At 30.0% G+C, this 69,844-nt stretch overlaps 9 protein-coding genes, 2 long non-coding RNA genes, 2 other non-coding genes and 1 pseudogene across 18 annotated transcripts; 4 read left to right on the plus strand and 10 right to left on the minus strand.

Moving 5' to 3' along the window:
* The first annotated feature begins 4,300 nt into the window (after positions 1-4,300).
* On the plus strand, positions 4,301-5,265 carry PDE337 (VQ motif-containing protein). Its single transcript, XM_012226769.4, has one exon. It carries the CDS (start codon positions 4,406-4,408, stop codon positions 4,997-4,999), a length of 594 nt encoding a protein of 197 aa, XP_012082159.1. The 5' UTR covers positions 4,301-4,405; the 3' UTR covers positions 5,000-5,265.
* A 5,009-nt stretch (positions 5,266-10,274) lies between these two features.
* On the minus strand, positions 10,275-11,600 carry LOC105642039 (uncharacterized). The gene has a single exon (XM_012226713.4). The coding sequence runs from the start codon at positions 11,456-11,458 to the stop codon at positions 10,484-10,486; it is 975 nt and encodes a 324-aa protein (XP_012082103.1). The 5' UTR covers positions 11,459-11,600; the 3' UTR covers positions 10,275-10,483.
* A 9,054-nt stretch (positions 11,601-20,654) lies between these two features.
* ENDO2 (endonuclease 2) lies at positions 20,655-22,717 on the plus strand. The gene is made up of 9 exons (XM_012226716.4): positions 20,655-20,888; positions 20,972-21,146; positions 21,251-21,352; positions 21,441-21,496; positions 21,580-21,663; positions 21,744-21,836; positions 22,139-22,206; positions 22,293-22,366; positions 22,466-22,717. Exons 1-9 carry the CDS (start codon positions 20,769-20,771, stop codon positions 22,558-22,560), a joined length of 867 nt encoding a protein of 288 aa, XP_012082106.1. The 5' UTR covers positions 20,655-20,768; the 3' UTR covers positions 22,561-22,717.
* A 72-nt stretch (positions 22,718-22,789) lies between these two features.
* LOC105642040 (uncharacterized) lies at positions 22,790-23,796 on the minus strand. The gene is made up of 4 exons (XM_012226714.4): positions 23,477-23,796; positions 23,309-23,400; positions 23,047-23,165; positions 22,790-22,960 (listed from the first exon to the last, which is right to left on the minus strand). Exons 1-4 carry the CDS (start codon positions 23,682-23,684, stop codon positions 22,885-22,887), a joined length of 495 nt encoding a protein of 164 aa, XP_012082104.1. The 5' UTR covers positions 23,685-23,796; the 3' UTR covers positions 22,790-22,884.
* Positions 23,797-25,696: 1,900 nt separating this feature from the next.
* LOC105642042 (universal stress protein A-like protein) lies at positions 25,697-27,617 on the minus strand. 2 transcript variants are annotated; one of them, XM_020682426.3, is made up of 4 exons: positions 27,290-27,617; positions 26,701-26,795; positions 26,498-26,616; positions 25,697-26,000 (listed from the first exon to the last, which is right to left on the minus strand). In XM_020682426.3, the coding sequence occupies exons 1-4, from the start codon at positions 27,504-27,506 to the stop codon at positions 25,886-25,888; spliced, it is 546 nt and encodes a 181-aa protein (XP_020538085.1). In that variant the 5' UTR covers positions 27,507-27,617; the 3' UTR covers positions 25,697-25,885. The 2 variants fall into 2 exon arrangements, with proteins under 2 accessions (XP_020538085.1, XP_012082107.1); XM_012226717.4 differs by having other exon boundaries at positions 25,700-26,000; positions 26,701-26,792; positions 27,290-27,615.
* A 1,994-nt stretch (positions 27,618-29,611) lies between these two features.
* LOC105642043 (universal stress protein A-like protein) lies at positions 29,612-30,816 on the minus strand. Of its 2 annotated transcripts, none has more exons than XM_012226718.4 (4): positions 30,440-30,816; positions 30,274-30,368; positions 30,024-30,142; positions 29,612-29,835 (listed from the first exon to the last, which is right to left on the minus strand). In XM_012226718.4, the coding sequence occupies exons 1-4, from the start codon at positions 30,627-30,629 to the stop codon at positions 29,757-29,759; spliced, it is 483 nt and encodes a 160-aa protein (XP_012082108.1). In that variant the 5' UTR covers positions 30,630-30,816; the 3' UTR covers positions 29,612-29,756. The 2 variants fall into 2 exon arrangements, with proteins under 2 accessions (XP_012082108.1, XP_012082109.1); XM_012226719.4 differs by having other exon boundaries at positions 30,277-30,368; positions 30,440-30,803.
* A 503-nt stretch (positions 30,817-31,319) lies between these two features.
* Positions 31,320-34,362, minus strand: LOC105642044 (acyl-acyl carrier protein thioesterase TE3, chloroplastic). 2 transcript variants are annotated; one of them, XM_012226721.4, is made up of 5 exons: positions 34,033-34,362; positions 33,831-33,931; positions 32,534-32,643; positions 31,699-31,786; positions 31,320-31,608 (listed from the first exon to the last, which is right to left on the minus strand). In XM_012226721.4, exons 1-5 carry the CDS (start codon positions 34,236-34,238, stop codon positions 31,571-31,573), a joined length of 543 nt encoding a protein of 180 aa, XP_012082111.1. In that variant the 5' UTR covers positions 34,239-34,362; the 3' UTR covers positions 31,320-31,570. The 2 variants fall into 2 exon arrangements, with proteins under 2 accessions (XP_012082111.1, XP_012082110.1); XM_012226720.4 differs by having other exon boundaries at positions 31,691-31,786; positions 34,033-34,361.
* A 2,466-nt stretch (positions 34,363-36,828) lies between these two features.
* Positions 36,829-38,170, minus strand: LOC110010375 (uncharacterized). Its single transcript, XR_016322888.1, has 2 exons — positions 37,298-38,170; positions 36,829-37,169 (listed from the first exon to the last, which is right to left on the minus strand). It is a non-coding gene; the product is annotated as an uncharacterized LOC110010375 (long non-coding RNA).
* Positions 38,171-40,926: 2,756 nt separating this feature from the next.
* Positions 40,927-42,286, plus strand: LOC105642080 (cytochrome P450 monooxygenase 76AD131-like; annotated as a pseudogene). The gene is made up of 2 exons (XR_016322880.1): positions 40,927-41,073; positions 41,626-42,286. The product of XR_016322880.1 is annotated as a cytochrome P450 monooxygenase 76AD131-like (transcript).
* Positions 42,287-43,455: 1,169 nt separating this feature from the next.
* LOC105642081 (cytochrome P450 76T24) lies at positions 43,456-45,774 on the plus strand. Its single transcript, XM_037637380.2, has 2 exons — positions 43,456-44,416; positions 44,980-45,774. Exons 1-2 carry the CDS (start codon positions 43,484-43,486, stop codon positions 45,571-45,573), a joined length of 1,527 nt encoding a protein of 508 aa, XP_037493308.2. The 5' UTR covers positions 43,456-43,483; the 3' UTR covers positions 45,574-45,774.
* A 569-nt stretch (positions 45,775-46,343) lies between these two features.
* On the minus strand, positions 46,344-56,092 carry LOC149493029 (uncharacterized). The gene is made up of 6 exons (XR_016322971.1): positions 55,409-56,092; positions 54,570-54,635; positions 53,657-53,715; positions 48,499-49,307; positions 47,660-47,725; positions 46,344-46,806 (listed from the first exon to the last, which is right to left on the minus strand). It is a non-coding gene; the product is annotated as an uncharacterized LOC149493029 (long non-coding RNA).
* A 368-nt stretch (positions 56,093-56,460) lies between these two features.
* On the minus strand, positions 56,461-57,756 carry LOC105642082 (uncharacterized). The gene has a single exon (XR_005177847.2). It is a non-coding gene; the product is annotated as an uncharacterized LOC105642082 (transcript).
* Positions 57,757-62,383: 4,627 nt separating this feature from the next.
* LOC105642084 (transcription factor BEE 3) lies at positions 62,384-64,136 on the minus strand. 2 transcript variants are annotated; one of them, XM_020682454.3, is made up of 6 exons: positions 63,864-64,136; positions 63,666-63,794; positions 63,388-63,453; positions 63,153-63,221; positions 62,950-63,027; positions 62,384-62,688 (listed from the first exon to the last, which is right to left on the minus strand). In XM_020682454.3, exons 1-6 carry the CDS (start codon positions 64,086-64,088, stop codon positions 62,596-62,598), a joined length of 660 nt encoding a protein of 219 aa, XP_020538113.1. In that variant the 5' UTR covers positions 64,089-64,136; the 3' UTR covers positions 62,384-62,595. The 2 variants fall into 2 exon arrangements, with proteins under 2 accessions (XP_020538113.1, XP_020538114.1); XM_020682455.3 differs by having other exon boundaries at positions 63,666-63,788; positions 63,864-64,135.
* A 3,606-nt stretch (positions 64,137-67,742) lies between these two features.
* On the minus strand, positions 67,743-67,814 carry TRNAT-UGU (transfer RNA threonine (anticodon UGU)). The gene has a single exon. It is a non-coding gene; the product is annotated as a tRNA-Thr (tRNA).
* Positions 67,815-69,844: the final 2,030 nt, after the last annotated feature.

Below are 69,844 nucleotides of genomic sequence, written 5' to 3' on the forward strand. Positions count from 1 at the left end.
AAATCTATATATAATGTTCCATCCCATTTGACCTCGAGGATAAAAATCTAGCCTAAGAAAAAGAGGTGTGCAAACTGCAAGTGGTCTGATTGGAATCGAAAATCGAAACTCGCTTTTTGTTGAAATCGATTTGCACTGAAATAAGTTCAAAAATCGAATTGCTCGGTTTGTTGCGGCTTTCCTCATAGAATAATTGTTTTGCAATAATCGAAAGCCGAAGTTATAGAAAATTGAAATCAAAAACCAAACAACCAAACAAAAATTGAAAATAATCCATGTATATATATAGAGTAGGATCTTCAATTCATAATTATGATTAATTGTAGATGGTTAGGAACATCTGAGCTAGTGACTAGCCATATAACTAATGGTAGAGAAAATGCTAATAATTAAGAATTACAATTTTAACTCTCAAAAAGAAAAATAAAAGACATTTCAATTTCATTACTATTTGGACTATAATATTAAAATAAGAAACACTAAATTTCAAATTATCACTCTACCAGCACTGCGAAGAACAAAATTGAAATCCCAAATATTAATTAATCATCCAAATGTCAAACAAATAAATATTTATGAGCAAGTGGTAGTACATTTTCAATGCTATAAATTAATATATTAAATTCTATTTTTTGTTAATTTAAAATTAAAACAAATAGTATAACCAGTACGTGATAATTTCTTTTTTATTTTCTTGAGAGAGACATTAGAAACTCGAAACCATCACATTATCTTTACTATCTTGCACGAGTTTTGGCCCATCTAAGATGAGAAGTAGGCCCAAAGAAAGAGTCTTGTTTTGTTGGGCTTTTAGCCCGTTCATTATATCATGTAAGCTGTAACAGTGTCTCCCTCCACTGCCTTTTTTTTTTTCCAAAAAGAAAAAAAAAATCTAGTAGCCATTATTAGTTATAGATTATAATTTTTTTTTTTGGTCTTATACACAAGTGTCTCCATGCTCAATTTAAGAGTGATATTTAAATAAAATTCTTCTAACAGGGATTCAAATTTCAAACTACTGAATCCACAGATGAAGTCCGTTTGGAGATGCAATCATTTTCCGTCTTTCATTTCATTGGTATGATCATATATTGATTATAATTAGTGTTACTGTCAAATATTTCTATTATTTATTTAAATAAAAATAATTTAATAATTCTTAAATTTGGGCCCTTCACATGAAATAACCGTTTGTAATTAAATGTCAATTCCAACCAATAGAAAGAGTGAAGAAGGTGAAAATTATTTCCAATCAAGATTTGTAATAGCTTGGAATTTGAATTGAACATTAGCTAATTTTGAATTTGAAGCAGATGGAGAGGGCTTTTTGACATTGCTAGAGCTTGTTAAGCCCATTTTTGTTGACCATAACTTTGTCAAAACCCAATACCTAAAACCTTTGCTGGCCATGCATTAGACTTTGTTTGGGTCAAATTCCAAAAATTAAATTTGCTAACTTGCTATTATTTGAAGTTTGAACACTCTTAGCCCGAATGAAGTAGTTGATTTGGAAACAATACTTGCGAGATTGATCATCATGGCTTAGATTATGGGTTCAATTCTTTGCAACGCATATTTCTCTCAAGTTAGCTTTTTTGCTTTCAAAGGCGAGTGAAAATTAGTCAAGTTTACCATAGACCGTCAAAACTGCTTTAATGTAATGGTATAGTTGAATACTTGAATTCTAACATTTCAATTGGAAAGTGGCTAAAATTTTTAATTTAAATGATTATACATATTTTTGTTACAATATATTATTGTAAAAAGAATCTCTTTTAAAAAAATAAATGTTGAAAACTTTTTTTTTTTTTCAAAACCTTTTTCTCTAGTGATCAAAATATAACAAACAAGAGATTAGCGAGTCAATGGAATGTCTAAGCTTCCAATGAATAGTCTATGTTTCCAAAGAATGTGTTTTTCCCCACTCAAAACTTCCTTCTTAATATCTTATCCTTCTTTTGTTTTTCCCCTTAATTTCCCTTGGCATTTTCTACAAAGGGTTAAAAGAAGAGGAATATAATTTGTATAAATATTATTTACCATATAAATTTTTTTATTCACCTCATAATCCTTAATTTAACTACTAACTATCTCATAATTTTTTCTTCATAAATGTTAGTATATTTTATAATCATAACGTAGCAGATAAAAGAATAAAATATTATCATCTCATCATAGATGCAATAATAGTAAAAGTGAGATAGGTGATTTGTTTGTTTTATTTTATTTTATTATTTATTTAATACTTCCACAATTATAAATTTTAAAAATAATATTTGTCTAATATTTTATGCTCGTGCTGCGTCAAGTTCATAAAGAGGAAGCGTTGTCATCTGAAATTTTCTTAATTCACAATAATGAAACACTTGACCTCCTATTTAAAGAATATGAGTCCTTTTCACTCAGATTAGTCTTCATCGGTTCCGTTTAACAAAATGAAACTAAGAATTTTTAAAAAGCATTCCGATTTTTTTTTTTTGAATGTATGATCATAAATACTTTCGTTTTAATAAGAATTTTTAATTTTATTGGTTTTCTCTATAAATGGTGCCATGAATCAGGTTTAGATAAATTTTTTTCAAATTGAAAAATACATAAAAATTAGCAGACCAAGCTTGAATTAGGATTGTGGATGCATTTGGGAGGAATTAGAGTTGAAGAAGAATAAATATAGCCGTCAAACACCGGCTTTCAACACCAAAAATTTAAAATATTGTTGTCGGATTTAAGGTTGGTTTTTTTGACTTGTTCCTCTATTTAATTATTTTCAAATTTCATGTACTCACATTTTTGTTTTTTGGCTGTCGATATATATGTTCACACTATCGTCTAATTAGGAATGATGTGAAGCAGGTTGGGATTAGGTTATTTTCATCATGTTTCACCCAATTATTCTTAAATATTTAAATTTTTAGCTCAAGATTTTAAAGTTGATTTTTAAATTTTGTGTTATTTTATTATCTTATTCAAGGAAGAGAAAAGTATAGCCATTGACATTTTTTATCGGCTTGTTTTATTAAGTGCTACATTTCATTATTAGAACATGAATTTTATAAGAATTTCATGCTGAGCTCATTAATTAGTCTTTAGCGAGGTTGGCCGTCGCTTTAATTGTCAAATTTAACGGTCACTCCTTCTGTCTCATGTATAGAAGCTGATTTTTTTTTTCGTCTGTCTTAAAATAAAGTTCTATTTTCTTTTTTAAAATATTATTATTGTCTAATTTTTTAATATACTCTTATTTAATGTATATCCATATTTCTAATTGATGTCCTTCATTTAATATTATAAAGGGATATTTTGAGAAAAACTAAATAAAAAATATATTACTTCCGTTCTATAATACTTGTTACATTTGAAAAAATACTTTGTTCCAAAATACTTGTTATATTTGTGGTTTTCAAAGAGTAATAAATCCCTTTTTTCTATGTTTACCCTTTGCTATAATCAATAATTATTAATTCAATTTAATAGTTTTCTTAGAGAATTAATATTAAATTAAGGATTATATAATCAATTTACTTAATAATTTATTCTAACTTAAATAAATTTAATTATTTTTTTAAAGAACGTGAAATTTCAAATATAACAAGAATTATAGAACAGAGATAGTAATATTTTTAAATCTCATTTTCATATCTTATTCCTTTAAGTCCCATGATATATGTAGTTGATGTGGCTTACATCCGTTAGTTTTATTTATTTTCTTTTTTTTTAAAAGAAAAAGGAAAATTACTCATAAAAAATTAAAAAAAATGCATGATAAAAAATATAATCAAGTGAATTTTATTTTATTTTTCTAAATTTATTGCCGCCTCGTATATAAATTTAGCATTAAAGTATGCTAGGTGGAGCAATTTTACTTTTGACTTATTGCAAGAAGGCAAAAATATTAATAAATAATTACTTTGACTATGACTTTCAACAATTTGAAGCGATTCAGCTGGGCTTTGGATGAGCCGAGTCGAAAGGCCCAAAGTCAAATTCCTTTTGGCAACTTGGTCAGCTAGATGGTGCAATGAATGGCTCATCCCAATGCCATCTGGCCAGCCGAGCCGACAAAGCCAGCCACAATAACCCTAAAATTCAGCCATAGAAGAAGAAAGAAAGACGAAAGGAAACCGCTACATTTCAACTCCTCCTCCTTTTGTCAACGGTCAGGATCGCTGGCTATTCTATCAATTATTATTTCACATCTTTCTATTTATTTTTCTTTTTTATATTTTTTTACACATCTCTTTCATTTGTTTATATAACCGATTACTATAGCAAGTTAGCAACAAACTTACAAAACTGAATCTTCTTTCTTGTTTTGCTTATCCGTATAAATTGCTTTCTCTCTCTATATAACTAATATACATATCTTCTAGTTTAATTTTCTTCATTGGCTTCCAGCAGAGACATAATGAGTCCGGCAAGGTTTCATAACCCACATAACATTAATGGCACTCGCCCATCTCCATTGAAGATCAACAAAGAATCTCATCTGGTTCAGAAACAGTCATCGTCCTCATCAATATCAGTAATAGCTCCAGTTGGCGGTGATGGTGGGGTTGGAAATGGAGTTAAGCAGCAACGAAAGAATCCGGTCATTATCTACACGCATTCACCTAAAGTTATCCACACACAAGCAAGAGATTTCATGGCGTTAGTTCAAAAACTTACGGGTCTTTCCAGCTCTGGAAATGATGAAACTGCGATGATTCAAAAGCGACGACATCTACAAAAGGGTTTAAAGCCTGTTAGTGTTGGTAATGAAGATAATGAGCCTTCTTCAGTTAGTTCAACTGATGAGAAACGTGGCGGTGGTGACATTTCGCCGATTCTTAATCCGCCGAAAAATAATAACTTCGCTGATATTCCTTTATTCACACCGACGGCGGTGGATTTCTTTAGCCCGAGATCGCCTAGGCCTGTATGTGCAATGTCGTCACCGAAGATGATGAGTCCGATGTCTTCTTCTGTTTTGGAGTTCATCAAAGGGCTACCTGAATATTGAAATGCATGGCTATATGAAGAAGAAGAAGAAGTAAAGTTAATTAGTAATTAGTTAATTGGATTTATTTCTCTCTCTCTCTCTCTCTCTCTTAATTTTGAAATTTAGGGAGATGGGAAACTATCAAATGTGAACTAGCATGTTCATTTTAATTTATTAATTCTTTAACCATCCAATAAGGGAAAAGTTCAATCTCTCATGCTCGGTTATCGCATTGATCAGTTTTCATCTCACGTTTAATTAATTAATTAATTAATTTGTACTTAAGGGTTAAATCTTTAACATAATTATTGTCCATAAAAGACGAAGAAGTTGAATATTGGTCATATAACACCATAGGTAGAGTGCAAGAAAGTGAATCAATTATGTGTTATGTTAACTCTATTAGATGTTTTATATTAGATTATTTTTTTATATAACTCGTTAATTTGATTTATTTAAAAATGTAAACTTTTTTAATTTAATGTTCAATTGAAACAATATTTTTTATTCATTTCACATTGACTTTTAGCTTAAACGGCTTTAAAATAAAAGTTTTTTGCCAATTTGATTGCTAAATGCATAATTTCCTCTTGAATTTTCTTCAGATTACCATTTGTACTCCTTAACTAGTGTTTTTTTTATAGTTTTTTTACCTCTTGTCATGCTGGAAAGGCAGAACATGACTTCAAACACTACTTAGAATGTGATAGTCTGATAATTATTTGATGTGGCTTAAACCACATCATATTTGGACTTCTTTATCTCTCTCTTAAATCTTGTTCTTTTAATTTCCGTTTCTCTATCTTCTTCGTCCTTCTTCCTTTTCTTCTTCACAAAACTTGGTCATCTCTACACGAAAATGGCACATACAGATAGCAAAGAGAGAGCAAAACCAAAATCCTCATCTCATAGATTCTCGATTCCATAATCTAAGTTTATTCCCTTCCCTTTTCAACTTAAATTTCATAAATCCTTTACTTTCCTTCAAATCTCTCTAATTCCATAATTTCTCTTTCTTTGTCTTTTTTTTTGCCTCTTAAATCTCTCTTAATTACCTTAAATTTCTATCAAAGTTCCATCTTTTGGGCAGGTTATCTTCTTTAATTTTGCATGCGATTTGTATCATGGAATTTTGAATAGTCAGATTCAATCCAACCAGATCAAAAAGCATGAGAAAATACTTGCATGTGTTTCTTCTTGTTTTTCTTGATTTCAGCTGTTTTAGTTTGTTTGTGGCCTCCATTAACGATGAATCATGTTACTTTTGAAAAATTATGATACTGCTCCGTTTTCTAGCTTCTTCTCATCTTCAGATTCTTCGTTTTGCAGGTAATGTTTTTTTCTTCCCCTTTTAAACAGATTTTTCTTTCTTTTAATTTCAAAAAAACAAATTCGATCTTTCATTTGGGTTATTGTGATCTTTCAATTATATTTTTGTTTTTCTCTTTCCTGTTAGTTTTGAACATGTGGAAACCAACGTGGCGTCTCAAATGATAACATTTCAACTGTTTATGACCGATCAATGCGAGTGTAATTCATGCACAAATTTCAATTTGCTCAGGGATAAAAAAGTTACAGAAAACACTAGTTAAGGGTCATAAGCGGCCCTTCGCAAAATTAAGGGGCATAAATGGCAATTTGAAGAAAATTCAAAGGAAAAATTATGCATTCGGCGGTTTGATTGCAAAGATATAATTGAATTGGATTGATATAACTGAAAAAAAAAATTAAGAACCAAATTGAACTTCGTGATTTTGATGGTGAAGCTCTCGATAAGATTGAGTTTTAAAAAAAAAAAAAAAAAAAAAAAATTATTTGGCTGCTTGTCGTGGATGGTGTTTGGAATGACACACATGCCTGCCTAAACCTAATGATCGGTAAAATTTGCTAAAACTATTGAATGATGATAAATCATAAATCAGCCAGTGGACTGGACCTGGTGGCCCGGCCCAACTCTGAGCAGGACGTCATATTTTCAATTCTACCCATTTAGAAGAGGATAAATGTCCTTGTAGAAAACCCACAACCGCACAGATATGGTTAAGGATTTTATTTTGATGGTTTGAAAAAAAATAAAGGGTAATTAACTTTAAACTGGTCGTATCAATTTTCTAATATTTAAATCTAAATTTTATTGGATAAATAAAAAATTAAATTATATATGGTAATACTATTTGATATCACATTTTTTATAACTGGAACCCGTGGTTCGAAATCGAAATCATATAATATAATATTAAATGAGATATATAATATACATATTAAATACGTAATATATATATAATATATGTTAATATAACATATGCATATTAGATAGTATTGTAATGGTAATATATACAAATTATGGTAATAGATATATATATATATATATATATATATATATATATATATATATATATATATATATATATATATATATATATATATATATATATTATATGGTAATATGTGTATATTACGGTAATATACACATATTTAATGGATACTAAATAAAGTATATATTAATATGATAAGAATATAATATTTTTTTATAGATTGTTAATTTTATTAAAATAAAATTAAGTTAACTTTTAATTGGTTATATTATACTATATAAGGTGCATATTAAATATGATTGATATATATATATATATATATATATATATATATATATATATATATATAAAGTGTTTAATTATTATTTTTAATAAATCTTTAATTTAATTGGTTGTAATTATTGCCATTAACTTATTCAATAAAAAAAAGTAAGTGTAATGTATTATTATTTAATAAGTAATATATTATAAGATTTATTATTCGATATAAAATAGAAAATAAAACTCACCAGAAATATAAATACACTATAAAATTATAATATAACATGTTATATTAGCAAAAAAATCCTATACTACATTAAAAGATTTTTTTCTAAAAAAAAATTATAAAATTAATTATATGCTCATTAAATTTCATATGGTATGGAATAAATTTAATTATAAAATATGCAATTAAGTAGCTAAACTTAGAACTCCATAATTTAGGAAATCATTATTCATGGAATTAATTAATAATTATTCCTAAACCTAATAATCCTGTCCCACTAACATGATAGTATACAACTGGGACCTCATATTGAGATATGGAAAAAGAAATTTTAAGTGTAGGTGGGACAATACAATTGTAAAAGGACCAATAATGAAATTTAAATTATTTTATAATCAAATAATTTGATGAAGGATCATTAAATTGTAATAGCAAGAAAAAGCATATGTCCCACCTTCATTAGGTACAACAACTAATTTTGTTGCCCTAAGAAAACATTTTTCATATTATCAATTTTAAGAAAAATAAATATTTAAGAATATAAATTATAAGATAGCAGCTTTAGAACTATTGGTGCAAATATGAAGAAGCATCTATACATTATTCCCATTGGATATGCAGAGCAGAAAAGCACATTTTTCTTTTTTGGTTTTTGGTTCATAATAATAGAGCATATATTTTGTGTCCAATGAGAATAAATACTCCTGTCAACCACTATACATTTATTGATTGCATATCTCAGATTGGAGTGGGTTGTTTTCAATTATTCCTTCCATTTAGTTAAATTTTACATTTTTTATTTTAAAGAATAATTAAGAAATAATTAAATCAGCTTATTCAAGAAAGATTATATTATTTTTATTGATTTTTTATAATTAAGAAGGACAGTTTATTGAAATGTTTAAACAAGGATACAATTGAAGAACATTAATTGATAAAAGAATTATAAAAGTAAAAAAAAAAAAAAAAAAAAGAAAAAGTAAAAGTGTCAAATTTAACGAAAGAAAAAATATCTAAAATTTTTTACAATTTTTGTTTCAATTTATATATCATTTTTCCATATTAATAATATGAAATTTTATATTTGTTATAAAAACTAATATGATACACACATGACATAACTTAGTGGTAAGTGTATGTACGTCTTGACATAACTTAATAATATTATTTTTCTATATTAATAATATGAAATTTTGTATTTGTTATATAACTTAATATAATGTACACATGACATAACTTAGTAGTAAGTGTACGTACGTCTTGACAATTGATTCAAGTTCGAATCTTCTTTCATCCAATACCCAACAATAAAACCTAACATAAAAGAGAAATGCTTTTTGAATTTTGCACTAAAACTAGAGCAAATTAAGTAAGTGATTTGATCCACCAAATTTCTTAACTTGATGCAATCATCTTTCCGAATTTTGCATATAGATGTGTTTCTGTTTTTGTGTCCTTGCTCATTTCGTGTATAGTCCAATTTTGTTTTCTATGCCCGTTTAGGAAAAACCCCCAACACGATGGACCGATTCAAGATTTTCCTAGAAGTTACTTCGTTAGTACAATATTGCTTACACGTATAGAACCATTTCACTTGCGTAACGCATTCATTTTCACTACAACTAATAATTGATCCATTTTCTCAACTTCTCCAGAAACAATTTAGTTTTAACAATACAATGATTTTATTCAAACTTGAGAATTTAGATTTCCTCCAGTAGGTTTTCCCGCACGTGATAAATTAGTCTCCGTCCAAGCTTTCCAAACTTATCCTCTCTCTTTATATATTAATTAAAATTTGAAATAATTTTATTATCTCATAAATCACTTTTATTATCTTCAAAATATTGTTTGAATTAAAATTAGCTCATTTTTAATTCTTTGAATTTGTGATGGAATTTTACATTTAAATTTGAGGAAGATAGATCCTCCTATTTTTTTTTTTTTTAATTCAAATGTTGAAAATTACGGTGTAAACACTATTATCATTTTCTAATACAGCTACAGCTCCAAAATGAATTTATTTTATTGGTCAATTTTATTTTCTTTATGGCACATTTGAAATTCAAAGAACAATGGCATTATTTTCTATTTATTTCAAGTTGTTTTCTTTATTTGAAAATTAATCCTGTAACTCTGTTGTCTTTGAGTTATGAATTGTGTTTAGGTTTCCTTTTTCTTTTCACTTTTCAACCGTCAATAAAAGGAAATTACATAGAAGTTAATTTTCGGTTACTTCAACTAAATTAAATCAATCAAAACAAATACAGTTAATCAAATAAGATTTGATTCGTTTTTTTAATTTTCATATATAAATATATTCAATTTTAAATATTTAGTTTTCATAGATATACATATTCCATTTGAATTTTCGTTAATTTAATATTAATAAACGTCGGTCCTTAATTTTATAAATATTATTGAATTATAAAATCATCTATCAATTTGGTCATTGATAGATTAGAAAAAAAAAAAACCTTTAAAAAAACAATGATTCACTATTAATTTGCAATTATTTTATTTTAATTGTTCTCTTGTTATTAATTTATTATTATTGTTATTATTATCTAATAAATAAATAATTATTTACAGAGTTTTCTTTGAATTGACCCTTTTGCCATTTCCACCCCATGGTCAGTCTAACCGTGTCGCAATGCCGAGTCACAGCTCACTGCACAACTCGTCCACAGAAACGGTCACAGGTCACCACACATCTTCCTCGACAATAACGGCGTCAGCATCCCACCACGTATCCACGTCAGAGTCAGTCGCATTTGCTAACGGCGAGCTGACTTTTCTGATATCACCCACCGTTAACCGTCCCGTGATGTCATCCCTGACATAAACCTTCTCGTTGCCTGCGGCACTTACTCCGACAAATTTTCCCAACCTCGGCTTCCACTCCGCTAGTATGGCTGGTAGCCGACTCCCGAGACGAGTGTCCCACAACTTTAATAAATGTCCAGAAGTGTTTGACTCGCCGGAAAAAATAACCGCCGGAGAAGAAGAAGAGGTACAAACAGCCGGAATCTTACATTTCTCGCCAAAAATGGAAAACACGTCTTGCTCTTTATGCATATCATAAACAGAAACGCAATTTGTTGACTCATTTTCAAGATTAAGCCCTAATCCGAATCCTAAATTATCCCAAAGCTTCACTACGTTCTTTCCATTTGTGAACTCGGACCAAGAAGAAAAGAGATCTTCAAGACTACTGTTTCTACGTCTCCTTAAACTACGATTTTGAAACTGGTTATCGAAATGATGACCGGAGCCTCTGACTCTAAAATCTTCATCAATGGACCTCCAGCTCTGCGAAGAAGACGATGATGATAAACTAGGCTCGTCTTCTTCTTCTTCTTCGTCGTCCGACATTGAAGAACACGACGTGTCGGTATCGCTGTCGAAGTCATAATGTTCTTGCGTACTAATCGGAGGTGAGGAAGGGATTAAATAGTGATTTTGGATTCGAATAACTAGGATTTTGATTCTGTTAATTATGGTCGAGAAAGAGGCGACGAAAGCAAGAATCAAAGCTCCCCATTTCCAAAAACTGTAAGCTTGGTGGATTTTTTCGACCCCAGATGAAGCAAAAATCTGGGAAAGAAATGATGGGTTTTGAAGAGAGGCTATGCCGGTTTCTAAATTGCCTATTCTATTGATCACCGGAATCTCCATCTCACTAATATTCAAGAAACTGATTACTGATTAGTATTAAAATCTGGAGAAATGAAGGGGAAAAAATGAAGAACAGAAGAAAACAGAACAGAGAGACTTTTGTAAAGAAAGGTTGTAAAATGAAACAGGAGGTTTTGCGAAGGATGCTGATTGGGTTTTTAAAGGCCCAAACGGGTTGATTTACGGATGGAGTCTGACAAATGACGTGGCAAATGACAAGTGGCTGCCGATGAAGATATTAGAGCCACGTCGGAAAAAGCAGCCAACTTTTTGGAAGGAAAAGGAGATAGAGACTGCTGAGTCAGCTGAAGGTAATATGTAGAATATAATATATTTGATTCTGTAAGAAAAGGTATATGCTTATTATTATGGGGGGTGTGGTATTGGGACACTGATGAGTCATGTGATCAGAGAAGGGAAATGATCTGATCCTCTAATTTAAGGAGAGAGAAAGAAGGAATGGGCCCAACTGGGCCGAGACGAAGACCTGAAAAGATAAACTTGTGGTGGTTAATTTGCAGTGACAGTTTGGTGTTTCTTGCGCCACGAAAATGGAGCCGTGCGTTGACAGCTCACGTTTTGGTTTGTTGTTTAGCATTGTTGGTAAGACAAGATGCCGCCTCCCCTGGCTATTCTATGATTGTTTCTGGGTCTTTAAATGTTCAGTGTGGTCCCACTCCCACTACTTTTCCACTATCACCACCAACAAAATCATATTTTCTGTTTTTTTATTTTTTTATTTTTTAGGAATATTATAAGTTTATGACTCATAAAGTTATTCATGGATAATCATATTCTACTGCTCCACAAGTTTGGACAAAACATTTGTGGTCCAAATCGGGAAAAAGAAAAGAACAATGTCACGCAATTCATATCAACCTTTTTTTTTAGAATTTCTTTTTATTATTGGTCGGAAGGACTATCGGATTCAAAGAATCTTACGAGCTACATAAAATGATTAATTTTCTCCTTTACTTATTAAATTAATAAAAATTTTTATTCTCAAAATATTTTGAATTTATAATTTTAATTTATATATTCTCTTTATTTATAAATATAAATCGTTTTAGATTAATTTTTTTTATCTATAAGTATAAATTATTTTAAAAATATTAATGAATAATTAACGAACTTTTTTTCCCATTTTTACATTAAATAAATTAGTATTAATGGTATGAGATAAAAATAATTTAATCAAATTAATAAAATTTTTAATCACCGTATCAAACCTTGAACGAATTGAACAAGTTCCAGCTCATTGGTGGGTTAAATCATCCTTTCTTTTTTTTTTTTTTTTCATAAAATAACATAACTAATAAACCCTGTAGCGGGTGAATCTTAAGTTTTGTCTAATCATCGCCATTCATTATAATACTGAAGCACGTAAGGTAGGAAAAGGACATTATTTCAGTAATCCATAATTGGGCTTGCTAATCACATTTTCAAGTACGATGTTATTTTTGAGAGCAATATATAATAAAGTGTTGACCTCAAATCCGGCCGGTTAGTGACTAATTTAATAGATATTAATTATGAGAAAATTGCAGGAAAAAAAAGGTTATGCGGTGCAAAATAATTATTAAAAAAATTAATGAAAATAACTGGTGGTGGTTGTCGGCTTGGCTGGATATGGGTAGCAAATTAATTATTTTTTTTCTCATCTTTGATTGTCTTTCCTTTGTTAATGTATGATCATATACTTTAATTAATTAATTTTCTTCATCTTTGATTGTCTTTCATTTGTTAATGTATGATCATACTTTAATTAATTATTTTGGCTCAAATGTCATTATCAAGCGGTTGTTAATCATTAATTTAAGTTAGTGGGATAAATTAATTATTCTTCATTTTAGTATTTTATAATTGGCTATGAAGGAAAATAGGATTATGTTTCTAATTCATTTATATCGTTAAAATAAAGATTTAGCTCTTCAATATTGTAATAAAGCAACTATATGAAACTAGGGGTGTTAAAAAAAATCAATAATGAAATTTCTAGTAATTGAATGAAAAACAAGGAAATCAACATAAAAAATTGCTTCCTCAGCTCCTAAATACTTATTAGATTTGAAAAAAATACGAAAATTATAAATTTCATAAATAATTAATTATTTTTTTCATTTTTACCTTTTATATACGATTAATAGTTTTTTAAAACTTAACAATTCATTAATAATGAATGTAAGTTGAACACATCATAATATTTATCGGAATAAGAAATACAAATATAAAAAATTGAAATCTTCTGTTTGCAGATGTTCTTAATTTGGTCAGAAGAGGTTAATCTTTCGGATAAAAACTAGTTCATTTTCAAATAGAATAACAAAAGAAAATTTTCATAATATTGTCCTGAATATTATTATTCCGGAAACTAATTACAACTGACATATGTAGAAGAGTTTAATATACCAAACTTTAATGAATAAACATGATGCAATATCAGGCTCCATTGGTAAAAGAAACTTATTCGAACTTAAAGATCTGAAGTTTTCATCTACAAATAACCAACAATCTATCTTGTATTTGGAATTGTCAGAGAAATAAAAGATTCACATAAAAACTTCTCAATAACAAGCAATAACCCTATGAAGGAAAAAAAAAATTAATAACCTCACTAAAAGGATATCAAAAACACTCAAGATCTATCAATTATTATAGATCTGAGAAACTAAATCCAAATTTTATTCCAAACGATTATAAATTTAAAAATTATTAGAAAGAAAACTAAATAGAATAAAGAAAAGAGATGAAAAAGGACGAAAAAAAATCATTGCTGATGGTCGGCCATGATTTAGAAAATAAAATATAAAAAAATACAAAAAAGAGAGAGAGAGAGGGACGACTAGGGTCTACCTACTACTGACCTACTTAATTATTTCTTTTGTATATGAGCAATAGTGATTGCTTTAATTCTTCAATAATTTATTATAACTTAGACAAATTAAGGGCAATATAGCTAATTTATTTAATAATTTATTATAACTTAGACAAAATGAACGATTTTTTTAAGAAACTTGAAACCCAAATATTATAGGTATTTAAAAACAAAGGGAGTAATTCTTTATGTTGATTTCCTTGTTTCAATTAGAGTTTTACGAAAAAACTAAGAAAATCAATAGTTTTTCTCTAATAATTTACTAAAATTCAAAGTTGAGAAAAGTTTTAAAAAAATCAACGAGTAATTAGAGAGACTTTTCAACTCTACTTTAATAAATGAGGTAATTATTATTCTGTCTCCATACTTTGGCTAAATACACTCATTTTATTTGTATAGTTTGACAAAATATGTGTATTAAGAATTTAGTCAACAAAATTTATTTTATCCTTCTTTATCCTTAATAACTCATTAAGACATTAAAAGCCCTTCATTCAATAAATAATTATAAAAGTTATTGTGGAAAAAAATAATTAGTTACATGTCAAATTTAAAAACCTTGCAAACATTTTGAGACATACAAAAAGAAAAAAACTAGCAATTGATTTTTATAATCTAATGGAATAATAACATAACGAATAAATGAATATTTTCTCCAAAATCACCCTCCTTCGTGTCTCTCACCTCTACCTCTCATTCTCTGAATTACCAAGAACAAAACACTCGTCTTCTATTCCTTTCAATAATAAAAAAAAGAAACTCAAATAATTTGATTAAAAATTATTTGATTTAATCTTAAGTGAAAATTTACATTTTAATTATAAAAGTTTCAAAATACAGCATTTTAAATTGTAAAAATTTAAATTTTCATGACAGTTGAAATTTGATTTTAAAATTATGTAGATAAACATTTAGATTGTGTTTTGTAATAACTTTTTAGGTAGCTTTTAGCGTTTTGACACGCTATTTTTTAAAGTAATATTTTATAAAAAATTAATTTATCTAACATTTAACTTTTAATGTTCTATAAAAATCTAATCAACAACTAATAACTATTCAAATAATTAAATATTATTAAAATAACTAACACCGATAAAATAGTTAATTTGAATCAAGGCCCTTAAACAGAACAAAATCAATGCACGAAAAACGTGCATGATTAAAATTATTGGATAAATCCAATGGTGGACGCGCGCCGTCCATACATCGTTTTCAAATGAACCGGTTCCATTATCCATACTTTCTCCATGCTAATTTGAATTTGAGAAAACTTCGGCTGTGGGAAAGTTGTATACAGTCATTCTAAATAAATGTTGTAGTGAAAGCAATAATATCATGATTTTGAAGTGTCATCTAATTTCCTGGTGGTATGTTTTATTATGAATAATTAGTGTAAATTTCAGTATTTCATATGATCAATTCTCACAAGTATAAACAAATGTTAATTTATCTAACCTTAGTGTTTTTTTAGGTCTGCCGTTGTTGATTAGCTGTATTCCCTACTTTTTTTTTTTTTTTTTTGCTCCTAATTTTTTATTTTTTTTAATAAATTCATATCTATTTTTCTTTTAATAAATATATTTTTTCGTTGTTTTTTTTATTGTTGCTTTGTCTCCCTATTTGTGGTTTTTTTTTATTCCCTTTTTCTGGAGAGTTTAGTTCCTTTTTTGCGAAGGTTTGTTATTAAAATGTATGATATTTGAATTTACTTGGTTAGAGAATTTAAATCTTTTTGTATTGATATGTGTCTTCAATCAATGGTGCATCATAGTGTGACATGTTCCTCCATTAATGCTATTAATGCATAGTTGCATGACCTCATCCGTGTACGTCATATGCAACAAGTTTTTGGAAATGCAATCCAAGCGTAGAAGATCCGAAAAAGTTATTTTGTCGTCCAAATTAATTAAAGGACTAATCGCTACTGTAGAAATTTATATCGGTCAATGTCATTTTCAAACAGAAAAATCCAATAATATTTCTTTTACTTTTAGTTTTATTATTCCAAAGAATAAAGTTAATTCTTTTGATTTGTTAAAGGATATTGTTTATGATCTAATCGACTATTCGTAACACCTGATTTTATTCTTAATGAATATATTTCTAAAAAAAAAAATAAACAAGTGGTAATTAATAAAGTATATTTATATTTATATTATATTTGTCCAACTTGAAAAATATTTTATGTTCTTAAATAGGAAAAAGAAATTTTATCTTTTTAAACGGCTTAGTTTACTCTTTGATTAAGAAAATATTAAGTTTCTATTAATTAATTTTCATGATCACTTTTGACAGTTAAAAATAAAAATTAGACAATATTATATAAAATTAGATGTTTTAGTAACCATCAACTGTTTTTACTTTTTACGGAACTTTAAAGGGAATAACTTTCATAATCAGCTTCTTAAACTCTAAACACTAGTATAAAAGCTACGTCACCAAATACTAATGCTAAAAAAAAAAAAAACTGTTGTCGATAGGACCTCTGTAATATATAATTTAGTCAATATTCATGATGATACTAGAATTCAGTTTTTTCTTTTAAAAAAAATAAAATCCCAAGAATCAAGGATCTTGTGATTATGTAACAGCATACTAGTTCATTACAAGACAAAATTATATTTAAATTGTGCTTCTTAACATGTTGAAAACGCTAAAAGAAACGAGGAAAGCTAAACACTTACAATTTGTTTGGAAAAGAAAAGAAAAAAAAAAAACTATTACAGGAAATAATAATGAAATCTATTTCACATTAAATAAATATAATTTTCTCAATCCATTGAACATTGTTTCTAGAGATATTTTACTTTTTTCGACTCAAAATATAAATAATATATATTTTCCTCATCATTTTTAAATAAGGAAAAATCATTTTCTTAACATTAAACCTGGTTTTAGCATCAGCCAATAAAAATAGCTCTATGCCTCTAACTCAGCAATTTAAATCAGCGCATGAATTTCCAATAAAAGATTAGGGTGAAACTTCTATAGAGAATTAAGATTTTTTGTATTCATATAGAAGTATTTATTCACCATTAGATCAATACAATTAAATATAAGGCGTAGATTTAAAAAAATTAAAATGATTTTTTACCTTTAAAACAGGTTGTATTCATTTTTTTAAAATAAAAATTAATTTATATTTATTTATTATTATTATTTTTGAATTCAAAAAGATATTTACTCTATCAATTATTTTTAATAAAATATGAAAAATAAAATTATAAAAAACAAATTAAAAGTTTCAATACCCATATACAATTTTTTTTACCATGTATTATATTTAAATTATTTAAATATTAATTTTTACATCTAAATTTCATTTAAACATTTTAAATAGTAAAAACAATTCAAACTTCAAGCTCTTAATTTATACTTTAAAATAAATTTATTAAAATTTAACAACAATTAATTTTTCTTTCTTTTATATTTTATAATGCCAAATTTACCTTGGATTTATGGCATAATTCTAAAATTTTTTTATATATATAAACCATAATATTCTATGATATTTAAATGTAATTTTTTTAATCATCTATCTTTAAAGTGAAATTGATTTTACATTTTTTCATGGGAGATTATATAATTCTAAGGTATTTGACTATCTAATTTTTAATATTTATACAAATCGCAACAGAATATAAATATATTTGAATGAAGAATAAATTTAGACTTATATGTATACTTTTAAGATAAAAAGAAATTATTTAAAAAATATAAAAGAAAGAGTAAGAAAATAAAAGACCTATTTAACATGTAACCAATATTATAAAAAATTGAGATAATGATGTGTCACTCAAATGGAGTTATGTATCAATACATACTATAGTAAAAGCCAAAATATTATTATAAATTCATATTCAATTATCCCACTACATGTTAAAATTAAAGGCACACACAATTCACGTTCATTAATAACCTACCGGACATTTAAAGTTGAAATTTTAGCACATCACAAATATGATACATGAAGAAAGCATTATTCATAATCTTTTTTTTTTTTTTTTTCATAATATTAGCTCTCGTAATGGATTTAAAAAATTTTAAAATTAAATCATATATTTCCTCGAAAATGATTTCTGGACATGTCCTAAATAATTTCTTGCCACCTCCTAAAACTAAAATATATTAGAAAATGCACATCCCTCCATGTCTTAAATGACAAAGTGTCCAATATAAATATTTTTTATAAAACAGAATAGCAAGAGTTTCTTAGGTCAAATAAAAAATTAATAACTAAAAATATTGTCAAAATCATATGTAAAATGTGCTTTTCTTTCCACCTCAACTATTTTGAATTAGCTTTCACGAATTAATTATTAAAATGAAATCATGAATCACGAATTTTTTTTTTAAAATTATTTTAGCAAATAAAGAATTATATATGAACAAAAGTTCCATGTTCACATCTCATTCATCACATACTAAAATAATGTTAAAATACTATTGTTTTTCTGTTTGTGTTTATTACTAAATTAGTTGACCAAGTGAGTTGGTCTGATTCCATTATAAATCAATAAACCAAATAGATTTGACCGACTCAACAGATTCAAATTGGGTTTGATTTCTTAGTTGGTAAAATGTATTTACATCCTATTTCTTACATCCTTAAAGAATGCGAAGAAAATAACATAGCTCGACAGCACCGCCTAGTTCAATCAATTAAGCCATGGTTTCTAGTTTCTGGTTCGGATTTATCATAAACTTGGAGAAAGTCAAATCCGTTAGTTGACCAAGTGAACCAACTAGTTTTCACTAGAAAATGATGCAAACTAGATAGGTTTGACCGATCAAGTGGTTCAAATTATGTTTTGTTTATTGGTCGGTAAACGTTCTTTTTTCTTTTATTTTCTTCAAAATGCTTTTTGTGGGAGTTGAGCTGGACGGTTGGACCCCTACAATAAATATATATTTTCAAAACCTTAACTACCAACCATATAAATTAATATTAAATTGCTAAAAAAAATATTTATTTAAATACTTTATAATAGTTATATTCTTTCAATTATTATATCATTCCTTATTAATATTTATGCTCCTAATAAATTTATGATTATAATTTATCTAATAAGTTTATTTTTTTAATTATGAAATTTAATTTTTTAGAAAATTAAATATTTTGCTCTTATTTATAAAAAATAATTTTATTCAATACCCTCACTTTTTTTATAAAATTAAAGAATTTATTATTAAATTTTATCATGTGTGAGATCTGTTGAAAATCACTCTAATATTTTACGAAAATGGTCTCAGGCCCATTGTTCCCCTGCAATGGGCTGTGATTGTCCAAATTAGTTTTTGGCTTGGAATGGTATTTTTTCACCAACGGAATTGCCAGCTAAATTTTGGATTCAGGGATTCTACAGTATTATTCTTTGCATATTTAGACATTCATATTCTTTTCTTTTTCCATAGGTAGATTAGATTCTGCATCATACAGGATTAAAAAAGTAATAATGTTCGTAACTGTAACTGTGACTAAGCTCAAGTTGGATTAGACAGTTTGTTACAGGTGGTATAAAAAAAAAAAAAGTAAGTAATAATGTCAGCACTTTCCAATTCAACTTTCATTCCTATCCTTATTAAAGTTCCTTTGCTTTGCAGGCACGGAGCTAAACAGACATGGAAAGCAAGAAGAGATTGCCAAAACAACCAAAATAGACCATTTACATCAAATCCACTGGTGCTCCAACTTTTAATTTCTTTTCTTTTCTTTTTTTTTTTTTGCCATCAGGTATATTACAAATCTACACCAATGCAATTCTATCATTTAATTATACTGTTGTACCAATAAAATTTCAAATAACTACAAATTAAATCAGAAACCCAATAAAATACATCATAAAATCATAAAGCACATGGAAATGATTCCTAGTCCAAATGGCAAGAGCATGCCCGGACGACATAAAATTCTAGATTCAATTTCTACAATTATAACCATTTAATTGTAATATACTATTTTTTGTCTTTCCGGGTTGGATTGCCTTTAATGATCTGATATTGTTACAATTGCAGTTAATTAGGTTGGATCGCTTTTAATGAGATTGGATATTATTGTAACTGCTGCTGAATCATAAGTTTATAGAAATGAGGAAGGGAGATCTATCATGGGACTTGACGGTCCCAGGGCATTAGTCTTCTTAATCAATCTTAGTCGGATAATAATAATAAAAAAAAATAAAAATTGTATTGTAATATCATCTTTTAAAAGGCTAAAAAAAGAAAAATCACTAAAACCATTCCCTAATCAGATATGATTGATTGATTTCTTTTAAAGCAGACACTATAAAAGTTAGTAGCTGTTCATAGTTCGTACGTCATGTTCACACGAATCACAAAATCCCATAAGTTCAGTTTCCTTCCTTCACTGCATATTATATATAGCTACAGAAACCTTAATATTGCAAGCCTGAACCTGTTTCTTTCAAACTGAGAATGGAGTGTTTCAAAGTTCAAATACTAATACTAACAATAATCTCACTTTCACTACTTCCATTTCCAGTTATTCACGGCTGGGGAACTGACGGCCATTTCATTATTTGCAGAATTGCTCAGGTCAATCATTAATCCTCTCTCCCTTTTCTTATTTGTCTTCTTAGTTTCAGCAAATCTTTATACACGTATTTTGTATGTTACAGTCTCGGTTAAGCGAAAGAGCAGCAGATGCTATTAAGGAACTGTTGCCTGAGTATGCAGAAAATGACTTGGCCAGTGTCTGCATTTGGGCTGACCATGTCAAGTTTCGTTACCGTTGGTCATCTGCCCTTCATTACATTGATACCCCAGATTCTCTCTGCAATTACCAGTATAAGAGTAAGTTCCTTCTCCTCCTTTTCAAAACCCAAATTTACAGTTTCTTAGTACAAATTAATGGGCCCAGACAAGGTTTTAGTAGGATTCCTGTTTCGTTTGTTCAGGGGATTGCAAGGATGAAAATGGGATAAAGGATAGGTGTGTTGCTGGGGCGATCAACAATTACACTTCCCAACTTCTTACCTACAGAAGTGATTCCTCTGGATGTAATTAAAACAAGTCCATTATTTTAATCCTTAATTTTCCTTTCATAATTTCCTTTTTAAAATTACAAATGATTTGAATGAATAACAGATAACCTTACAGAAGCACTTCTTTTCCTTTCTCATTTTATAGGAGACATCCATCAGGTAGTGTATATTTTGTTGATTATCTATTTAACGTTTTCTTTTTTTCATCAATAATTACATAATGTTAATATCCCATATTGCAGCCTCTGCATGTGGGTTTTACTTCAGACAGAGGAGGCAACACAATTGATGTCCATTGGTATACAAGGAAAGAAGTACTCCATCATGTAAGTTTAATTGCGAATCCAATTTCATGAACCTTTTACATTAAGAACTTGTACTGATGCCAAATTGCCAATGCATACAGGTTTGGGATACCAATATAATTAACACAACAGAAGAAAGGTTCTATTACGCAAATGTAGATAACTTGATCGATGCAATTCAACAAAATATAACGGTATTCTACTCATCGTACGGATTAGGATCCCTTTGGTATTCTTTTTTCTTTTGAATGTTGAGGGAGAGAATTCGAAGCTAGATCTATTATTAGGTTGTATATGTACTTAATGCTTTGATGTGTATTTGTTTGGTATGATCGTTTGATTTGAATTGCTGTTTGGAAAAATAATGCTGAAAAATGTTTAACTAAAGTTCAATAGACAATTGTACTTAATCCATAAAGTTCTTTTTCTTAATTTTCTATTCAGTACAAATTTTCCCCCTTACTTATACCTTGCATTCTGGAATTATTAAAAATAGAAAGAGTGGGCAGATCTAGTTCCAAGATGGGAAGCCTGCAGTGCTAACAAGACAACCTGCCCAGACATGTATGTTTGACAATAACAATCTTATTTTCAAAGAGCTCTTACTATTTGCAATTGATCTCAATTAAAATTGGGTTCTTTTCTTATAGATATGCATCTGAAAGCGTGAAAGCAGCTTGTGATTGGGCTTACAAAGGTGTATCAGAAGGTGATGTATTAGAAGGTAAGCCAGAACATCTTATGAGATTAACACATATAATTAATTCATGTCTAGATGTTAAATAATAAATAAGAAATAATTAAAATACACATCTGCTTGCAGATGTTTATTTCTTATCTCGAAAACCAATAGTTACTTATCGGCTAGCTCAAGGCGGAGTTCGATTGGCAGCAACTCTCAATCGGATTTTTCAATGATTATCAGTTTCTCAGGGTTATGGTTTAAGGTTTGGGGTTAACCAGAAACTTTCTAAAACTACATGTTTACTTTGTTTATTAGTAAATTATGAATGTTATATAAATAATTAACCAATGCTTGAAAAAATAGCAGTAAGTATTCTGCTTGTTCATGCAATGCTTTCTTCTAAAATTTTTAGTTGATATTTAACATGTATTTATACGCGCATTTCCATTATCCCAGCAGGACTATTAGAACTAGATGCAATATAGGATAAAAGAATACAAATACTAATACATATTTTAGTCTAATTACTCGTTCAAACATAACATAGAGTAGTCATGCTACGGTTTCTTCACAACAAGAACAGGGCATTTTGCATACTGAACACAGTAATTGCTCACACTTCCTAGTAAAGCCCTGTATAAAATTACCGGTATCAGTACCCAATAGTATGAATAACAATAATAAAGATAAAGAAATATGAATGGTGAGTCCATATAAACCTTTTGATTTTTCCAAGACCGCGCTCTCCTAAAACAAGCATGCTTATATTTAGTTTTTGAACTACATTGCATATGGCTGATTTAGGATCTCCTTCCTCTGTAATTATCTCTGCACTTACCTGAAAAACCAATAGTTGAATGTATTTCAAATCTCATAAGTAACAGTCTCCTTCACCATACCCAACATTGAAAAACAAAATTTATATAATCAATATTGTCAATCAGTACTAACTGTTATATATATATATATATATGAGCATACCCCTCGACTAGCACAAATTTCCTTGGCTTTCTCTAAGAAAGCCAATGCGAGCTTCTTATTATTTTCTTTGACAGAATTATTAAAATCTGGAGCTGTAAACCAAAAACAGAAAAACAGATTAATAAATTGAATAACAGAAAAGCTGAAAACCAATAGAGAAACACTTACGAGTTAAAACAGGGGAATACAAGCGAGCAGAGCCAAGAGCAGCAGCAAAAGTGTAGCTGTTTCTTGGTGGAGGCTGGGCCATGAAAACAACAAGGGATGTTTTTTGGAGAGATTCTTTAAGATTGTCAAGAACCCACATCAAGGCATAATAACTGTACTCGCTTTCATCGATGGCTATCATCACTTTCTTCTCTACTTCTTTTGCCATTGTCAGGGTTTGGACCTAAAGATTGAAGAAGCTTTAGTTTGGTTTTTATTTTGTTAGATAGAGAATGGAAGGGGTTTTCTTTTACATTTTAAAGAAGTATTTTCTAATTTAGTAGTTTGGGAAACAGAATGCGGATGGATATTTTAGGTCATAACTGTTAGTCAACAATGATTTGTTTAAATAGTTTGTACTATTCAGTATTAAGAGTTGAATCGCCAAAAGAGCTAATCTCCAAACCAACTAGCTGTGAGATTAGGAAAAACCGAAAGGAGATAATCTTAATAATTTTTAGAAATTTAACTTGTGGAAAACCAATAAATAAATTTTATAAATAAAAAATTAGGTCCATTGAGTTGATTGTTTTTGGTTCTAATTATATATTACAAAATTGAATGCTTATTAAATCGAATTGAAATTCATAAAAAATATACTTTATATGTATTTTAATTTTCAACTACAAATCCTTATGAATTTTTGATTTATTAGTTATCATGAATTGTTATTTTTGTTCAATTTTTTCTTTATGCCCTTATCAAATAAATATAATTAAGTAAAGGAGGAAAACACGTAAGAAAAAAACAGTTAATCCCTTGTTTCTATTAAATTTGATGGTTTTTGACTTTTTTTTTCAGTTGAATGATACTTTTAGAAACTCAATACAGTATCATCCGTTCCAAAATATAACTCGTTATAGTAATTATTTTATTTCAAAATATAAGATATTTTTACATTTTTTTATTAATATTTTATTTTGAGGTAAAAGCTAATTTATTCAAATTATTCTTGATTTTGTTACAATTTACTAATTAAGGAAAATTATTAATTTTTTAATCTCCGTGCTAAAACCTTAAACAATTTATATGTCGGGACGGATGGAGTAATTAATTTATTTCGATTTTACCCTTATCTAGATGTTTTCATTATTAATAATTAAATAAGCATTACCAATATAGCTAGTCCATTACCCTTTTCTTTTCCATGATTGTGGCTTCAACTATTTTTTTAATTCTTATGGAAAGTAAAAAACTATCAAATTTAATTGAATGGAGGAAGTAACAGTTAACGACATAATAATCTGTTTGAATTATGGCGAATTTATTATATTAATGAATCCAATTGAAAAAAAATTCAAAACATCAATTTCTTATTTCTTGTTGAATGTAAATCGGCTATGTTGACTAAAAGTAGGGATAGCGATTTCACGGTTTTTAAAATCATAACCGGTGGGACTGAAATAGAAATCGGTTTGAATTGAAATCAAAATCGGAGGTCTACAGTTCGATTCCAGTTCTAACTTTGAAGAAACTGTAAACCGGTGATTTTAAAAAAGGTCAAAATCAACGGTTTTTTCAACCAGTTAGAACTGGAGATTCCGACAGTTTGAACCGGCGATTTCACTTGATTTCAAAAATTTTTTTATTTTTTAAATATTTTTCTGAAATTCTCAATTAACCTCCTAACAAGTATATAATGATTGGTTTTAAGGGTATTTGTGAAAAATTAATTTTTTGAATTTACTATAAATACCCCTTTTCATTTTAAAAAAATAAATTAAGTTCAAGCCATTTTTTAAAAAAATAAATTAAATTCAAACCCTTTTTCTAAAAAAAAATAATAATAAATTCAAGCTTTTTTTAAAACAAATAAATTAAGTTAAGCCCTTTTCTAAAAATTATTTCATAAATATTTAAATTTTAAAGTTTTAATAAAAAAATGTTCCCTAATTTTTGATTTTATAATAATGCAATTTGCCGGAAAAATTCATTGGAGAATCAGCCAAAACCGTCGATTTTGAAACCATTAAGGAATTGAAATCGGAATCGTTACTGTTCGATTCTAAACCGTAATCAGAAACGTCGGTTTTTGATTCAATTTCGATTCTAAATTTATTGAAACCGGAACCAAAATCAGTGGTTCTAAAACCGAAAACCAGTTTTTCGGAAACTGTGGTCGCTCCTTAACTATGAGCCTTGTAGGTTACTGTAGCAAATACATATTCCAAAAATTGTGTAAGAAAAGGAACGAAGAATGCATACTTTTTTCTTGTAATAAAAGTTTATATTTCCGCCATTATATTAATATTTTACAACAGTATTTCCAGTGTAGAGGCAACAGATTTGTGATTAGGTAGTTTGGGAAACAGAGGGCGGATAGATATTTTAGGTCTTAACTGCCGGTCAACTATAATTAGGGCTACACCTCTAACGTGGATGCGAGGATTTTGATTTGGAATCCTTTTTCTGTGGTTTCTTCACAACAAGAACAGGGCAGTTGGCATTTGTTAAGCAATAGCTGCTCTGACTTCCCATAAAGGCCCTGCGTTCACGCATTAACACGCAAATAAATTTATTAGTTTTTTTTTTCTCAAAACAGTGTTTGAAGAAAGAATATTTATGAAAGTGATGTTTCTCTATGAATATTAGCATATGTAGTGTTATCCTGATTTTTTAAAAACATTTATTATACTAATAAATAAATTGTTACAAAGTGACTAGAATAAAAGTAATTGATTCAAAAATTTTAATACTAGCAAGAGTTTGCACATCAAAATATCGTTTAATGGTAAATGCATATCTAGACCGACAGTACAATGACATAATATATTTGTGGACATTTGTCTTTTTAGATTGTTATAGTCATAACACTTACCTTTAAAGTGTGTGTTAAATGCCTTTGAAAAATCAATATAATGCTATATCGGTCAATATTTTCACTTGAGTACCATTTTCGTACATAGTTTTTCATCAAACACCATTTTGGAAAATCTGTTTATTATTTAATGAAACACCCATTAAAATCATAATCAAACTAACCTTTTAAGAGCTCCACCTTCATTGTAACCTAAAACAAGTAGACTAATGTTGTAAGTTTTAACAACATTGCATATGAGTTCTTTGGGATCTCCAGCTTCTGTAATTGTCTCCACTTTTACCTGCTCACACATGAATCCTTCAATTCTTTATTGAACTAAAATTTTGACACAGATAGTATATATATATAAGTATGTTGACCATACCCCTCGACTAGCACAGATTTTCTTTGCCTTCTCTAAGAGACCCAATGATACCTTCTTATTTCGTTCTTGAGCAATGCTACTCAACTCCATGGCTGCTATTAGAAAATTAATATGCACTTGTGATTAATATGTAATCTAAAACTAAAAAATAAATGTGCAAGTAAGTTAAATTACTCGGACTTTACTCATAAAATGATTTAAAATTGTCTTGAGCCAGGATTAATTGGATACTCGAATTCAACAAAATTGAAGTATCACAATAATTGACTCAGATAGTAAATTGCCTAATCAAAGTACTTATTTTTATATAATTCAAAACATATTTCATAATTTTTTGAGCGTAAAAGAGGGAATAATTGATTTTGTCCCTACTTTATAATTTACTATGAATAAATAAATTTATTAAAAATATTAATCGATACAACATGAAAATTAAAATTCAATTAAGATTTGAGTCGGAGTTTTTTAATCAAATTGAGTGATTTGCACCATATCAACTCAACTTGGTTTGGTTATAACATGTTAATTAGAAATTATATGCCTAATATAATCTTAGATGGAAGAACAAATTAAGAGCAGGAAACTTAACTGGGTGAGACAAGAGAGTACATGGAAGTGGAGCCAATTAGACCAGCATAAGCATACCAAATCTTAGGACTAGGCTGTGCTGAGAAGATCACAAGAGGCGAATTGGTAACCCATTCTTTGAGATTGTCAAGAACCCACATGAGTGCATAGTAAGTGGACTCGCTCTCATCTATGGCCACCATTACTTTTTTGTTATTAGATCCTTTTTCTTTCTCCATTTTTGCACAAAGGAGCGAGTGCTGAGTTCACAAACAAACTATAGATTCTTTACCTGAGCAGAAACTTGACGTTTTATCTATAATATTTTAAAACTTAGTTAAGAGAATTGACATGTTATCTATAATACTTAATAATTTAGAAAAGAAGTCTTCATAGGAGACACTGCTTTATTTGAATTGAGAGCATCTTCACCTACTTCTTTTGTATCTTTTCGAGAAATAGTCCACAATTAGTTCTTTGTCTTATTTGGAAGTTATTTTAAAAAGGTATTGATTTGGATAATAAATGACTCAATTTTCGTGGACGTGAGAATAAGTTCGGTACACGAGAACTGTATTTATTGGGAAAATAAAAGGACCTTACACAATTAAGCTTTACGGTCCGAAAAGATTACACCTCCCTATTCTACCAAAAAGGAAAAAGAAAAAAAAAAAAATAGTCCATGGACTACTAAACCTTTCAAGTCACGAAGCCAATGTAAATATAGCAATATTGTTGCTCATGCCCAATCTTTTATGAAGTTAATTATAAATGTGGTGTCCAAAACTTTTAAAATTTTTGTTTTGGTTTGGTGTATGAACGTAAAATTTTTGTAATTAAATATCTCAATTATAAAAAATTGATATGTGGAGTGTCTTTTGCTCATGTGTTCAACTAATGTTGTGAAATTAATTGTGGACTTCACTTAAAGGAAAAATGGTCAATACATTATTTTGAAGTAATTTAAAAAAAATTAAGGAAAGCATTTAATTAATTAAGGAAACCATTTAATAATCTTAGTTTTTTTTTTTTTTTTAAAATTACTTCCTCATCAAATGAGTTTCTTGATTTTATATATAAACATTAGTTAAATAGATAATTAGTAATCACAATTTATGTAAAGTGACCAACAACGTGTTAATCGGGAAAAATTATACAACAAAACGATATCCTACAATAAAACGCAAATCGTTTAAAAATTTGAATTTTTTTTACATTCACCCATATTTTGTAATAATTACTTCTAATGGCATATTTTCTAAATTATAAGCTTTGGTGATATAAGAATAAATTAATTCAAAACTTTCTCTAATCACAAACATCACATTTATCAAACAATTGAAATACTTTTTAAATTTATTCTTGCGTATATTCATAATTTTGTCATATGAAAACATTATATTCTTGTTGACATTTGCATGATTATCCCATAAAAAAAATATATATAAGAAATATTACTTGTGAATCATTCAAATAGTGAACTTTCTATATTGGGAACGAGTTATACATATATTAAGATATTGGAGGAAAATTAATAAAATAACTAAAAAACGTTTAGATTATAACATTGTTCACAAGAATACTTGAGATTAAAGCTTTGGTAATTAAATGTTTGTCTACTTTTTTATAGTAGAAAATCTTTTAAACAACTGGTCTATGAAAATTTACAATAGAGTATATATACTTCTATTACCGGTTTTGCTTTATCAAGAAACTATGGTATGATATCGAAACTTAAAGCTATTATTAAATAACAATTCTGCAATTATGGTAATCTTTTAGTCACTGCTGTATTTTAATAATCAATCAAAATGTTATTATAATCAATGAAAATTAATTTCTTAAAACTTAACCTTGAAAAAAAAAATGCAAAACTATACATTTGTTTTATAAAAATTTTCCATAATTAAATTGTGGATTGCTTTCTAAGGCAATCAAAAGATTCTGTTCTTATAACATTTGATAAAATAACAAATTGCAGAATTTTTTAAGGGGATTTAAATCTGTTAGAAATTATGAATTGAAATACGTGAATTAAATTTGAAGTTTCTGAATAGATAAAAAGTTAGAATTTATTATTAACTCTCAATTTCTCGTATCTTATTATAGAAAGGTGTGATTGTGTAGTTGTAAAATTGTAATTCTTTATGTAAAGGCAAGCCAAAGTTTAATATGTAAGTTTTAAGTGTTCTTATATTTTCCTTCTTTCACTTGTTTCTACGAGAGTGTTATCATATTTTCTATCTAATCTCAACCATATCACAGTATCTATTCATTTCTAACAAGTAATATAGAGGGTCAAAGCTAACAAGAGGTGTCGGAACATCTAAAGCTAACAGAATCATATCATAAGAAGCAATTCCTTCATTTCATTAGCCCACAGAAAACAAGTTGATAAACGGCACAAAGAAAAGGTTCAAGTCTCCTCCTAATCAGAATTTAGTGTTCTGGATAATCTTTTTTCTTACATGATAGTAACATTGAAGTTGCTAAATTGGTTTCTTAACAACAAGAACAGGGCATTTGGCATTGTGAACACAGTAGTTGCTGACGCTCCCAAGGAAAGCCCTGCACCCACAAACTCAAGTTACTGCTTGGCAGATAATTCTCGATACTAATTACTCATAACATAACTCAAAAACCTCAATCAAATTAAAAATTCACTTAAAAAATGTTGAAATAAGTCATAATCAAGCATTTTGCAATTATAAAATTTTAATACTTATATTATCATCATTAAAATAAATTAAATGAACCTCTGTATAGCTCCTCTGCTATGACTGCCAATTATAAGTAGTTGAATCTTGAGTTTTTCCACTGCCTCACATATTGCCTCTTTAGGATCCCCAACTTCTGTCAATGTCTCTGCAACGATCTGTGCCAACACAAATTCAAAGGGTTAGAGAGGAAAAAATAAAAAAGAAACAGACAATATTGGACTAGAAATCATTATCTGTTGAAATAAACTGAAATTAAACCAATAACCAAAGTGAAAGTTTCAGTAACTACTCCATGATGGGCGCAGAGTTCTTTAGCTTTCTCCAATAGAGAAAATGCAATCATCTTTTGTTTCTCTTGCATATTTATTATCAACTCCGGAGCTGGAAAACCTCATCAAACGGTTAAAAAATAGTTAAAAGATCAAAAAAACAAGAGAGAGAGAAATACTAACGAGCTGAACCCATAGAAGAAGCATAGACATAGCCGAAGTTTGTATTAGGTTGAGCAGTGAAGATGACAAGCTCAGAATCAACAATTGTGTCCTTCAAATACTCAATTGCCCATTTCAAAGCGTAATGGCTAAATTCGCTCTCGTCTATTGCCACCATCACCTTCTTCTTCTCCTTCTTTCCTTCTTCCATTTTTTGTTTTTTTCCTCTGCGATCATGGCAATTCTAGCACCAATCTTTTATAATCATCTACCATAAAGTTCGGCAGATGAAGATGATCAGGTGCTCCGAGGACTACGGTGGTCTACAAGCAAGGTCCAACAAGATGGAGCAGCAAAAGAAAATAGCGACTCAGTAATGTTCAAGAACTGCGTGGCTGCATGGGGTGTAATGTAGTTGATTTTAGTCCACTGGTCCAAACTGCCAATCAAAACAAGCACCGGTGTTAGTTGAGTGAACAATAATGGTTTGAAGAGTCTAGAGAGAAGAATACTGTGCGAGTGTGCGTGCACGTATAAATTATTGTCAATTCACTTTTTCAACATTTTTTAGTATTCTCCGATTTTTAAATTATAAAAATGAATTGACAAAGGATTATATTTATAGATTTTCTTTCAATTAAAATTAGAATATCAATTTCAATCATGGATTTTTATTTTCATATTTTTTTAGTATTATATTTTGACGCTAACTTTTCATATAATATTTGCCATTTTTATTAAAATCAAAATACTATTTTTTTTATTTATTTATAAGTGTTTGATTATATAACATTTATACAAGTATCCGAGCAGAGCCTTTATTTGGATTAGAGCTTACATGTTCTGTGCATGTATAAGAAAGTTGCGTGCATTGGAGAAAAATATAAACAACTCAGAAATATATGACAAAATCTATATTTTTATCTTTCTAGTAAAGAAATTTACAAATTCTCTGGGGGAAAAGAAAAAAATCTCTTTTCATATTCAACCTCTTTTCTTTGCAAGTAAATAATTAAGACAAGTGTGAGAATATATGGTTACAGTAAGCAATTTCTTGCCATATGATTAAGCTAATTAGACTCCTCATGTCTGAGAAACTGAACCAATTTAGATCTAAAATCGGATGGAATACGCACAGGACGATAATTTTTGTCAAGCCAAACTGCTGTTGCTTTTGCTTCCAAAATAGGCTGCAGAAGAAATAATCAAAGCTTTATTTAGAAAGGAAAGGCAAACCACAATAAAATCATTTTAAGGATTATAATAGCAAACCTCCTCACTTGGCAGCTTGAAAATGAAGTGATCAAAGTATAAGCGAGCCGCAGAAGATCCAGAAATCCTCACTTTCACAACAAACCTATCTCCACTCTAGCGGCACAAATACACCAGGGAGAAAATATATTATCAGATTCTGCTAGAAATAGTTTATCTTTTAAGAAGATGGGCAAGTTCTTGGTTTCACTAATTGCAGCACATTCCATAAGCAGTCTGCGATTTAACCAAGCAAATGCAATTTCTTGCCTCAATTTTTGGTATCTTTTTCTACAGCTGTAGAGAAGCACATTAAAGATGTATGTAGCAGAATTAAAATTTGGACAAGCCCTGCAAAAAGAGCCTGCCTGGTTATGGCACTGCTTTGATAGCTATAATGGTAAAAAGTATAGTCATGTGCCTGCAAATTAGCAAATACTACTGAAGTTCCAAGCTTTTAACCATTCTCCCTATGAGATATCATTCCTACTTTTAAGAAATCAATGAATGTTCTTTTGGGAAAATGTAGAATAATACACCTAGCGAGACGAAAGCGAAAGGTGAATCTTGTAGGTGGACGTATCGAACCGAAATAAGATCTCAGATTGACATTTTAAGAACATTCTAGCCAAATTAAATTTTCAACAGTATTATTAAATTCAGACTAATATAGTAATCCTTGATACAAGTTCATTCCCTGCCCTACTTTTTTGTGCAGTATCAAAGAAAGCAGCAACAGCATAGAATTGCAAGACAACATAAAGACCAAACATTGTTGTTTAGAAGTTTAACAAGTGATAAAGATCATTTCTCAAAAAAAAAAAAAAAAAAAAAAAAAAAAAAATGATAAAGACCAAGACATACTCTTAGAGGGGCAAGGAATTTTAGTGACAATTCTGACAGTGCCAAAGCATCACCAGTTTGAGCAACAGCTTCAGCACTGACACCAATCCTCTCCAGAAGTTCATGACGACCTGATTCAGATATCAAATGAAGAAGTTGTAAATTATCAGATGACTAGAAAATGGACCAAGTAGGTCCTATCTATCCAGTGAAAAACACAAGTGATATTTTCAAGGCAAGGCAAAAGAAAATATAATTATTTCATCCATTAACATCCCCATGCCTAGCTGAGATTTATTTACTTCATTCCATTCTCATCCAATTTAATTCAATCTGTAGTACTATGAAAAATTATAGAGGAACAATGACGAGAAAAGTCATAATTCTCCTCAAATCACCTTTATATATGGGCTACAACAGGTCAGCTTGGATAAGCAGATTACTTATATATGGGTTCAATAATATATACTTGATTTTTTTATTCTATGTTGATACAAATATGTCCTGTATCAGCTGTACAAAGAAGTACAAAACCAAATGTAGGATCCTCCAAGCCATAAGCTCATAATAGCTTCAGAGGTTCAAAACATCCAAAAAAAAAAAAAAAGGAACATAAATACCACCATGATTAAAGTTGTAGGATAATTTATCAATTCAAAAGTTCAAAAGATATCAACAGAATTCCAAACTTGTTGCTTAACATAAAAAACTAACGGGAACAGTAATAATGGTTGATCCACAGAGCATTGGAAGACAGATAAAAAAATCAGTCGCAATAGCAAATTAAGAAAAAAAGAAAAACAGAAGGAAGAAACAATCTTGGACATAAGATTAGAGATACTAAAACTAAGCAATGTTTGTGTACATTTTAAGTTCCAATATACATTAAGTACTAGCGAAAGGATAGTGTCATAAAAACACTGACAAGCCCATTTCGAACCCTTCTGATAATAATAACATAGAGTCGAAAAGTAATAGGAAACTTGGGGGTTCAAATAAGAGTAGACTCCATGAAACTGTAATCTGTGATGCAATATTTTTTATGACCTTCAATTTGATTAAAAAATCAAAGCCAACAAAAAACTGACTAAAAGACAAATGCACATGAAATGCCCTATACTGCATCTAACTAATTTGACTCTGAAAGCTCAAAGAAGCAATTAAACAACCAGTGAACAGGTTCATTGTCTATGACTCTATAGGCATTCAATGCATAAAAGTGAAGAATATATCCATAGCTCCATAAAACTGATAAACCAGATAAGCAACTTAATTGAATTAAATTGAACATGAAAAGGCAAGGAGACTAAAAATTCACCATGTTGACAATAGCTCGCATAAACGGCATTGTTTACAACTCCAAACTGATCCAGCTCGTAATCACGCACCTTTAGTTCAATATCAACAAACCCACTCATTCTACAAGTCAAATTTCCACATAATTGAACATGGATATCAAGATCAAACACTCTATTAATCGAGAAAAATTAAAAGAAAGCAGACATATTCGACCCAATTACCCTTTGCCACCTTTGAAATCAAGAAACGGCAGTCCAGTCGAGCTCCTCACGGTGGGGAGCGACCAAACAACGAGCGGTATAGGCTGCCGGGAAATCCAAAAGGGTAATGATGACGATGATGGACGGCGGAGATTGATCCATGTTGTCTTGGCACGTGAGACAGGAGCAGTCACGTGCACTGGGCAGAGATATGCCTGCAGCGACATACCTTATGATTTATGAGTAGGCGATGAAAATGAGAATTGGTCAATTGGGCCAAATGGAAATGGGAAAATCGACTGGGTTTCGACCTTGCTCCCGGGCGCTACAGTCCATGCCAACTACTCTGCAACTGTTTAATAATGACAGAAAAAAGCGCGATGAAGCTATTTTTATTTTATTTTAGAGTAAATTATTACAATTCCTACGTTTAGGATTAATTTCGAGTTGGATTCAAAATTTCTAAATTCTCTTTCAAGTTTCAAAAGAAGCTACTTCTCTGTAATTTTTTTTTTCTTTTGTCGCACAGTATTTCTTTTTCACTCTATAACAATCTATATAATATTTGTAGTCCTTTATTAATTCCTCACTTTATTAAGAAAGTCACAAGGTTTTTAATAATTATTAATTTTTTATATGACGTGGGTTGCACATTGATTATATTCGTTATATACTCATTTTTTTATTTATGTAATATTAAAATATAAATTTTGTTTAGATTAAAATAAATACGAATAGTTAATTTGTATTACACTTTATCATACAAACTATTTGCAAAGCTACTTTTTATGTACTTAATTTTTATTTTTATACAATTAAATGGTCTTAGAATAAAGTTTAACCCAATCCTTGGACCTAATTCTTTAGTCCGTAATTTATAAATGCAGATTTTTAAAATCTTAATATGTGCCCAAAAAGAAAATCAAGTCATCACTCAATCTCCAATTCCTGCTCTTAACTCCAAATTAATATCTATATACAATTATAATGAAAATAATAATAAATTATTTTTTACTGCTAGGTAAAAAGAAAAGAAATGAGAGGATGATTTGAATTAATAATAAAAATCACTTTGGGTAGGGTAACGGTATTATTTACCTAGTGTATCAGAGAAATGAATATATGCACTGTACACAGAAATTCTTGAAATCCTAAAAAGTGACCCAAACAGAACTATATGGTTTTAGTTTTTTTCCAGTTTCCTAAACACTATTTTCTTTTAAATCAAACAGATTTAGGATATAAAAGAAAAGATATCAAGAAAATTAAAAATGCTTAATCATTAATAGACCAACTATTTATTGCAAGGGGATATAAATCTCTTACTAAATTAAAATGATAGTAATTACAAATTATTTAATAACGAAAAAGAAAATAAAAAATTATTATTAAAAATAAAACTCTTTCAAAACTCACTTAACAAAAAAAATATTTCAATGTATATAGATATATAAATATATCAGTAAAATATTATATATATTTTTTAAATTAAAATTTTCAACCGTTTATCATCTCAGATTTAATTATATAAATTCCATTTTAAATTTACTTTAAAAATATATATATATATATCCAATCAAATCTTACCATCATAAAAAAATATATTAATAAAAATAATATACTTTTTTCTTTTTTTTTATCTCTCCTAAATAAAATATTATATGTATTATATTTGAAAATTTATTTTTAAAAGTTACGTTACAAGCATAAAGAAAAAAGAAATATTAATAAAAAGAACGTATTTTCTTTCTTTCTTTTATCTATATCCTAAAAGAATTAAATATTTAATAAATAAAATATAAAAATATTTTTAAATGTTTCATTATCATATATGTTTATTAAAAAATCACTTTAGCAAAGATAAAACTTAAATTTTTAAATACTTAATTATCCATATATATTTATTTAAAAAATAAAATTTTTTAATTCATTAAAAGGCATAATGAGCTGAAATAACACTGCACGCTATACAATAAGGAATAAGCCTCTACTCACTAAATTGGAAAAACACTTGTGGTCGAAAGTATTCAAACTCGAGACCTCTCACTCCTTATATAAGTGAAAAGACAATCAGACTACAAATGATTGGTTAAAAAAATAATTCTTATAAATATATCATAATAAACTGTAATTTTCTAATTAGTTATGACTAAAGTTATTTTAGGATATCCAAAATTTCATTAAGTGGCTATCGAAAATCTCATTATTCCCACTATTTCCACTTTTATATATAGTATAGATGTTATGATGTCAATAAATTTAATTCTTACTTATAGATTATTTATAATCTTGAATAATTTTATTTTTGTTTGATAAAAAAAAACAAAGAGAGCTGGAAAAAACTAGCTAACAATAAAACGAAGATAACCAACCGAGATAAAATCATGAGTCAAGCAAGGCAAAAAAATCAACTGTAGAAGAAGCAAACTTAAATAATCAATTAGTGCAAACATTTGCCTCACATTAACATGAGATAAATGAAATTGGAAGTCAAATTGATGCAGGTGATTTCGAATTTGGGATACCAAAGAATTTTCAAACTATGAACAATATTGAGCTGGAGATAAATTTAGAATTCCTTTAGGTGCCAATTCTAACATTCGATTTCAGTTGGATGTGAAACCATATCATGCATGCTTGTTTCTTTTTTGGTAGGGTTAATTATAAATTTAGTAATTGAACTTTCAAAAATTTTCTATTTCAGTATCAACGGAAAATGTTTGCAATAAAGTATCGAAACCAATTAATTTTTTTCAATCCGGTCCATCGTTCTATGTGGCTTGCCGAAAATATAAATAGGCATGTGAGACCCACTAATTATTAAAAATGAAGTTGAATAGGATGCCAGATAACATAACACGTCGGATTTGACGTGTCAAGCCATGAAGTATAAACATCAAAGGATAAAATTGCACCTTTACAAAAACCATACTCAGAAATCAGAATCCAACTCTCTCTCTTTCTCAGCCTCTCTCAACCAATTCCTCTATGGCAACAGCGGCAGCGGTAACGGAAAACTAAGGAATAACAAAATCCCCACCAAAATCCAAAAAATAATAGTAAAGTAAAAGCCACTCCTTTCATTCCATCAATCAGAAAACTACTCTGCTTCAGTGGTGCAAGGCCCCAACTCGATTCAACAATCGCAATAACAGTTGCTAGAGACCAATTAAAAGTTGCAAATTCACTAAAGTCAATATCAAAACAATTGAAATAATTGCAGATAATCCAATAAAATAAGGAGAAGAAAGAGAGTGGAAAATGGAGAGAGAATCTTGAAACTTACCTGTGTAGGAGACTTGAAGAATGAGAAATCAATGTGTCGTTTCGTGACAAGCCCGCTCCTCCTCTAGCAGCCATCAATATTTGCTGTTATAACATCAGCTTAGCAGCATCTGCAGCCGCTGCTGCAGATAACGGTCCTCCTCCATCGCCGCTGATTTGGTGTTGTCTAAGCTTAGAAGCCAAAAGCGCAGACTTGTTAAATTACTATGGAAGTCAACATTTTTCGGTATAGTCGGCGGCGTTTCGTCAGATAAATCTCTAGGTTTTACAGTGGCGATGGCTGAGTTAGTAATAGGCATGAGGTTAATTGTAAGGTTAAGGTCCCAAGGAGACTTGAGGTCAGCCCAAAAACAAGAAGGAGAAAATCATCATTAGAAGCAGAAGAAGGATCGAAATAGGGGTTTTAGATCTGCTGATTTTGAAGGCCTTCAAGAGGGATCAGAGAAGATGAGTTTAATAATGAGTTTATTCCTTGCATTTCTTTGCTACAAAGCTGCATATCAAAAAGTTCGATTCTTGTGGATTTTCTTTTTGAGGTTTGAGAGTTTTATCTATGGAGGTAAGAGAAGTAAAGGCATTTGGGATTTTTGACAGGTTTTAAAATGCTTGCTTACTAGTTGTAGAAGGGGAAGGAGGAGAAGGCTATGAACAAGTATTAGTATTAGTATTATTATGTTTGTGTTTGGGTTTTGGATCGATCATTGATGGCTGCCCTGTTGCCATGGAGAAATTGGTTGAGAGGTGGTGATCGATTGAGGAGGCTGAGAAAGAAAGAGAGTTGGGTTCTGAGTAGGATTTTTGTTAAGGAAATTTTATCCTTTGATGTTTACACTTCACTGCTCAACTTCATATTGAGCAATTAATGAATCCCACACGTCCTATTCATATTTCCGACAAGCACCGTATTACGGTGACTCTAAATTAAAAAAATTTAATCGGTTCCAACACTTGATTGCAAATGTATTCCGTTGAGACACTGAAATAAAAAATTTTCAGAAATTCAGGTAATAAATCTATAATTAACCCTTTTTGATATAATTGGGATATGTAATCCCCTCGGACCATAGAGTGTGAAGATTTTTTACCCTCTCAGTTACTAAATTTTGTTTTAGAGAAATCAAATTTATATTCTCAAATCTCACCTTATGACACCTTGTTGGTTACTTCTTTTTTTACTTGATGACTAATGGATGCATCTATGAGTTAAATGCGTTAGGTATAGAGAGACTTCTTTTGCCAAATAAAGTCTATAGGGTTGAAATCGATATATTTCAGTAGGACAACCAAAATCAAAATTTTTTCAAAATAATAGTATGATTTATAATTAATAATTATCTTAAAAATATATTAACATCTGCGAAGAAAAGTGCCGAATAATGATAAGTATAATATATAAAAAATCTGGAACAGTATAAGAAACAACATTCAATTAATATATGCATATATAATAATATTTACATATTTAAACTATATATTAAAATTATATTAACCAACTACAAACTATATATATATATATATATATATATATATAATCACATAAACTACTAATTAGAAAACTAAAGACATAATTTAAATTATCATAATAAAATCATGTTTAACTATTTTTTTTTTTATTTTTTAGATCAAAGTCGTATTTTTGAAGCACTTGGCTGCAGCTTGGCTTGAAGAGATCATGGCATTACAATTCTTGCATTTGTTATGTCCTATTCCCTTCGATGTGTCTGCCATCATTCCATTCATAATATCGTATTGATCTTGAATATCTGCCTTTCGAGAATTTTTTTGGGAGGAAAAGATTTGATTTTTACTTACATTTGTCATTGTTACAAATCTAAAAGGTAAAGTTAAAAGAAGAACAAGAGTTAATGAAGATGCCGTCAATAATATTTATAAACAAACCATGTGAGGATTTATTAGGATAAAAATATACCGTGTGATGTGTAAATAAATATATTATATAAATACATTATTGTAAGGCAAACAATATATATCGACTGTTTAGAAAAATACAAAACAAATAAAAATAAAAAATAAAAATACAAAGCATTTTATTTTTTTTCTAGAAATTAAGAGTACAGTATCCTCCTATAGAATAAAAAAAAAACGAATAAAAATAGTGAGAATGTAAATATAAAATAGAAAAAAGATATTTTTTTTTATAAAAAGAAGCAATATAAATAAAAGTGATAAAAATTGATTGCATAATATTTTTTATTTAGAAATTGTTGTTGCAGATTACTCTTTTAATGATGTTTATGGTATTTTGTAGCCCAAACATTTGGTTCAAGGCTTTATCTTCATGCTCAGTTACATGCATTAAGAGGACTGTATAATATTGTTGAATGATTTTCTGTGTCAGATTATAATATACCATGGTTATTAGTATTGTAGGAAAATTAAAATAGTTATAAATATTAAGTTACAAAGTGACTATTGAAAAAGAAGGAAAAAAAAATTTAGATTATTCTTTTTGCAGGAAGTCAAATTAAATATGTGCCATGCAAACAGTGGCGAACAGAAAAAATAATTAGAGGAGACGAAAAAATTTTTCAAAATTTACAAAGAGCGATATCGAAAAAAATCATTATTTTATAAATAAAAAGAAAAATTTTTTATATTTTATAAGATAAATTTAAAAAGAAAAATTAAAATTAGGGTGCGAGCCGACCGGCCACCCCTAGCTATGCCACTGCACGTAAAGAAGTTTGAGCTGCAGAATTTACAACCAATCAACAAACGTAATGGATGTATGATAAAACTATAAACATGCGTGTATATTTAGAAAGTTGTCGATCTTTCCTAAATCATGAAGAGTGTTGCCGTTTTCTTCTAAAAAGGTGTTGGGTTCTGTAACATATACGCACAGAAATTTCAAAGACCTCCAAACAAACTTGAATGTTATATTCTTTTCTTTTGAAACAAAATGTGATAGGTGAGGCTTTTCTTCACACTTATAATTTGATTACCAACCCCTACCGATGTGGGATAACCCAATAATTTCCTCCTCACACATCGGGCCATGGGTCGAAGGAGCAACAACCCATACTCTCTCGAAAACTGGGCTGAAATTGCTATAACTGGGCTTTGATACCACTGATAGGCGATTTTGGGCCTTCTCAACCTCAAAAGTTAACTCAAGAGGTGAGACTTTCCCTCTCACACTTATAATTTGATCACTAGCCCCTTCCACAACCGATGTGGGATAACCCAACAAAGTGGAGAAAGAAATACAACAACCCAAATTCCAAATTCAATCCCTCTATTTGGTTTATTTCTCGAAACGAAAAAAATTAAAATCACTAAATGATTTATATATCTTATTGAAAAACTATTTGATTATTTAAATATATATTTCTTTTATAAAGACAAGTACTTCAATCGGTGGATTTATTGCAAAATAGAAGTTTTGCTTACTCTTTTACTTACTTTTCAGTAACTATTAGATAAAACCAACAACTTTTGATTTTATATTAAAATCACTGATTGAATTGTGGTGCTCTAATGCATATTTTCACTCCATAAAAGACAAATATCAAAGTTGTTAATAGTTTTCTTTAGAAAATTGTTTCTTTATAAAAAACATTATTTTTTGGAATAAAAGTCAATTTTGATGGGATTATCAGTAAGTGAATGCAATTAAGTGCTTCTTCTTCATCAGGAACAACTGAGGCTGAGGCAGAGGCAGAGGCAAGCTGCGATGTACTTGATTCTCTTCTCATGCTTGTCAAAGAAAGTAATTCTGGATTAAGACTTGAAGATGTAAGGCATATGCTTTTGGTGAGTAATTGATTTTTTTCCTATGTATTATGGATAATTTGTTCTTTTTTTTAAAAAAGTTTATGGATAATCTGATCCTCTTTAATTATAATATAATATGCTTTCCCTAAATAATATCATTTTATCACTAAATTAAGAAAAATTAACAGTGCCATTAATTAGTTAATTGGTAGTGACTATTATGATAGTCATGATTTTTTCCCTTGACTGCTAGTTTTAATAAGTATTTCTAATAAGCAAAAATATATAATTTAGTCCGAAATTTTTCCATAAATATTTAATTTGATCTAAAAATTATTTTAGATCAATTTAAGATATAACTTTTGAGTTTATGATCAATTTATGTTCCTTCGATAAAAAATAAGAAAATGTTTAAATTTTTAAATAATAATAAAAAATATACTATGTGCTATTGAAACACATTTTCAAAGGCTATAATTTTTCCCATGTGTTATTGAGATACATTTTCAAGGACCCAAGTCATTTGTCCGTTTTTAAGAATTGATTAGAGAAATTGACTTTAGATTGACAAAATACCTTTGTTACATTCAGGATTTTTTTGTTGCTGGCACCGACACAACAGCAAGGACATTAGAATGGGCAATGGCAGAATTACTGAAGAATCCTGAAAAACTTGCAAAGTTAAAACATGAGGTCAAACAAGTTGAAGGCGTAATTGAGGAAAGTGACATTATAAAGTTCCCTTATTTACGAGCAACAATAAAAGAGACATTTAGATTGCATCCACCGGTGCCATTTCTAGTGCCTCGTAAAGCTGAAAGTGAGGTGGAGATAAATGGGTTCAAGGTGCCCAAAAATGCACAAGTACTAGTCAATGTATGAGCTATGGGAAGAGGTGAAAGGATATGGCCAAACCCAGATAGGTTTGAGCCAGAGAGATTTTTAGATAACAAAATTGATGGGAAAGGGAGAGACTTCGAGCTAATCCCAGTTGGAGCTGGAAGGAGGATCTGCCCTGGATTGACATTGGCACACAGAATGCTGCACCTAATGTTGGCTTCTCTTGTCCACTCGTTTGATTGGAAACTTTTGGCCTCTCACTACACAGGACTGAGCCTCTCTTGGCAGTTCCCTGTTACATTTAAAACCTTATCTTACATTAATGTGGTTATTGAAGCAAAATTTTCAATGTGTCAGCACATGATCTATTAAATAAATGGGCAATGTTATTTCAATCTAATTGAATCATGTAAAATGGAAAATAATTCTATTTCTCACATTTTAATATAAAGTGATGGTTGAGAGATCAACTTGATTTATAATAAATATAGATTAAAAACACTTTTGGCGTCGTATTCTTCTCTTTTGAAAACCTATGGGTCACATCCCATAGGCACATACCTACCTGTATACCAAACAAGAGTTTGGTTGCAAATTTTGTAATCTAGTCCATCAATTAACTGAAATAAAAAAACAGTTTGGACTGCTACAAGACAGCCAAGTGTGATATGAGTAAATTTATAGATATTTAAGATAGGTTTTTTATATTAATTTGGAGTGTTTGGCTTTGGTATATTTAGTTTTTAATTAGATTCATGTTTTGTTTTAATTCATTTTCTTGTTTTAAGGCTTTGATATAATTTTTTTATGATTTGACATGTGAATATTGGCTTTTTGATGAGTTTTGTGCCTAACAAAAGTTTGGCCTTTGATTCGAAGGTTGGAAGCTTTTTTTTTTTAAATTCCAGGATATGCTCAGCAAAATTAATTATTTTAATAGCTGTTAATTGTTCAAATAGTTTTTTATAAAAGCTAGTTTAAACGATATATTACCGAACACAACACAAAATAAAACGCTAAAAGCTACTTAAAATATTATTGCCGAATATAACATTAAATTAAAGAGAAACAGTCATGTGCACAATCTAAGGCGTGCTCCTTCACATGGGTGTGTCATGTGCACAACCTATTGGTATTACTTTCAAAAATATATTTATTTTGATAAATAGCCCTGTTTAGCAGCAATTTTTAAAGTAGTATTTAGTATTTTGATTATGTCAAAATATTATCTTAATTAATTATAACACTCAGTAATAGAATATATATCATAGTGTTTAGTGTTTGAGACGGTGTTTCATGAAACCTTATTTTCATTAACGTTTAGCGTTTTATAATTTTTTATGACACATGTACCCATCATTTACCTTGTTCCTTTACATTCATACCGTTTTTGCGGTTTTATATTAAACAACTAATCAAATAACTAATTATTAGTAAAACAACTGTCAGATATAAAAACAGCTAATAGCTACTAGAACAGGTAAAATTATTAAACAGACTCGTATTTCTAAAATGAGCATTATTTTCATCATAAGCTCTTGAGAAAAACTCTCATTTATATTTTGTCTATATACATTATTGTTGTGGTCATGAATATTTGGATATCAATATGGACTATCTTCCTTTTCTCCTTGCTTTATCCTTCATATGGGCATGTATCTATATCTCTACATCCAACATACGGCACCGGAAGTCTCTACCACCGGGTCCTCGCCCTTTACCGGTCATCGGAAACATATTCAATCTCGGAGAAAAGCCGCATGAAGTACTTGCTAAACTCTCAAAAACCTATGGACCTCTGATGACTCTTAAGTTAGGCAACATTACAACCATAGTCATATCCTCTCCAAATATTGCTAAAGAAGCGTTACAGAAACATGACCAAGCCTTATCTAGCCGTATGGTTCCAAATTGCCTTTGTGCACATAACCACAACAAGAATTCAACAATATGGTTGCCAGCAATAGATCACTGGAGAAACCTTAGGAAGATTAGTGCTACGCAATTATTCACTTCTCAAAGGCTCGATGCTCGCCGCGATCTTCGTCGAGAAAAGGTGCAAGAGCTTCTAAACTATGTTGATGAAAATTGCAAAATTAACCAAATGATTGATGTCGGTCAAGCAGCTTTCACCACAGTGCTTAACTTGGTTTCAAACACTTTCTTGTCTATTGATTTGGCTGATTATAGTTCTGAGAGCTCTCAAGAGTTCAATAAGCTTGTTATAGATATCATGGACCAAACTGGAAGTCCTAACATTGCAGATTATTTTCCGATACTGAGTTTAGTAGATCCACAAGGTGTTCGAAGACGAATGAAGATTTATTTGGAAAGGTTACTTCAGAATTTTGATGGGATTATCAATAAGCGAATGCAATTAAGTGCTTCTTCTTCATCCGGAACAGCTGAGGCTGAGGCTGAGGCTGAGGCTGAGGCTGAGGCAGAGGTAGAGGCAAACTATGATGTACTTGATTCTCTTCTCATGCTTGTCAAAGAAAGTAATTCTGGATTAAGACTTGAAGATGTAAGGCATATGCTTTTGGTGAGTAATTTATTTCTTTCCTATGTATTATGGATAATTTGTTCTTTTTTTAAAAAAAGTTTATGGATAATCTAATCCTCTTTAATTATAATATAAGATGCTTTCCCTAAATAATATCATTTTATCACTAAATTAAAAAAAATTAACAGTGCCATTAATTAGTTAATTGGTAGTATAGTAGGAGCTAGTGACTATTATGACAGTCATGATTTTTTCCCTTTACTGCTAGATTTAATAAGTATTTCTAATAAGAATAATATATAATTTACTCCAAAAATTTTCCATAAATGTTTAATTTGATTTAAAATTAATTTTTAGATCAATTTAAGATATAACTTTTGAGTGTATAATCAATTTATATTCCCTTGATAAAAAATAAGAAAATTTTTAAATTTTTAAACAATAATAAAAAATATATTGTGTGCTATTGAAACACATTTTCAAAGGCTATACTTTTTTCCATGTGTTATTGAGATACATTTTCAAGCACCCAAGACATTTGTCCGTTTTTAAGAGTTGATAAGAGAAATTGACTTTCGATTGACAAAATTTGTTACATTCAGGATTTTTTTGTTGCTGGCACGGACACAACAGCAAGGACATTAGAATGGGCAATGGCAGAATTACTGAAGAATCCTGAAAAACTTTTAAAGTTAAAACATGAGGTCAAACAAGTTGAAGGCGTAATTGAAGAAAGTGACATTATCAAGTTCCCTTATTTACAAGCAACAATAAAAGAGACATTTAGATTGCATCCACCATTGCCATTTCTAGTGCCTCGTAAAGCTGAAAGTGAGGTGGAGATAAATGGGTTCAAGGTGCCCAAAAATGCACAAGTACTAGTCAATGTATGGGCTATGGGAAGAGATGAAAGCATATGGCCAAACCCAGATAGGTTTGAGCCAGAGAGATTTTTAGATAACAAAATTGATGTGAAAGGGAGAGACTTTGAGTTAATCCCATTTGGAGCTGGACGGAGGATTTGCCCTGGATTGCCATTGGGACACAGAATGCTGCACCTAATGTTGGCTTCTCTTGTCCATTCATTTGATTGGAAATTAGCACATGACATGAAACCAAATCAGTTGGATATGAATGAAACTTTTGGCCTCTCATTACACAGGACTGAGCCTCTCTTGGTAGTTCCTCTTCACTAGTCAAAACTTACCTTATATAGTTACCGGGGTATTTAAATTTTAGCTTTTGGGTTTATTTTAAATAAATGAGAAAATAGTGCAAAACCATGATTTCTCTCTTCTTTTTTTTTTTTTTTAAGAATTTTAGAATTGAAAAATAATTGGAATCACACTGTTTTTGGGAGAAAATATATGCAGATCTCTATTACTAAGTTTATTTTATTTTATTTGTAATGGTAAGCCATTCAACAATTTAGAACCTTACTCTATAATATATTTATAATAAAATTTCTACTTTAAAACAACTAGGGTCGACTCAATTCGACCCTAATCCATTGAATTTGATATTTTTTTTTGAATAAAAAAATTGTGAAAAAAAAATTACCTTGAACCTGATAGCAAGGCTAGCCAAAACATTTTTTACTTTGAATCTGCTAGCTGGGCTAGCATATTTAAGACAAACTGTTCATAGGCGTGGATATATAATTTTTTTAAAAAAATATTAATGAAAATCCCTATTGGAAAAGAAATTAAAAATATTAAATATTATCATTTTATTTATTATGTTGAGATAATATTAATAATATTATTAATTCTATTAATTATTAAAATAAGAAGCTGACATATCTTATTACTTTAAGATGATAATGATGTTATGATTATTAAAAAACTGAAAAATCTCATTAGTATAATTATCGATATTAATTTCAGTTTCATCAATGTCTAAATTTTAAACAAAAAAAAATTATAAAATAAGCAAAAAAAAATTTGAAAATTAATTTGGAATAATATTACTGTAATTATAATTTCATTAATTGTCACGACCCGTTTCCGTGGGCCGGACCGGCACTAGGGCCCAGGTAAGCTTAAGGCCCCCGAGGCCCGTAGTAAGCCTAAATTATTCAATCTGTCTCAATTTCATCAAAACAGTAAGCCTCTATACAAACATATGGCCCAATCTCGATTAACACATAATATATAACCTGGGGCCTATTCACAATAAATTATAATCACATTATGGGCTTACTGGCTTACTGGTTCACCTGCGGCTAGTTGCATAATATATAATTTATAGTGTAATGCTAACAATAGATCCAATATTCATACACAACCCTATAACTGCGGAGTCCAAGAATAATCTGATAACAGAATAATTTATACATCCAAAATTAAATAACAGGAATATAAAGTTTACATTTATAACTCTGCGGAGAAGATTGCAGAGCTCCAGTCGAATCAGCTGCTTCCTAGTACCTGGGAGGTTTGTTGGGGGAGGGGTGAGTTTTGCAACTCAGCGAATAATAATAAATAATACACACCACATACAGTCAAGCAAAATGCACCCTAGTTTACTGAATGAACACACAACAGTCAATCAGATGACATTACATCAGCACCCACAAACAATATCACCTTCAAATAATCACATCACGTGGAAATTAGTCAGTGGAGTCACCGAACCCCCGATGAGCCGTCCTCCCACATGGCTCATCCTCTCACATGTGCACCAGGGAGCCGATCCCCCATACTGGCCGACCGGTCTAATCCTCACTTGACCAGCCCTCTCATTGTTTTTTTTTTTTTTTCATTCTCTCTTTTCTTTTCCATACCAACAGGAGGCAACCCGGTCGTCTCCATCAAATCTAGATCATCAGGCGCTCACAACAGGAGGCCACCCTGCGGGCTGCGATCAAATCTAGATTATCCGGTGCGCCCAATAAAGAAGCCAACCTGTGGTTAACAGTAACGGTAACGGTGGGTGCACACGGGGGCGCCGATCTCCCATTTACCCGGCTAACAGAAACAGAATCAGGATCCATATAACAGAAACAGTCTCACAAACCCATGGTGACCCACTTCATCCCAATTCCACACAAACAAATCACAGTATAGTCACAGCACAAATAATCAAACATTTCATTCATCATAATACACCAATTTCATCCAAAATGCACAATTATATATAAGTATAATTATAGTGATCGTAACATAATATATATATGATAAAATACTTATAATATATTGTAATATGTAAATAAAAATATAATGTTTATAAATAAATGATATGCAAATGCAGTGTTGATATGCATTATTTATTATTACTCACAGTGATGGAGAGCGAAATTCTAGCTTCGATGTTGTCCTGGAGGAGCACTAGATGGACCCGGGCGATCTAAGAAAAAGAAGGACACAGCAGAAAATAATTCTATCAGACAAAATATTTCTTTACCACTCTAAAATTTTTATTTTATATTCTAACTCTTCTATGTAATTTAATCTCGAGATTTAATTTATTTTCTATAATAAATTTATTTTTCTACCGAACACTATTTTCTTTATTTTCTTTTGACTTCTATTTTATTTCCTACCGAAATTTATTTTATTTATTTATTTATTTTTTTTTATACCGAATTTATTTTATTTTTCTACCGAAATTTCGGCAGCATCTCCCCTAAAAATTGGACTATCTACCTGTTAAAATATCAACAATTTCACAAATATTCAATCCATACGGCCCATCCGTCGGGCAATTAATCAAACAACAGTTTCCCATCCTCCTTAATCTCAACATCACCACACAATCCAATTTATACATTACAATAACATTATATCTAAGCTACCTTAATTAAATCAACAATAAAATTATAAAGCTATTAACTACTCACATTTACCAAATTGAATTAACTACAAATAATAAGATTAATTTCATTATCTAACATTTCTAACATTAACTTAGCTAGATTAATTAATTACAAATAATAAAATTAATTTCATTATCTAATATTAATATCTAATACTAATTTAATTAACTAATATTTCATTATCTAAATAACATTAACATTAACACAATTAATGTTAATTAATTAACTACTAATAACATTAACTAAATAACATTAACTAAATTAACGTTAATTAATTAATTATTGCTAGATCGAAAATTCTTACGCGTGTCGGGTTAAAAAGCAGTAACTGCCGGTGGTCGAACTCGACTGGCAGTGGCGGAGAGAGGTGGAGACGACCGATCGGCGTGCTGGAAAGACGGCAGAGCTGCTGTGACGCCGGCGGAGGCCCGATCTGTAGTGGCAGCGACGGCTTGACAAGGCTGTGCTGCTGCTGTAGGCGCGACAGAGGAACAGCAACGCGATCTGGCCGAGGAGACGAGGAGCTGCTGCGTTGCCGAGCTGCAGTAGGGGCGGTGGCCGAGTGGCAGTGGCGCGCGGCTCTGCTGCGTTGCCTCTGTCTCGCCAAGAACGCAGGCACAAGGAAAGAAAAAGAAAGAAAAAGGAAGAAAGGAAAGAAGAAGAAGGAGAAGAAGAAGAAGAAGGAGAAGAAAAAGAAGAAGAAGAGGGAGGAGTGGCGGTGGCGCTGTGGTGACAGTGGCGATGGAGTGGAGGTGCGCTGGTGAGGGGGAGTGAGTTTAGCGTTGGAGATAAAAGAAAAAGAGAATTTTCTAGATGGTTTGGGTCGAACCGGTTCGATTCGGTTCGATTCGGCCCAAATCATCGATTTTTAACTGGTTTTCAAATTTTTCAATCGGTTTTTGGTTCGGTTTCTCATAGTAGTTGCACTAAAATATTAATATTAATTTCCAGGCTGTCGGTTCATTAAATTTAATTGGAAAAATTTTGAAAATAAAAATTCGGGTTATTTCAGTCTCCCCCCTTAAAAAAATTCGTCCTCGAATTTTGAAAATAACAAGAAACTAGGATGCAACAATTGTTTACGACAATGGTGGCTGTACTTCTCACATAATGCTGTTGAGCAGATAGAAGATGAATCAAGAAGATGAGATAAATATTTTTAAGTTCGTTAGTCAGACCAGTAGAATTAATTTTTATTAAATTATGAAGACAAACCAATGGGAAGAAAATTCAATTTATAGGGAGGGTAGGATGATTATGAGATGAATCTAGCCCCAAAGTTACCTACCTTATTACCATAGTTAATTTAAACTTGAGTTGTACTATATCTATAAGTCGTCAAGTCAAGTCAAATATTCATTACCTAAAGTACAGATTCGACACTAGTATTCACCTTTACACGTAAGAATTTTAATCACTTATAACCTCTGCTTAAGTAAGGGTTATTAATCTCATTAGCTCTAAATCATGTGTCCTTACATTGATGTATCGTCATTTATTCTCTCACTAGCTATCATAGGCAAAGATCATCGCTCCATAAGAAACTCATACACAAACCAAGTATTTAACCTTACTTATATAAGAATCCGCATATTCAATCAAATTTACTACTATCTCAATTTGGACTCCTTATTTTAAAATTCAAAACCTACATGCTGACTCATCCATTTTCCATCAACTCCAATTCCATATATTTGCCCTCATAATCATTGACGTTGTTCATAATTAAGTAAGATGATTGCTGCCAATTCAAGAAAGTTTTCGATTCTTATCAAATTCTGCTATTAAGTACTATTTGATCATTTCCAATTAAAGAGAACAAATTCTTGCCACTACTACAAGCTTATTTCAAACAAAATCATGACATTTCTCTAGCTAAGTAAGAGATCAAGAATGTTAAACCCATAATTCAACTCCTGATTAGACTATGTCCTTTGTCTTATGTTTATTCTTAATCTCATGAATGCCTATGAATATTCAGATAATAATATCATTGAGTTATTCCTTTTCTCCAAGTCTATCATCTCCAAGATTTGTACAATTTATACCTTATACGATCTAAGAATATCCTCAACCTTAATTATGTTCTCTCTACATTCTTTACCCTAAACAAGGTTAACAACTTATTGAATCCTTCAACATCAGAGTTACAATGTACCAGTTCTCGAATGGACCTAACTATTTAAATCTTCCCTTAAACAATAAGATAAGTCGCAAACTGCCATTTATAACCCAATTCTATTCATTCAATCATAATTTCTCTCAATTGCTAAGGAATTCGGAATAACTTTACATTGACTCCACATTATGCATTAATAATTTTCGCTCTAAACGGTACCTCAATCGAACCATGAGCAATTTAAATTGATTAATGATCTAATCGACATCCATGAGTTGGCATTCCAATATAATTAAAATATAATCTTAAACCATCCCGTAATCACATCCAACAGTTCTATAGTTTATCTTTTCAGTCTTCAAATACTAGCATGTATTCTCCTCACCAAAGTTGTTAAAACTATCTCAAGTTCACTTGTTTATTCTTGCACAAATTTTCAATATCCAAAATAAATAGTAAATTAAAACCCAGCTAGCTTACTAATAAATGAAAATACTCTAATTACCTTTACGTTCTACTAAGGACATAAATATAATTTTCCTTCTTTATCCAATAAAACAAGTAACTTGCAAAAGTTGCACTAATTAATAGAATTTCCTTATTTTAATTGCTTTACGTCAAGAGATTAAATTTATTCACATTCGTTGTCATCTCAAGCTAAGCCCCCATGATCTTTTATCAACTCTTATTCCCAATCATTACTATTTCCCAACTAGATGCTATCAAATTACATAAGTCAAAATTTTCTTATCTCTCTCTCCAGTAGAAAGTCTATCTTTCTGAATATAAGTACTAAGTTCTTTCATCATCGGGATTACAATCCTTAAATCATTATCTATTTGTATACCACCAGACATTCAATAACTTCCTACCTTTGATCTCTTTTTAGAATATGAATTTACTATATATGAACCACAAAGTTCTCAAAACTCACCTTGCAAGGACCCGATTAACTCAACTCATAAGGTTGGTTTATAACATTATCAATTATTTATTTAATATTCTATTAGAATTATCACCGATAGTGATGACTATTTTAAACCTAAAAGCCATTTCCCTACCTTCAATAGTATACATGTTCCATCTTTCTACTTTTAATAATATTTCACTTCTTTTTGTCTAACTACCTATTCTTAATTACTTATTCTAAAGCATCTTTTGAACTTTCACAACTCTTCTTTTTTTTTTTTTTTTTTTTTTTTTTTAGATCTTAATTTAATTACATCATAAAATTACTATTCATGATCATTTAATTTCTTAACATTCACATTCTCTCTATACTCCAAGAGATAACAAGAAACTGTTTAATTATACAAACATTATTCTCCTCTGTTCTTTATATTCAAATTATATTCAAGCTATAATTTTCCTAATATAATTATCATCGAATATAATAGCATTTCAATCCCAAAACCACTAATTTCCTTTGCTATCTTTTACTTTTATTTTATTATACTTGGTCCATAAGCTTAGTCTGGCTTATTAAACATTCTACATGTACTAAGATCTTAATTATATCACACATGGATCCATAACTCTTTCATGACTGTAAACCACAATTTTTCTACACTCATGAAATCCCAAAATATAGAGGTCTTTATCTTAAATCCGCTGATGTATCATTATTTTTATTTTCATCGAATCTTGTTACCCATAATCCCTAATTTATTAAACCTCTAATTACTGACTATCCTCATTTAACTCACATTAATTCATACTCTTCACGTTTCTACAATTGATTCTTTTCTTAATATCCATACAATAACAGGACTAGATCCATCCTTACTTATCTAATTTACTAGTATTATATCAATTAAATAATTGGACAATTATCTCTCCATGTCCGATGTCATTCACCAATACTCTTAATCATCATAGCCCAATATTTACATAACGTAAGTACCTTAATTCCCTTATGGAGTCCTCAGATCATAGAATCTCCCATTAAACAAAATCATTGATTGTAATTCACATACCATCGAGTGTGCAACAATTATTTTAAATATCAAAAGCTAAATACCATTAGATTTAATTCTTACTTGTACCATATTAAACCATAAGATGCCACAATCCACACAATATCCATTACTAAATGCATACAGAGTAGAGTAATTTGTCTCTTACTACGGATCACAATTTACGTTTCTTATAACCACAATAATTTATATGATTCCCTATATTCATACACTTGAAAAGGAATAGTTGATGAATGCTACAATACACTTTACTCCACCAAGCAGTAATTACTTCTCATAATTAAAAATCACTTGGTATAATAATTCCACCAATATTATTCTTTATGAAAAATACTCATCTCCAATTATTATAGCAAATCACACCAAATCCTTCAATATTTAAATCTTATAAAAAATCAGTTATGTACTTATACTAATTAATGTAATTATTCCATCCAGAAAATATTTACCCCAATAACTATAATAAATTCCACCAACCAACATCATGTAAATGTCACCAAATACATATATTAATTCAAGGCACCAATTAAATATATTCTAATGTCCTCAAATCCGAATCGTTTAGTTCTCTTATTAAATAAAACTAGCAACTAATTCTCAATTCTGCAGGCACACATATACACGCACTCATGCATCTTTTTTTTTTTTATATGTATTCTACATTCAACACATATTAAATAAAATAGTACACTTACAGTATTTGACTTCAATTTATTATTCATATGCAACTTATCTTCTTACATACTTAAATTATATATGACTATTATTTATTCCATAGAAGGATTTTTGTTTAAACCGTCTCCTAGCATCATTAACTAAATCACATCTCTAACGAACAAGGATGCAAATTTTAATCATTAAACAACTTGACTTTAGTCTGGTTGCGAACAACGCTGAAGGGAAAAGCAAGGAAGACAATGTCAAGACATGACAGGAATTACTCCGCAGTTACATCTAAACTTATAAACTTATGCTCTGATACCACCTTTGTCACGACCCGTTTCCGTGGGCCGGACCGGCACTAGGGCCCAGGTAAGCTTAAGGCCCCCGAGGCCCGTAGTAAGCCTAAATTATTCAATCTGTCTCAATTTCATCAAAACAGTAAGCCTCTATACAAACATATGGCCCAATCTCGATTAACACATAATATATAACCTGGGGCCTATTCACAATAAATTATAATCACATTATGGGCTTACTGGCTTACTGGTTCACCTGCGGCTAGTTGCATAATATATAATTTATAGTGTAATGCTAACAATAGATCCAATATTCATACACAACCCTATAACTGCGGAGTCCAAGAATAATCTGATAACAGAATAATTTATACATCCAAAATTAAATAACAGGAATATAAAGTTTACATTTATAACTCTGCGGAGAAGATTGCAGAGCTCCAGTCGAATCAGCTGCTTCCTAGTACCTGGGAGGTTTGTTGGGGGAGGGGTGAGTTTTGCAACTCAGCGAATAATAATAAATAATACACACCACATACAGTCAAGCAAAATGCACCCTAGTTTACTGAATGAACACACAACAGTCAATCAGATGACATTACATCAGCACCCACAAACAATATCACCTTCAAATAATCACATCACGTGGAAATTAGTCAGTGGAGTCACCGAACCCCCGATGAGCCGTCCTCCCACATGGCTCATCCTCTCACATGTGCACCAGGGAGCCGATCCCCCATACTGGCCGACCGGTCTAATCCTCACTTGACCAGCCCTCTCATTGTTTTTTTTTTTTTTTTCATTCTCTCTTTTCTTTTCCATACCAACAGGAGGCAACCCGGTCGTCTCCATCAAATCTAGATCATCAGGCGCTCACAACAGGAGGCCACCCTGCGGGCTGCGATCAAATCTAGATTATCCGGTGCGCCCAATAAAGAAGCCAACCTGTGGTTAACAGTAACGGTAACGGTGGGTGCACACGGGGGCGCCGATCTCCCATTTACCCGGCTAACAGAAACAGAATCAGGATCCATATAACAGAAACAGTCTCACAAACCCATGGTGACCCACTTCATCCCAATTCCACACAAACAAATCACAGTATAGTCACAGCACAAATAATCAAACATTTCATTCATCATAATACACCAATTTCATCCAAAATGCACAATTATATATAAGTATAATTATAGTGATCGTAACATAATATATATATGATAAAATACTTATAATATATTGTAATATGTAAATAAAAATATAATATTTATAAATAAATGATATGCAAATGCAGTGTTGATATGCATTATTTATTATTACTCACAGTGATGGAGAGCGAAATTCTAGCTTCGATGTTGTCCTGGAGGAGCACTAGATGGACCCGGGCGATCTAAGAAAAAGAAGGACACAGCAGAAAATAATTCTATCAGACAAAATATTTCTTTACCACTCTAAAATTTTTATTTTATATTCTAACTCTTCTATGTAATTTAATCTCGAGATTTAATTTATTTTCTATAATAAATTTATTTTTCTACCGAACACTATTTTCTTTATTTTCTTTTGACTTCTATTTTATTTCCTACCGAAATTTATTTTATTTATTTATTTATTTTTTTTTATACCGAATTTATTTTATTTTTCTACCGAAATTTCGGCAGCATCTCCCCTAAAAATTGGACTATCTACCTGTTAAAATATCAACAATTTCACAAATATTCAATCCATACGGCCCATCCGTCGGGCAATTAATCAAACAACAGTTTCCCATCCTCCTTAATCTCAACATCACCACACAATCCAATTTATACATTACAATAACATTATATCTAAGCTACCTTAATTAAATCAACAATAAAATTATAAAGCTATTAACTACTCACATTTACCAAATTGAATTAACTACAAATAATAAGATTAATTTCATTATCTAACATTTCTAACATTAACTTAGCTAGATTAATTAATTACAAATAATAAAATTAATTTCATTATCTAATATTAATATCTAATACTAATTTAATTAACTAATATTTCATTATCTAAATAACATTAACATTAACACAATTAATGTTAATTAATTAACTACTAATAACATTAACTAAATAACATTAACTAAATTAACGTTAATTAATTAATTATTGCTAGATCGAAAATTCTTACGCGTGTCGGGTTAAAAAGCAGTAACTGCCGGTGGTCGAACTCGACTGGCAGTGGCGGAGAGAGGTGGAGACGACCGATCGGCGTGCTGGAAAGACGGCAGAGCTGCTGTGACGCCGGCGGAGGCCCGATCTGTAGTGGCAGCGACGGCTTGACAAGGCTGTGCTGCTGCTGTAGGCGCGACAGAGGAACAGCAACGCGATCTGGCCGAGGAGACGAGGAGCTGCTGCGTTGCCGAGCTGCAGTAGGGGCGGTGGCCGAGTGGCAGTGGCGCGCGGCTCTGCTGCGTTGCCTCTGTCTCGCCAAGAACGCAGGCACAAGGAAAGAAAAAGAAAGAAAAAGGAAGAAAGGAAAGAAGAAGAAGGAGAAGAAGAAGAAGAAGGAGAAGAAAAAGAAGAAGAAGAGGGAGGAGTGGCGGTGGCGCTGTGGTGACAGTGGCGATGGAGTGGAGGTGCGCTGGTGAGGGGGAGTGAGTTTAGCGTTGGAGATAAAAGAAAAAGAGAATTTTCTAGATGGTTTGGGTCGAACCGGTTCGATTCGGTTCGATTCGGCCCAAATCATCGATTTTTAACTGGTTTTCAAATTTTTCAATCGGTTTTTGGTTCGGTTTCTCATAGTAGTTGCACTAAAATATTAATATTAATTTCCAGGCTGTCGGTTCATTAAATTTAATTGGAAAAATTTTGAAAATAAAAATTCGGGTTATTTCATTAATATTACCAAAAAAATTGAAATGAAGATGACATTATAATATGATATTAAAAAATAAATAAATAAAATATTAATGATAGATAATAATAAAAATAATATTATTATTTAATTTATTACTTTTGAAACAATATTAATGATATCTTTAATTTTATTAGTGATAAAAAAAAAGAAACTGACTGATTTTATTACTTATTAAAAATAGAAATAGAAAGTGATTAAAATATTAATGATTTTTGTAATAGCAGTTAATACAGTACAATTAAACATTGATTTTTGTAATCATAAAATAGCTTTTAATAGAAGTAGACGTATGCCTAATCATATGCTTATTTATTTATCCTTTCTTCCCTTGAATAATTATGGTCAAGAGTTAAAAGATGACTCCTAACTAACTATGGTCTGGGAAAGACCCAAAGAGCAGGCTGAATCTTGTGGAGCTCAAAAGGATGAAGGGATGAGATGCTGAAATCCTCTAGACTATAAACCCCAATGTCATAACCCCTGTAAGGCTTCCCTTTATACATATACATACCAGGTGGATCATTACTGAAGTAGATACAGTTTGGCCTTAATCCTGGATAGTCTCTTGCTGATAAACAAAATGACTCGTTGGCGCCAAGAAACAGGACATCGTCACCTAGATGATTCACGGGTTCTAAAGTCTGCTTTTCAACATCTAACTTTCTGAGATCAAACCATATAGTCTTACAAGAAGAGGAACTGCGGATATCCATAGACTCAGGATAAAACAAGGACCCATCTTCTTGAATACTAGATTGATATCTAATCACTATAAGAAAATCCCCTTCTGGCAATTCAACCAAGTACCGGCAGCGTTCATACTCCACTCTTGAAATCTCTTCTGGGTGCTCTAATGAAGGATGCATATAAGTATATTTTATGACTTTACTTATTGGTAAAGATGGGTCCCTGAGATCCCATGCTTGAACGTTCCCAATGACAGTGATGGCGTAGAACAATTGGCGTTTGCTAGAATATATAATGTCATGAAAAGGAATAACAAATTGATTACCTAAAGCAGTCCAAGAGGAGTCTCCAATCCTACAGAAGGCAAGATCGGAGTGGTGATTATAGATAATCATAGCGGTGCAATTATCCTCATTGGGAGGGGATGAAATAGCAATCTTATGGACATCGAGTGGGAGCAGAAGTTCTTTATCTGTATTAAAATGCAGCTGTAATTTTCTATGGAAAATTTGCTTCAATTTTCTATTGGACATAAACGTACTGTAATCATCCATCGTTTCAAAACGCATCCGTTGTGGCTGCGTTTCGACATAAGGAAGTGGTACAGTTTCAGGACAAACGCTGGAAGAGAGAACGTTGGCTAAACAAAATCCACTGCGACGATGATCGACAAAACCCAACCAGCCGCGCGAAGAACCTACACATTGCGCTTCAGAAATCGATTCTCGACAGGATTGAAGAGAGGGAAAGTCACCAGTTTTTGATTTCTAGCGGTGTTTCCTTTGGGAGATTTCTCAGGAGGAAGCAGTAACAATGGTGATGGCAAGGAAATTTCTGAAGTAGAAAACTTTCTGTATGTAAGTGGGGATGATTTTAGATTTGAAAGACAAGAAAAGTTTAAATCCTTTTTAAGGTTTCGAAGAATAATCGGTGGCAGTATCATATTGGCCCCTTTGGAAGAAAAACAATGGAGACTCTGAAAAGTGTCTATCAGAAGTAATATAGTTTTTATGGGTGAAGAATAAATTTATATGAGAAGGACTTAGTCTATATATACAGTAGTAATAGGATTTGTAGTTCCAATCAAATTAGGAAAGATGAGAACAGGTTTATGGCTGAAGAATAAAATTATATGTTATATATATTATATATATATATATATATAGTTGCAAAATTTTTTGGAATTTAGGGTTTCTTAGTGTTTTACTTAGTAACTGTTTCTGGCATTGTTGTTTTGGCTTAGATGCCTCTATCGATGGGATATTATTCTAGCCACCTATTTAATAATACTCCAATATCTCAATTATCTATAATAACACTAACACTTAGATATTTAAAAATCAACAACATAAAAGTAATTGGTTTGAGACGAAAAAAAAAAGCATCTATAACAAATCAAGAAAAATCACACCAGAAGCATTCCCCCGAATTGGGAAGTATTGAATTGGGAAGTATCATCCTTATATCATGGGCAAAATAACCAATGATTGATCCATTAAATAATAATGAAATTTCCATGCAACTTAAAGATTGTTAATCATTATAACAAATCATATGGAACTCATTCTTTAGAATTAACAAGTCTCCATTTGCACTAATTAGGCCATTCAAACTTGTTTTAAATATTGGCTTCACAAGAGGTTTTATTTGCAAGGAGAAATTGATGGAAATTTCAATAATTTAATTAAATTGATATTACCTATAATTCCTCAAGTTATTGCTAATGCATGTTATTAACGGTTTTAGAAATTTTTTTAAAAAAATTATCCACTTTTGGAAAATGAAGAAAAATTTTAATGAATAAAACCTAAAATAAACATAGAATATAAAAATTAGTTAGAAGATCCTATTTCTATATAAACAAAGTGACACGCTATCATAGATTTTAGCTGATGAGAACAATGTAAGAATAGGTTTAACAATTTTTCTTTTTGCTCTCGTGAAAAACTAAATTAAAATAGAGACATTAAACTTGGCAGAAAAAGTTTAGAACTTGATTAAAAAAATAAAATATTAGAATGGAAAAAATTATTGGAATTAGCTCTTATTTCGAGCTCTCTTAAATAGAATGTGTTTGTAATAAAAAGAAAAAGCTATTTGTATTAATAATTCCTCAAATAAATAGAAAAAATATATATAATCCTGCCTAAATAATAAAACCAAGTTAAATTCTAAATGAGAAATATATTCGACGTAATTTTTTTTTACATCATGACAAGAAAAGTAAAAATACTTGTAGGTAAAGATTGAAAAAAAAAAACGAATAACTAATAATTATTTTCTATGTTTAGAAAACAAAAATGCAATTCAAAATCATCACTCACTTGTCAATCTTGCAAAAAGCAATCAACTCCACTAATATCATTGGACGACATTCGATGAACCTGAAATTTTCAATATTAGATCATAAAAATAACTAAACAATTTGACAATTCTTCTAACATTTCCCCAATCCGATTTAGTTGGAACTTATGACTAGATTTGCATCACAAAGATAAATGCTACAAGATGGATAATGCATATCATATCTATCCAAAGCAGACTGAAATTTCTATATAGAATCTAGCATTAAAAAACAGGAGTTCCACCTTTTTGGCACATTTAAATAAAATAACTTATCTTTATTAATTTTTCGTTTTATTTTAATATTGATTAAAAAGCACAAAATATCTTAATTTTTGAGTACTAATCTGATTAATTCATGTACATGTGATTTTTTTTCGACTAATTGCACCATAATCAAAAAACCATATTGACATTTATAATTAACCAATCCAAATCGATATTAATTTATTATCAACCAAACCAAATTGAAATTGGTTGGTCCGGTTCAGATTTTCAGTTATAACTGCGATTTGCTAACCCACGCCGCATGGCTATTCATATTTAGAACAAGAAGCTCGGTGCAAGAATTAAGTTTGGCAGTATACATTCTTTTCTTTTCAGTTTTCTCTTCCAAGCAACGAGTTAGTTTGTATGAGACTCAAATTTAGAAACTCAAATTTAGAAAAATTTTTTTGTCATTTTTATTATTATTTGAGAAATCACTTAGAACTTAGAGGTAACAAATGAATTCCAACCTTTTCACAATTACAGTTCACTGCGCCTGCTCCTCTCCTTTGAGTCGAGTGAGTTTTGATCGAATAAGTTATAATCATTCTTTAAACTACAATATATAATATTTTTTAGATTATATATATAATTTTTCTTATTCTTGAAAAATTAATTAATGAGGAGAAGGCATACATGGATGTGGATTGAAACACGTAAGAGAAAACTAATCCAAGCCTTGAAAGGCAAGTGCTGGTGGCATATTGTTCGAGACCAGCAGGCATGTCCTAGAGAGTACAGATGAGAGTACTATCTTATATTATATATACATCGATCTATTGGTTGGTTTTGCAATGTGACATTTCACTTGTTGTTTCAGTGTCACGTTCATGTTGTCTGGTGGTCATATTTGCTTTCAACCATCTAATAATTTGACAACGATTGTTGCGTTAACTACTCATCTATATTTAGCTAGTGGGGATTGATTTACCTAGTCATCTATATATATTTTTTTTTTCTGAAACTCAAAGGAATTGCCGGGCCTGCACAAGCGGTGCTGCATGTGGTTTAATTCGATACAAGACGCAAAACCTTACCAGCCGACCTTTCAAAACCCTATCCTCACCATATCACCATCGTTGTTCTGTTGATGGAAATTAAGGCTATAAGATCTACACTTGTCATTGTCGTCATGATCATCAATGAAGTTCTTCAAGAAAAAGCCATCAGGCATCAGGAAGTCCCATTCAAACGAGTCAAGTTAGATGAGTTGAGCCTAAGTCTAATGAATTTGAACTCTAATCTTATTTTTGATTCAATTCTAAAAAATAAAAATAAATAATGGCTCATTTTCATGCTCAATTTCGAATTTATTCCACATTGAGATTAGGAATGAGAGTATTTTTGAAATAAAAAAGAATTAAGTTTCACCGTTTGATTAAAAAAAATCCATTTTGATTAGTGAAATACTGTTTCGATCCAAATGAAAGTATTATTTCAATAACAAAATTAAAGCCAATTGACTATTTAATTTATTTCAAAAAAATAGACTGATAAATCGTGTGAAACATTAAGAATTAAATAATAAAATTTTCATATAGAAAGTAATTTACTGTTTGTTTCTGGAAAATAACATATGTTTAAAAAATATTTTTCGAAAACAAGAGGGAACCTAATTCTATAAATATTTTCAGTTATCATGTAATTAAATGTTTTAAGAAACTAATAGGGCAAGTGGTTAGTATCCATTGCTATTATCATTTTCTTCTTTAATCCTTTTTTTTTTTTTTTTAAGAGATTTTTACTTGCCTAATGAGCCCTCAAATATACTTCGTTTTCCCAAACAAATAGTGGGCTGGCCCATCTAGGCCCAAAACTCCGGCAGCCATGGCCGAGTTGGTAGTAAAGTTTTTGGTGCACTTATTTCTCTGTCCTCAGAATGAAGCAAAAAGTTAGTCAAATGTATCCTCCCAGTGGATAAGAGTTGCCTCCTGCTGCTTTGAGTTAGCGGTGCTGAGCATTGTTGCGTTTGCATACTATCACCTCCTCAAATTAGGGGCTGAATCTGCCCATTTCAGTTGGAGAAAAATACCCCACTCCTTTAATTTACAAGCGCGTAACACTATAAAACTCCAAGAACTAATGCCTATCCTTTTTAAGTTTTTGATTACTGGACCCATTGCCTCTCTCTCCTCCGGCCATTGGATGCATGAATTCCCTAATCAAAATGCTCTTATATAATTTATTAATTTACTTCTATTAAAGAAAGTTACGCATTGGAAATAAACTGCATTTTCAAGTGAATTTTATTTCTGCAGTAAAAGATTTAAAATTTAAAGTCCCTACTGTCGAAAATATTTTATTGAGTATCATCTACAATCCAAGCGCGAAGAAACATGTGTCTTGGCAAAAAAAGAAGAAAATATATTGTATATAACCTTCAATCTATATATATATATATAACAATCACTTCACAACCGTTCATTATCATCGTCTAAGTTGAAATGAACTGCTTTTTCAGATGAATTTATCTTTAAAGTTAGAGGTTTAACACTTTGAGTTGTTACTGTTGAAAATATTTTATTTGAATATCACTTTTGACTCGAGCGTGAAGACACGTATAGAGTAAAAAAAAAGATGAAAATGTACAGTATATATCTTTCATTTATGATATATATATAATAACAATCGACTTCACAAATCATTCGCTAAGTTGAAATTAACATCACTTAAAATTGATTTTATATATAATATATAAAATCAATCATTGCCATTATAGAAACTGAAGGGGTGTCATTTTCTAGGGTTATATCACTATCAAACACGAATTTTAACATCAAAAAGATCTAGAATCCTCGATGAAGAGATAGTCTACCTAGCATTTTTCATTCACATGAAGTGGCTAAGACAATCCTAATGTCATCTTCTATATGTCCTTACCAATAACTTTTTTCATCTTTAAAATGATTATGAAGATACCAATATTACATATATTTATTTTTACATTAATAATTAAAAAGGTGTATACCATTATGAAATATTATAGACAAAAGTACAAGATTACATTAATAAGGACTTTATGTTTTATGTTCTATATATTTTTTATTCAATTTCCATAAGCAGATAAGGTATACAATTGTGGAGTTTCCTTTTTGCATGCATGTTTCCTAATTTAAGAAGAAAATATAAATAAATAAATATGAATCTAATAATTTTATAAGTCAAAGGGGCCATGCTGAGTGAAAAGAAGAAGCTCCTCCATACCCTTCACTTTCCATCCTCTCCATATCTTGTATTTCATATGCATTTGTCCCCTAAAGCATAATTATACAATATCAGAAATTAATTTCATTAGTAATGAACATTAGTTGAATATAGATTAATGACATCATCATCATCATGCCAAGAAAGTTTAATTAAATATTATCTTGACATGCATGTACTTGTACAATAAAACAAAAGGGATAATTTAATAATTGGATTATTAAAATATAAATATTTATTAACAAAAACAAATAATGACACCCAAAAAAAAAAAAAATAAAGCAACAAAAATCAGATGAATTAATAATTACCTGTATGGTTTCCATATTGTCCCTCTCCAAGTTGAAGTCATAGTACATGCTAGCTGCTGAAAGCTTCATGGACAGAAACTAGAAAACAATATATATACACATTTACAGAAAGCAAAAAAAATAAAAAATAAAAAAGCGAAGAATTTAATTTTCTTGTAAATGGATAAAATATAGTAATTAGAATTTTATGGTTTATAACTCACTTCAATCTGATTCTGGAGTGACTGAACATAATTAATAATTACATCCAACATTACTGCCATTCCCATTGTCTGCAAATAATATATGATATTTAATCATTTAATTATATGCATTTAAAATAAAATTAATTACAATTTTCAAATAAAAAAATTATCACACCATGCACGTCTCATATGCACAAAAAACAAGAACATGTAGAGATTTAATTATTTAACTACTTCGTACAATTGTAATTACCTTGTAACATCCTGGAACCAGATCCTGTAAGCTCCTCAGTTTCTCATTGATTTTCTCTCTTCTTACCTATAACAAATTAAAACAGAAAAGATATAATATTTTTCTCTTAAAAATGTCAAATTTAATTAAGCTGATTTACAACTTTACTATTGCTTAATCATTGTTTTTCCCCCTCCAAATTAACCCAAGTGAGTGTTTATAAGCTCCATGGAAGTTACTTAGTTATTTTTGCATGAATATATAAATTAAATATGTTTAATATTCATAATATATTGTACCCTTTCTGCCAAACTGTGACTATCAGTAGCTTGGCCTCGCTTTGCTCTGACATGAATCACTTCTTTTGGTTTCTCCATATCTTTTATCTCATCCTTTCTCTTTCTTTTTCTACCTCCACAGCTCTGCAACTACCACATTAGTAATAATGTATTATGATGCAATACGCACCGTTTAGTATAGACATATCGATTTCTTACGTTAGTGATAACATTTTGATTATTTCCGGTAAGCCCAGTTGCAGAAAGAGCAGGAGGAGACATGTTGGCCAAGCTCTGGACAGTACTGGCAAAATCAATAGGAAGTTGATGATTGTGGGAGAAAGCCATGAATTCTTGATCATGATCAGTTGATGGGTTGATTATTTTTTGTGAGAAAGAAGAAGGGTTAAGGTTTTGTAGGTCCCTAATGAACTCATTAGCCATCTTGAATGCATGTGAAGATAAAGAATAGCACTTGAAAGTGCAATATTTATAAATGAATTCTAGCTATATATAGGGACCTACAATACATACCCTCAGTGCATATTTGGTAGACAGGAGTGAGAAATAATGTAATGTTGTAATAATATGAATTATTACATTATTTATTATGTTTAGTATTGTTTTTTTACTTATTTACTTGTTTTTTTAAATGACTTAATTACATGTTACTATTGTTTTTTCTTTTTAGAAAAAAAAAAAACCTATATTATTCATATAAGCCAAGAAGCTGTAATTACACATAACTATAATTAATAATATAAAAAGCTATCTCAGAATTAATTAAACATTATGAGTTCAAACTGTAATTCAATAATAATAATAATAATAATAATAATAATAATAATGCATCAAAAGGTTCTTTTATTTTCCTGAAAATAGAATTCAATATATGCACCACAATAGCAAGGTAACTAAATAAATTACGATCATAAAAAGGTAATAGAATAAAATATAAAATAATAATTCAATAAAAATATTTTAAATTATTTAATTTATATTCGATTTAAAGTTAATTATTTAGATCATCAAATTAAATGACATGACAAGAAATTTTAAAGACATTTAAAAAAAAAAAAAAAGGGGGGGACAGCAGCTGGTATAGTCTTTGTTGGATTCAACTTATGCTTTTTTTTATTAATCTTGTACAAATAACTAATTCAAGCAAGCAAAACCTTAATAACTGTTTTGAAGTTAATTAATTAATAAACAAAAATTAAAAATTCAATTAAATAAAGATCATGAAAATTTAAGCATATAATATTAAAATATATAAGTTTGATTTTCTTTTAACAACTAAAATTTGTAATCACAATTTCACAATGTATATTAAAGCTAAGTTGATTGGTATTGTATTTGAAATGACTAGTTGTCCATGATTTAAAGATGGCAAAATTGGATAAGCAATTGATGGGCTTGACATATGCATATCAACAATTCTTGGAAATGACATTATTCCTTATTTTCCTATTTTTCAAGCTTGGTTGTGATTCTCCAGTCTGCTTCTGTATGCCCCAAAACTAATGACTAATCTACATCTATTCACTTATTATTTGTTCTTCTTTTTTCACTATCTATATATATTATGTTCTCTTCACCAGAGAACAGTTGTGAAGAAAATGGATTGAATCTTGTTTCAATTTCTCCATCTTTTTTTTTTATATATATAAAAGAAAATGTTTTTTCTTTATTAATATATTCTAAACGGGAGTTAGTCTAAGTAGAAAAAACACAGATTCATTAAGCAAGAGATTCGATCCTGGAAAAAATCATCATTAGAGCATTTTCCTCTTTTGAGCCTGATGCTAAGGACACGTGTATAAAAAAAAAATAATAAAAAAACTTTGACATACTTTTAACCACTTTGTCTCTCCTTAATTTTCGTATCATCTTCTTTTAATTGATTATATATTATTTTGCGCCCCTAACTTAAAATCTTGGCTCTACCCTTGATTTCAAGACGGACTTTCCAATATCACTAAACATGATTATTGAATAAGAATCTCAAACTCAAAATCCTTAACTCCCTACCAAATGGGATACTAATCAAATTGCTAATCGATAGAGCTTTCATTTTCCACTTGAACTCTAATCTATGTCATCAAATTGCTAACCCTTTTAGGGATGGCTCATAGGTATAGAGAGTTGTTAAAATATTGACCCCAAAACGGTAAAACTTCCTAATTTGGGATTTTAATCCCTAAGTTGCAATTTGCACGTTGCAATTATTTTGACATTCAAAACCCCAAACTAGGTATGTTGACAAGTTCACTTCTGCTAACACCAAATCGCTAAAAGCTGCTCCATATGAGTCTAGCTTGGAAATATGCGTGTGAGATTGGTTTATAGCTTAGAATAGTACAAAAATTAAACAAATTTATGAAAAGAATCTTCAATGTAATGGGGCTATGATTTCGATGTCTTCTAATGTTTGAAAATTATTTTTAAATTAATATTTCAAAATTATTTATGCCAAACATCCTAAAACTGTAGCAACCATAAGGTTGTTATATGGTTGAGTAGGTTGATGATTAAATTGAGACTCTCACCATCTTCATAAAAGAAGTGTTCAATAATTCTTTTTATGCCAGACTATTGGTTAGGTTAATTAATAGGGTTTTTTTTTTAATTTCAAATATATGAGAATTCTTAAAAAGGAAATTATTATTTGAACTTGTATTTTTACATTATGTTAGTCAATAACTTATGGGTAACTTTTAGCGTTTTGATCAAATCAAAATTCTATCTCTATTAATTACATTGTTCGATAATATAGCTTTTATAATAACCTTTAGAGGTTGAACAAATTTTTTTATGACATGTTAATTATTCTAGCTTTTAACGTTTAACAAAAGTAATTAAATTTGTCTAACCAATTTCTTTTCTCAAAATTCAGCAAATTAAACTACTAATGTTTTTTTTCATTTTAAATTAAACAATTATTTTTACCAAATACTTTTAATTTAAACCGGTATATAAATAATTGCCAACTAATAGCTAATAGCTAACAGCTAATATTGTTGAACATAACCTGTGACATTTTGGGTCTATTCGGTAAAATTAACTATTTTGATGATTGTTAGCTGTTTTCTGTTTTAGTAACATTTAGTCGTTGGTTGTTTGAGTAATGTTTCATAAAACACTAAAAACTAAATGTTACATGATTTAACTTTTTATAAAACGATAATTCAACCTCTAAAAATTAGTTCAAACAGTATGTTACCTAACATTATAGAAAATAACTTTTAGCATTTTGACTGGCTACTTAAAATGTTGTTGCAAACATAGCCTTTATGGTATTATAAAATAAATCTTTGATTTTTGAAAAACTAATTAAATGGGGTGCCTAATTTGATCTTCTTATTTTATATTATATTTATTTTGAATATTTTAATAAAATCATCAAAATATAACGAAAAAAGAATTGTGATTCTGATTTCACTTATAATTGAAGGGAGAAGGAAAAATAAAATAAACCATAAACCTAACCCCAATTCCTTAGCCTCAGAATATTCTTATCCTTTGTATCAAAATTAACAAATTATAACAGCGACAACTAAACTAACAGCATGGAGTTCAAGCTGAAGAATGAGGAGAGGAATTGTCACTAAAACTACCAAAGCCAGCAGGATATGCGTATTGTGTTGAGAGAAATCAGCAAGCCCGTTTGCAATGTTCACTCATAGCCCATCAATTTTGGCATTTTAAACCTAAGATCTCTTATGGGGTTTTTAATAGATTTGGACCATTACCTCTTGTTTGTCATTCACTCACTCAGCTACAAATAAAATGTGAAGCCCAGTGTATATATGATGGCAAACAACACCTTCACTTTTCCGTAGGACTATCAAATTAGTAGGAACTCTAGTGTCGAGAGGTCTCGAAACTCCAGCAATTTTTGACACTAGGTTGACCTTTTTCTTTTTTCTTTTTTTATAACTTATAAATGATGTCAAAATTCATTAATTATACAAAATTTGTCGTACATAACTTCTCAGAGTCTTCAAGCGTGTATATATATGTATGCATGCCAATTCCCACAACAAAAGGAAAAAAAACTGCTCTCAGAAAATAAAAAAATTTCCAATCACTTAAAGATGCCCTCACGCAGGATCGAACTACGGACCTTCAGTTTACAAGACTGACGCTCTACCACTGAGCTATAAGGGCTAATTAGTATGTTTTATAATTTAATATTCATCGAATCTTGTTCCTAGGTGACATTTCAATACAATTTTATTCCAAGAATATTCTCAAAATTAAAAACCTAAACTAATTTTGCAAGCTATGAAACAAAAACTTGATCATTGACCTATTATCTCAATGATCCATAATATCTTTCTTTCGGTAAAAAATATATATATGGAAGCCAATTATTAATTATTTATATATTACTATATTAGTTCGAATTCAAACCACAGCTACTTGTTTCCGTTATATCATAACGGAAAAATATACATATTGAATATAATATATTTGTCTCCTGAAGTCAATACTAACTTGTAGGCATATGCATGTTATATCCACAAACACACTACCTGATACTATGAATTCGTCTTTGCTGTGCAAGGTCAATTTGGTGGAGCATGCAAAAACAGAAACTAACAGGAAAATTAATACATTAACTGTCAATTTACTTATCACCGTAATTAGCGATAGAAAGATAGAAGAGACTTTTGACTAAACTCATAAAACTGTCATTATTTAAGTTATTACAGCTTACATCACTCAATTTCCATGATTTCATAATTCAGAATTTTCCAAGAAATTCATTTCAAGTAATATTTCCTTGCCCATATATTTGCAAGGGATGCCTATCCTAGATAGCCTTCAAAACCCCTATATCTTAATCCTTATGGGTGAGATTGCCCTTAATGAAATTTCGATAATCTATAATCGATTAAGTCAGAATTTTGAAATTTCCAACTCTCAAAAATGAAAAATCACAATCTAAAAATAACTTTATTCACTCATTAAAATTTGAAATTTATAAAGAAAAAATAATATTACGTAAAGGATTAAGTTGATGTGAGTCTACATTAATAATTGTGTTTTCTGGAATTGATGCGAACTTGCAACAGGTGCGACTTTCTCCATAACAATCAAGAAGACGGGATCGTTTCACTACAACGGAGGCTGCCGATGGTGAAGACTAAGTCGGTCGTCCGATCATAGACGAGAGAGAGCTTCTTTGACCATATTCTAATCGAAAATCAGATAGGGAAAGGGAAGGGAAAAAATCAAGGAGAGAGAAACTGGAAAATAATTTGAGTTTGATTGCATCTTTCTCTCTTCCCAGTCAATGGATACTATTAACTTGGTTCAATTAATAGTTCGATCAATGATTTGATTAATGATTGCGTCTTCATCCTTTTCTAATGAAGGGTATTTTTACTTTTTCTTTGAGCATTTAACATGGATGGAATAATAGAATAGTTTGATGGAAGTAAAATTTAAAAATATATTAATATATTTTCTAAAATACGAATTATGCCGGTTAATTTTAATATTTTATAAAGACAAAAATATAATTTTTTTTAGAATGTAAATATTTATTGTAGGGTCAGCACTCATATAAGATAATACATACAATGCATAATAACAAAACTTGTCCCATTATTATTTTAAAAAAAATAATATTTATTTAATGAGATGAATTAAAAGTCAATCTAATCACGCATGCGTGCACATACATAACATTTCTTTTTTTTTTTTTCACACATTTCATGATACACATCTTAGTCGCAATAACGACAAGAATATATAGTATGAATTTACAAGAAACATTTCCATTCAAATCAAAGCTTTACCCAATGCGCGAATCACATGAGAAAGCTTTAGCATTTACATTTAAAAATGGAAAAATGATAAAGGCATCTCTTCCACTAGTAGAAGAACAGGTACACTGAAAATGGAAACCTCTATCCTCTATTCATAAATCCTCTTTAAATTGCAAGTACAAAACCCCAGCTTTCTGCTTCAATTATTGATTCTTGTATACTCTTCTTTATTTTTACAATCTTTTCACACTTTTAACTCTGGCCTCCACTATGACTTCCTCTACATTTAAATCTACCTCTTGGCCTCCTTGTACCATTTTTATCCTAAAGTTCCCTACTTTTTTGGTTTTATTCTTTAAATTTTGAAATCTTGAATTGTATCCTTATGAAAATGAAAGGAATTTGTCTTGTATTCGAGAT

Source organism: Jatropha curcas, chromosome 10 (assembly GCF_041381405.1).
Source record: "Jatropha curcas cultivar XTBG-Jc1 chromosome 10, XTBG_Jcur_1.0, whole genome shotgun sequence".
Taxonomy (NCBI): domain Eukaryota; kingdom Viridiplantae; phylum Streptophyta; class Magnoliopsida; order Malpighiales; family Euphorbiaceae; genus Jatropha; species Jatropha curcas.

What these genes read in the sequence shown, in the direction of transcription:
- LOC105642081 (XM_037637380.2), top strand. Translation starts at nt 43,484, where the DNA reads ATGGACTATCTTCCTTTTCTCCTTGCTTTATCCTTCATATGGGCATGT. An exon ending in ATGTAAGGCATATGCTTTTG is followed by an intron (nt 44,417 to 44,979) that starts GTGAGTAATTTA and finishes TGTTACATTCAG; the next exon opens with GATTTTTTTGTTGCTGGCAC.
- LOC105642040 (XM_012226714.4), bottom strand. Translation starts at nt 23,684, where the DNA reads ATGGCAAAAGAAGTAGAGAAGAAAGTGATGATAGCCATCGATGAAAGC. An exon ending in GTATTCCCCTGTTTTAACTC is followed by an intron (nt 23,401 to 23,476) that starts GTAAGTGTTTCT and finishes TTTGGTTTACAG; the next exon opens with CTCCAGATTTTAATAATTCT. An exon ending in AAATTTGTGCTAGTCGAGGG is followed by an intron (nt 23,166 to 23,308) that starts GTATGCTCATAT and finishes TTGGTTTTTCAG; the next exon opens with GTAAGTGCAGAGATAATTAC.
- LOC105642043 (XM_012226718.4), bottom strand. Translation starts at nt 30,629, where the DNA reads ATGGAAGAAGGAAAGAAGGAGAAGAAGAAGGTGATGGTGGCAATAGAC. An exon ending in TCTGCGCCCATCATGGAGTA is followed by an intron (nt 30,143 to 30,273) that starts GTTACTGAAACT and finishes GTGTTGGCACAG; the next exon opens with ATCGTTGCAGAGACATTGAC. An exon ending in AGCAGAGGAGCTATACAGAG is followed by an intron (nt 29,836 to 30,023) that starts GTTCATTTAATT and finishes TTGTGGGTGCAG; the next exon opens with GGCTTTCCTTGGGAGCGTCA.
- LOC105642039 (XM_012226713.4), bottom strand. Translation starts at nt 11,458, where the DNA reads ATGGAGATTCCGGTGATCAATAGAATAGGCAATTTAGAAACCGGCATA.
- ENDO2 (XM_012226716.4), top strand. Translation starts at nt 20,769, where the DNA reads ATGGAGTGTTTCAAAGTTCAAATACTAATACTAACAATAATCTCACTT. An exon ending in TTATAGGAGACATCCATCAG is followed by an intron (nt 21,497 to 21,579) that starts GTAGTGTATATT and finishes CCCATATTGCAG; the next exon opens with CCTCTGCATGTGGGTTTTAC. An exon ending in GGAAAGAAGTACTCCATCAT is followed by an intron (nt 21,664 to 21,743) that starts GTAAGTTTAATT and finishes CAATGCATACAG; the next exon opens with GTTTGGGATACCAATATAAT.
- LOC105642042 (XM_020682426.3), bottom strand. Translation starts at nt 27,506, where the DNA reads ATGGAGAAAGAAAAAGGATCTAATAACAAAAAAGTAATGGTGGCCATA. An exon ending in AAATCTGTGCTAGTCGAGGG is followed by an intron (nt 26,617 to 26,700) that starts GTATGGTCAACA and finishes ATGTGTGAGCAG; the next exon opens with GTAAAAGTGGAGACAATTAC. An exon ending in GAAGGTGGAGCTCTTAAAAG is followed by an intron (nt 26,001 to 26,497) that starts GTTAGTTTGATT and finishes GCGTGAACGCAG; the next exon opens with GGCCTTTATGGGAAGTCAGA.
- PDE337 (XM_012226769.4), top strand. Translation starts at nt 4,406, where the DNA reads ATGAGTCCGGCAAGGTTTCATAACCCACATAACATTAATGGCACTCGC.
- LOC105642084 (XM_020682454.3), bottom strand. Translation starts at nt 64,088, where the DNA reads ATGGCTAATGAGTTCATTAGGGACCTACAAAACCTTAACCCTTCTTCT. An exon ending in GTCACAGTTTGGCAGAAAGG is followed by an intron (nt 63,454 to 63,665) that starts GTACAATATATT and finishes AATTTGTTATAG; the next exon opens with GTAAGAAGAGAGAAAATCAA. An exon ending in CACTCCAGAATCAGATTGAA is followed by an intron (nt 63,028 to 63,152) that starts GTGAGTTATAAA and finishes ATTGTTTTCTAG; the next exon opens with TTTCTGTCCATGAAGCTTTC.
- LOC105642044 (XM_012226720.4), bottom strand. Translation starts at nt 34,238, where the DNA reads ATGTCGCTGCAGGCATATCTCTGCCCAGTGCACGTGACTGCTCCTGTC. An exon ending in AATTCCTTGCCCCTCTAAGA is followed by an intron (nt 31,787 to 32,533) that starts GTATGTCTTGGT and finishes TTGTGCCGCTAG; the next exon opens with AGTGGAGATAGGTTTGTTGT. An exon ending in TCAAGCTGCCAAGTGAGGAG is followed by an intron (nt 31,609 to 31,690) that starts GTTTGCTATTAT and finishes TTTCTTCTGCAG; the next exon opens with CCTATTTTGGAAGCAAAAGC.